At 39.7% G+C, this 72089-nt stretch overlaps 3 long non-coding RNA genes across 18 annotated transcripts; 2 read left to right on the top strand and 1 right to left on the bottom strand.

Annotated features, from left to right (window-relative positions):
- The first annotated feature begins 33398 nt into the window (after positions 1–33398).
- On the top strand, positions 33399–42785 carry LOC124134445. 6 transcript variants are annotated; one of them, XR_007219391.1, is made up of 7 exons: positions 33706–33989; positions 34110–34160; positions 34581–34647; positions 35559–35658; positions 37470–37538; positions 38477–38543; positions 42301–42785. It is a non-coding gene; the product is annotated as an uncharacterized LOC124134445 (long non-coding RNA). The 6 variants fall into 6 exon arrangements; XR_007219392.1 differs by lacking the exon at positions 37470–37538 and having other exon boundaries at positions 33714–33989; XR_006861099.2 differs by lacking the exons at positions 33706–33989; positions 35559–35658; positions 37470–37538 and adding an exon at positions 33399–33461.
- A 3312-nt stretch (positions 42786–46097) lies between these two features.
- Positions 46098–54920, bottom strand: LOC125376940. 11 transcript variants are annotated; one of them, XR_007219403.1, is made up of 6 exons: positions 54859–54920; positions 53894–53979; positions 53429–53521; positions 50836–50872; positions 48225–48359; positions 46098–46313 (listed from the first exon to the last, which is right to left on the bottom strand). It is a non-coding gene; the product is annotated as an uncharacterized LOC125376940 (long non-coding RNA). The 11 variants fall into 11 exon arrangements; XR_007219409.1 differs by having other exon boundaries at positions 53894–53976; positions 54859–54910; XR_007219408.1 differs by lacking the exon at positions 54859–54920 and adding an exon at positions 54743–54761 and having other exon boundaries at positions 53894–53976.
- A 12864-nt stretch (positions 54921–67784) lies between these two features.
- On the top strand, positions 67785–69930 carry LOC125376816. The gene is made up of 2 exons (XR_007219273.1): positions 67785–69598; positions 69806–69930. It is a non-coding gene; the product is annotated as an uncharacterized LOC125376816 (long non-coding RNA).
- The last annotated feature ends 2159 nt before the right edge of the window (positions 69931–72089 follow it).

The following is a 72089-nucleotide window of genomic DNA, read 5'->3' as shown; positions in this document are numbered from 1 at the left end:
TATGTAGAGCAAATATCTTACCTTCATGGACTGGTTCTCCTTTTGTGGCATTGGAACTGTCATTTGGGACTGGAAAAGAAGAGCACGTGCTTTTATAAAAAGCCAACAAATATATATTTTTTAAGGAGAGAATCAGATACTTATATTACTCTGTGGAAGAAACGAAATAAAGGATACGTTGTTTCATAAAGGAATATATATTCAATGAGGAGAGAATTTGTGTATTATTTTATTCAAAATAACGGAAGGAATGTTTCTTGTTATTTAGTGCAAATTTCTTACCTTCATAGACCGCTTCTCCTTTTGGGCCATGGAGGCTGTCAATCCAGACTGCAAAAGAAGAACAAGTGGTTTCACAAAACAAAAATACACTCATTAGGGGGAGATTCAGATATTTGTTTAGTTCAAAATAGCGGAAAGAATGCTTCTAGTTTATGTAGTACTAATATCTCACCTTCACGGACCGCTTCTCCTCTTTGGTGATGGAGGCTGTCAATCCAGACTGCAAAAGAAGAACAGGTGGTTTCACAAAACAAAAATATACTCATTAGGGGGAGATTCAGATATTTGTTTAGTTCAAAATAACGGAAAGAATGCTTCTAGTTTATGTAGTACTAATATCTCACCTTCACGGACCGCTTCTCCTCTTTTGTGATGGAGGCTGTCAATCCAGACTGCAAAAGAAGAACAAGTGGTTTCACCAAACAAATATATACTCATTAGGGAGAGATTCAGATATTTGTTTAGTTCAAAATAACGGAAAGAATGCTTCTAGTTTATGTAGTACTAATATCTCACCTTCACGGACCGCTTCTCCTCTTTGGTGATGGAGGCTGTCAATCCAGACTGCAAAAGAAGAACAAGTGGTTTCACAAAACAAAAATATACTCATTAGGGAGAGATTCAGATATTTGTTTAGTTCAAAATAGCGGAAAGAATGCTTCTAGTTTATGTATTACTAATATCTCACCTTCACGGACCGCTTCTCCTCTTTGGTGACGGAGGCTGTCAATCCAGACTGCAAAAGAAGAACAAGTGGTTTCACAAAACAAAAATATACTCATTAGGGAGAGATTCAGATATTTGTTTAGTTCAAAATAACGGAAAGAATGCTTCTAGTTTATGTAGTACTAATATATCACCTTCACGGACCGCTTCTCCTCTTTGGTGATGGAGGCTGTCAATCTAGACTGCAAAAGAAGAACAAGTGGTTTCACAAAACAAAAATATACTCATTAGGGGGAGATTCAGATATTTGTTTAGTTCAAAATAACGGAAAGAATGCTTCTAGTTTATGTAGTACTAATATCTCACCTTCACGGACCGCTTCTCCTCTTTGGTGATGGAGGCTGTCAATCCAGACTGCAAAAGAAGAACAAGTGGTTTCACAAAACAAAAATATACTCATTAGGGAGAGATTCAGATATTTGTTTAGTTCAAAATAGCGGAAAGAATGCTTCTAGTTTATGTATTACTAATATCTCACCTTCACGGACCGCTTCTCCTCTTTGGTGACGGAGGCTGTCAATCCAGACTGCAAAAGAAGAACAAGTGGTTTCACAAAACAAAAATATACTCATTAGGGAGAGATTCAGATATTTGTTTAGTTCAAAATAGCGGAAAGAATGCTTCTAGTTTATGTATTACTAATATCTCACCTTCACGGACCGCTTCTCCTCTTTGGTGATGGAGGCTGTCAATCCAGACTGCAAAAGAAGAACAAGTGGTTTCACAAAACAAAAATATACTCATTAGGGAGAGATTCAGATATTTGTTTAGTTCAAAATAGCGGAAAGAATGCTTCTAGTTTATGTATTACTAATATCTCACCTTCACGGACCGCTTCTCCTCTTTGGTGACGGAGGCTGTCAATCCAGACTGCAAAAGAAGAACAAGTGGTTTCACAAAACAAAAATATACTCATTAGGGAGAGATTCAGATATTTGTTTAGTTCAAAATAACGGAAAGAATGCTTCTAGTTTATGTAGTACTAATATCTCACCTTCACGGACCGCTTCTCCTCTTTGGTGATGGAGGCTGTCAATCCAGACTGCAAAAGAAGAACAAGTGGTTTCACAAAACAAAAATATACTCATTAGGGAGAGATTCAGATATTTGTTTAGTTCAAAATAGCGGAAAGAATGCTTCTAGTTTATGTATTACTAATATCTCACCTTCACGGACCGCTTCTCCTCTTTGGTGACGGAGGCTGTCAATCCAGACTGCAAAAGAAGAACAAGTGGTTTCACAAAACAAAAATATACTCATTAGGGAGAGATTCAGATATTTGTTTAGTTCAAAATAACGGAAAGAATGCTTCTAGTTTATGTAGTACTAATATCTCACCTTCACGGACCGCTTCTCCTCTTTGGTGATGGAGGCTGTCAATCCAGACTGCAAAAGAAGAACAGGTGGTTTCACAAAACAAATATATACTCTTTAAGGCGAGAATCAGATACGTTTCTTATAAACAATAACAGAAGAAATGTTTCTAGTTTTTGTACTGCTATTAACCTACCTTCCTTGAAAGGTTCTCCGTTTTGGGGATGGAGGCTGTCAATTGGGACTGGAAAAGATTATAAAACAAATATATATTTATTAAGGAGAGACTTATATTAATAAAGAATACAAAGAAATATGCATTCCCCAAGGAACGAACCGGAGTATTAAAAATAACGGAAGGGATGTTTCTTGGTTATGTAGCGCAAATATCTTACCTTCACTGGCCGGTTCTCCTCTTTTTGCGCGGAGGCTGTCATTTGGGACTTGAAAAAGAAAACAACTCATGGTTATTATAAACAATTGTACACTAAAGGGAGAGTGTTATCATTCTCTGGAAATTAATGAAATGAAGAAAATATGGTTTTCGTATTAACAAGACAATTATTTAGCAGCAAGCAAGAATTTAATTTTTGAGAGAAGGTTGCAATTATATGCTTCACCTTGTTTGCCATCTTGTCCCGTGAAAGCCATGCTGCCTTTTGTAGGGGTGGAAAGTCGACCTGCATTAAATAACGATGGTAAGTCGGTTGCAAAGACTACAACAAGTTAATGTAATGAATATGTATAATGCATGACTTTATATTCTTTATCCAATGCTTACCTCTGAAGCTATGTCCAATGGAGGATGGGGTGGGCCTGGGACGCCTGCGGGTTTTTCTGAACAGGCATGGGCGTACGACAAAACCCACTCCGAAGGCGTGGTTGGGGGAGTCGTCGTCTTGTCTGAGTGACTGGGAGTCTTGAGTGTGCGAGAGGGAGTCTTGAGAGGGCGAGTCGTCTGGTTAAAAAGGAACACATTATTGTAGGCGGCATTGTCATCATGGACGATTCTATTGATGTTCAGATTTGTTCAGTTTGATATGGAAAGGAAATATACCTAAGGCAAAAATAATGTTAAATGAGTTTGAAGGTGGGACGTACTTGAATTTGCGAATGGGCGTTCTTTACGGGTGTATGCTGAACCTGTGAAAAAAAACAGAAAACGGATGCTAACTTAAAAAATAACATTCTAACATTGTATTGGTGCCACATTGTTGTTACTATTTGTACAAAAACGGATTAGGTACCAGTGTAAGTATTATACTAAATGTATAAGCCGAAAGTTGATAAACAAGTAGATGATAGATGAGAAAGTTCTGCTGTGAACAGGAGGATGGGTGTTAACCTTGGTCATGTGAACATAGCGTCCGAGCTCGGGTTGGAAGGTGCATGGTTTGAATCCCATCACAGCACTCGGAAATTGTATGGCCACTTCATGACCTTGTGGTGCATTAATACAGTAAATATTCAAACTATTGGAAAGAAAAATACTATGAAACAATAATTCTTTTAAAAAAACATACCACAGCAAGAGCACGGATCAGGTCTGATGCCAGCTGTTTTTGACCTGCAGGACGTAAATGTAGGCCATCATGCGCGAGAAAGTCCTGCCGCACTTTGCCAGAAGACATAAATTCAGGGTGTCCAACATATGTGAGTCGCTCCGCTTCACAAAGGTGTTTTAGACCTTTGTTTAGGGCGTAGGCTTTTATGTTGAGGGCATCGTGGTTTGAAATGCCCTGGCCCTGGCGCCACCGGTTCCGATCCCTCGGGGTGACTCCGGAAAGGAATACCACAGCTCTGTACAAACATAAAAATCGTTATTTACCACCAAAACAGTACTTTTGCCGACGCGGCGGTCACGTCAAACAAATCGGTCGAACCTATTATACTATCAGAGACCATATACCGGTATATGGTCTCTGATACTATGTTGTCATCTGACGTTATTATGGACTATGTGTGATGATGCATTGCGAAGTCAGCTCAAAAGCCGGTAATTTACATGCAAATATTGGATTGTGTATGACAGGAGATGATATGACATACCGTGGGTTCCGTTCCCTTAAACAGCCGAGCAGCTTGATGAAATCGTCCAAGACCTGTCTAGGCGCTCTGGGCATGTAAGCCAAGTCATTTATCCCAACATGGACAATGACGAACTGAAAACAATGTTAAAATAACGGTCACTTCAGATGTATCTTTCACCGAAACCCAAACGTAAGGTAGGTTTTTGGAAATGTTTTATCACACAGTGTCTGTATCAACTATCCAAACCGGTTTCAATTATCATTGGGGTGAGTTTATGATGACTGATTATTCGTTAGTACGTGCGTGGAACAGTCATCATAATGTGCAAAATGTTACTTCCTTTAACTGCTAAAAGATATGATATGAAGACGTCTCCTACCTTAAACCTCTCAATGTCCCAGAGGAGATCGGGGACGTCAGCCACCTTGGCTCCTGACAGCGATCTCGTAACTATGTCTTCTCTCTCAGTGTACCGTCCAAGATATTTGACCAAAGAATCGCCAACGATTATTGCAGTCATTTCTGATCGTGATATTTGGAATAGGATGTCAGTGCGCTACCTCGTCACTTATATAGGGTAACACTTGGAGAAGGTAAGGTGAGACACTTTGCATTTCAGGATAAAGCTCTCCCTCAACCCTGCTTAATGCTTCTATTATCTGTGTGTTTAGGAAAACAGGATTATCTGAGACAGTTGTAATCTGCCATACCGCGAGAATACATGCTGCATCTCCGAGCAGCCATTTCCGACAAAGCTCGTACTGTGAAAACACACTTCTCCTGAACCTGACTTGGACCACTCAGTATTATGGCCGTGATGGTTAAAAGACGCCGTAAATTAAAGATCTATATATATCTAGGAACTTTGTTTTTACAGTCGTGATGTTGAAGATGATTAACCACCCGGGTCAAGTCGATTCGACGGGTAGAATGATACGCAGGATGCAAAAGGAGGTAAACCCAAGTACAGTACAGAAACTGAAGTAATTTGGGCTCTCTTAGTTTTCTGTATGCTTATACGTCATACTGTATTTAATTATGTTTCTTATTCTAATAGGGCGGTCGGGTCGCCTAGTGGTTAAAGCGTTCGCTCGTCACGCCGAAGACCCGGGCTCGATTCCCAACATGGGTACAATGTGTGAAGCCCATTTCTGGTGTCCCCCGCCGTGATATTGCTGGAATATTGCTGAAAGCGGCGTAAAACCGTACTCTCTCGCTCACTAACTTAATCTAATTCTGCTAATGTTTGTCAGTGGCCAGTGATAGTATGTTTTATGGAATAGTATCGTTCATACCAATATGGTGATATGTTATAACTTTATTTCGTACTTGCGAGGGACACGACACTATCATAGCTTACAAAAGTATTCTGGAAGCATTTTAGGACAAACATGTTAACGTAAGTTCAAAAGAAAATAAATGGGTTTTGTTAATTAGCCTCACCAAATGCATAAGTTATCAATGAAACGGTCTGCTATTAACTACAGCTCAAGACAGCTAATTAAGGGCTAATGGTTGATTGATTACGCAACACCTACTTGATTGCAATTAAGCAAGGGGCAATTAAGCAAGCTGGGTACAGGTGTAATTTGGATTAATTCCACACTTAACGTGCATATAAGGACGCAATGAGAAGGATCGATGAGACACAAGACTTGAAGTAAGGCAAAAACGTTTCTCCAGTATAATCGAATAATCAAATTAGCGCATTGTGTGACGATGCTTGAACTGTGAAATCAAACACTAATGTTATCAACTCAAGTTCGGGTGCAGGAAGTGTTTTTCTTGCAAAAGAAAGATGTACATGTGCATATAGGTACGAAAACCTGGTCCCTAAGTGGTACCTCAGATGTAAGTACAAATACTAACAGTTCACGTTAATCTTCAACATTGAGAGGTGTTCACATGTGTTAACCAGTAGTACGTTACGAATAATTCTCAATTGGAAATGTTATGCGTATGTTTTATGAGTCCATGTGAATCAGTTTTGTAAATGCATTCTCAACCCGCATCGGTATATTCCTAATTACAGTTTAGTTATCGTCTGAGATTATAATTTGCGTTCGGGAAAGAAACCGCAAGTGTCTACACCTGATGTAAGAACAAATATTGCGTAAAATGGCAAAACATAATTGAGAAAGTTAAATCACATGTTTAAAATTCACATTACAATAAATATGAATATGAATGTTGCGTTTTCTGAATCAGCATAAAAAAGGAACATGTGTGAGTCTTGAAATAGTGTTTTTTTACATTGCTTATATAAATTCAAAACACGTTTGACTAAAGAAAATAGCTTATGAAACCATATAAACATGCCACGACTTCAACACGCGTTATCTGTTGTTGGAATAAACAGCTTAAGTTACAATTTATTCAGCAACATAGCTGCAAAACTTACACTACAATGAGATCAAACAAGGTATACAAGCTTAGATTAATCTCGAGAATGGGGAAGTCAAAAGCATTTACTCACTTATTTTGGAATTATAAATATTGTATAACTAATAACGGGAAGTGGAATGGCATGTAGTACATGCATCGTACTAATAGTGACACAATTAGATGCCCACAACTACGCCCCGTCTACGCAGCCTGCCAGTTTCTAATTATTTGGAATAATCCTTTCCGGCGTTTCTTTCAATTATAAAGGACTCATTTCATACGTATGGGCCTGTGATCTAAAAAACACAATTGGTATGTTTACGTAGACACAAACACGTGGTGTGGTTTGGTATGGTCAGTAACTGACAACCTGCTGATGACAAATGTCAACACACCGGGTCAGTAAACTGACCACTACAATGATCGAAGGATGTGTTACGTCCATGCATCTAACAGTTGAAACATTTGTTTTCTCTTTGTTGAAGATGACGGCTGACAAGGTAGACACAATTTTATGGGTAACGTCTACCTTGTCAATCGTTTTCTACCAAGGATTTACGATTGGGAGGCCTCTAAACGTGTAAGTTATTTTCCTTTACAAAAGAATAGGATTTCAATCAAAAGGTTACAGTTAAAATGACATATACAACGTTTAAATCTATAAGGTTATGGTGAATTTTGGCTAAGGCGAAACAATGCTTCACTTTGCATACATGTTAATACATTTGATACATCTGTGAGGTTTAAGTTGATTTTAACAGCCCGGGCCAGGTCGGACCGAACATTTCTGACTTGGATTTTTTAAAGAAAATACAGTAAAAATGCTTCACTTTAAGGGCGCAGATTTCTTAAAATGCGATACACCTGGACATTATAAATTGGTGTATAGGTAGATATAACACTAATCTATAGATTTAATCACATTTGAAGATACATCTGTGCGTTTAAAGTTGATTTTGACCGCCCGGGCCAAGTCGAACCAAACACAAGCCAAACACTTCTGATAGAGACTATGTTGAGAATGTAGAGGGGAAAAGGGCTTCACTTTAAGCCCCATGTTTTCTATAAATACTGCAATCTGTGACATTATAAAGTGGTGTATAGGTAGATATAACACTAATCTATAGATTTAATCACATTTGTAGATACATCTGTGTGTTTAAAGTTGATTTTGACCGCCCGGGCCAGGTCGGACCGAACATTTCTGACTTGGATTTTTTAAAGAAAATACAGTAAAAATGCTTCACTTTAAGGGCGCAGATTTCTTTAAATGCGATACACCTGGACATTATAAATTGGTGTATAGGTAGATATAACACTATTCTATAGATTTAATCACATTTGAAGATACATCTGTGTGTTTAAAGTTGATTTTGACCGCCCGGGCCAAGTCGGACCCAACACAAGCCAAACACTTCTGATAGAGACTATGTTGAGAATGTAGAGGGGAAAAGGGCTTCACTTCGAGCCCCTTGTTGTCTATAAATACTGCAATCTGTGACATTATAAATTGGTGTATAGGTAGATATAACACTAATCTATAGATTTAATCACATTTGAAGATACATCTGTGTGTTTAAAGTTGATTTTGACCGCCCTGGCCAAGTCGGACCCGACACAAGCCAAACACTTCTGATAGAGACTATGTTGAGAATGTAGAGGGAAAAGGGCTTCACTTTAAGCCCCATGTTTTCTATAAATACTGCGATCTGTGACATTATAAAGTGGTGTATAGGTAGATATAACACTAATCTATAGATTTAATCACATTTGAAGATACATCTGTGTGTTTAAAGTTGATTTTGACCGCCCTGGCCAAGTCGGACCCGACACAAGCCAAACACTTCTGATAGAGACTATGTTGAGAATGTAGAGGGAAAAGGGCTTCACTTTAAGCCCCATGTTTTCTATAAATACTGCGATCTGTGACATTATAAAGTGGTGTATAGGTAGATATAACACTAATCTATAGATTTAATCACATTTGTAGATACATCTGTGTGTTTAAAGTTGATTTTGACCGCCCGGGCCAGGTCGGACCGAACATTTCTGACTTGGAATTTATAAAGAAAATACAGTAAAAATGCTTCACTTTAAGGGCGCAGATTTCTTTAAATGCGATACACCTGGACATTATAAATTGGTGTATAGGTAGATATAACACTAATCTATAGATTTAATCACATTTGAAGATACATCTGTGTGTTTAAAGTTGATTTTGACCGCCCGGGCCAAGTCGGACCCAACACAATCCAAACACTTCTGATAGAGACTATGTTGAGAATGTAGAGGGGAAAAGGGCTTCACTTCGAGCCCCTTGTTGTCTATAAATACTGCAATCTGTGACATTATAAAGTGGTGTATAGGTAGATATAATACTAATCTATAGATGTGAATCCATTTGATGATACATCTGTGAGGTTAAAGTGGATTTTAACAGCCCGGGCCAGGTCGGACCGAACATTTCTGACTTTGATTTTTTAAAGAAAATACAGTAAAAATGCTTCACTTTAAGGGCGCAGATTTCTTTAAATGCGATACACCTGGACATTATAAATTGGTGTATAGGTAGATATAACACTAATCTATAGATTTAATCACATTTGTAGATACATCTGTGCGTTTAAAGTTGAATTTGACCGCCCGGGCCAAGTCGAACCAAACACAAGCCAAACACTTCTGATAGAGACTATGTTGAGAATGTAGAGGGGAAAATGGCTTCACTTCGAGCCCCTTGTTGTCTATAAATACTGCAATCTGTGACATTATAAAGTGGTGTATAGGTAGATATAATACTAATCTATAGACGTGAATCCATTTGATGATACATCTGTGAGGTTAAAGAGGATTTTAACAGCCCGGGCCAGGTCGGACCGAACATTTCTGACTTGGATTTTTTTAAAGAAAATACAGTAAAAATGCTTCACTTTAAGGGCGCAGATTTCTTTAAATGCGATACACCTGGACATTATAAATTGGTGTATAGGTAGATATAACACTAATCTATAGATTTAATCACATTTGAAGATACATCTGTGCGTTTAAAGTTGATTTTGACCGCCCGGGCCAAGTCGAACCAAACATAAGCCAAACACTTCTGATAGAGACTATGTTGAGAATGTAGAGGGAAAAGGGCTTCACTTTAAGCCCCATGTTTTCTATAAATACTGCGATCTGTGACATTATAAATTGGTGTATAGGTAGATATAACACTAATCTATAGATTTAATCACATTTGAAGATACATCTGTCTGTTTAAAGTTGATTTTGACCGCCCGGGCCAAGTCGGAGCGAACTGTGTGACTGTTGAGAGTATAGGGAGAAGAGGTCTACTTTAACCAACGTGTCTGCTTTAAATACGATGAACAGTGACGTTATAAAGTGGTATTTACTTAGATATAGTACGTTCCTATAATATAAACGCTATGCCGACAGATTGAAATTCGTATCACGATAGCTAGAAGTATTTGATACGTGTCAAATCCTATTTCGTTTAACGATTGCTCTTTTACATGTTACCTAGACCAGCGACGCTAACACATAGCTCCACTTTCTAGTTTTTAAGTGATTTACTCCGAATTACTTAATTATGCTGCAAGTTTTGGATTGGTGATTGTTCAGTAGTGTCATGTGTGTATGTTGCATCAATAATACGTAGATATGATCGCCGATAATGAAGTAATTAGCCAATAACACTTTGGCCCGTCTTGGCCCGGCCCGGCCCGACTTTTAGGCAATCCCTAGCTGTGATCCACGACGTCTGGAATCCAGTGGGCGGGCATAACCTGCTTCCAATTTTCGGCTTATGACAGTAGACGCGCTCCCACGGGGCCCGGAGTCGGCATTATGTTGAAATACCGTAGGCGTAAACCGCAGTCCATAGACATAACCAGGCCGAAAGGGTCTATACCCTCGGAGGGGGTGGTAATGAAGCAAGAAGCGTTCACCTCTGCCTCCTGATCTTTCACGGCGATTATATCCCCGTTTCTTGTAATCTGGTTAGCGAAAGGAATCCTGTCGTTTGTCGTACCTCCGCCTCGGTTGGTATGAATCCTTCCCGGAGGAAACAAACGTTTTCTTAGGAGACTCTTTGGACGCTGATGACTTATTATCCCAGGGACGCTTCTGTGAATGGGATGATTCATGAGTGTTAGCAGCTAAGTCTATAGTTGAAGTTTGGAAACGTTCTGCTGTGTCTTGTTTAACTTCATCTTTGACATGTTTTAGGTTCCCGTTGAATGTTGTGGTAGCTGATATAGGTTGTGTCATAAAATACTTCTTGGTTTGGTTTGACACGGCTCTGGATCTAATCTGGGCTAAAAGTTGTTGACCTTGTAGCCTCAGAAGTTGTGTAGAAGTCAAGACTTGGGAGGCGAGTAAGTCTTCCTGCATCCAGGCAATCGAGTCTAGGAGGCTATGGATGAGTCCGACTTGATCGGTCCTAATAGTCATGGGTGTTTTCTGGCGCAACTCCTTCATAGGATGGTTGAAAAGGTGGGATGATATGTCTGATTCCAACACAAACCAATGTATGCAAGCTCCGATATCCATAGAGTATCTGGAGACCAATGTCAAATCCTTGAACCGCGATGACGATAACATAACATTCATGTCGGGATTGCGCACCAACTTGTAGAAGTCTTCATCCATACTTGGGAATTCCGGAAGTGTAGCCTCGAACGTCCTATATAACTTCCGTTTCATAGGTGGTAAAGGGAGTCGTTCATCATGCTTGAGCCTGTGAATGTTATCCGTCAACTGATCAACAACCTTGCCAGCGTACCTAGGCCAAGGTTATGCCTGACGAATATGTTGAGACGATGTAGGAGCATGACATCCCTCGTATTCAGGCATCTGGGGTGGTGAACTTTTTGTCACATGCGGCATAAGATGATAAAGTTCATTAATTATTTCCACGAAGGTATAGCCTTCGGTGTAATCTTGTTGGGGTAAGTTATCAGTTTGATCATCCAAACCCTCTGACTCCGCCTCCGAGTGAGTGAGTGAGTGAGTGAGTTTGGTTTTACGCGGCTTTTAGCAATATTCCAGCAAATCACGGCGGGGGACACAAGAAATGGGCTTCACACATTGTACCCATGGCGAACGCCTCCGATTGGCTTTGGGTATCTCCCATGGGGGGATGGGGAAGGATAAACGTAGCACTCCGCGTCTATCCCATAGTGTTCGTCATCCTACGGTATTCGCCCATGGTTTGGTGAAGCCTGCTGGCTTCCACACGGCATGTCGGTTAGCTGACCGTACGGCTCAGGCTGCTGGTCTATTGTGGATGGGCCTACGGCCGTGGAAGAAGATCGGATAGTCTTTGCCAGAGCTATTTCTTTGATCTTTCCTATCTCTGTGTCCATTGCTGAGAGCTTCGTATCGAGCATGCCCTTCACCATCTCCTGCTGTTGAACAGTTGGTTGATCAGACTCATGGATGGGTGCAGGAGATGGTGGGTCGGCTGGAGAGGGGGCGTTTCCTGGGCCTTTGGTTGCATTAGCATCTGAAGAGTTTCCTTGAAGAGTCTAAATTTTATTGTCTCTTTGAATGCTGGTGATAGGAAATCGGTGTATTCCAGCGTGACAAAGATCGACCAAATACAGCACGGGTCACAAGAGCCTGTCTACACAACGACAACGTTGATGTTCTCCGCTGGCCTACGAGATCCCCGGATTTGAACCCGATAGAGCACTTGTGGGATGAATTGGAAAGATGGCTACGCCGACGTCAACCACAACCCGAGGCGTTGCAGCAGTTGGCTTTTGCGTTGCAGGCCGAGTGGGCCACCATTCCCCAAGATGTGATTCGCATACTCGCCTCTTCCATGGAGATGTCTGGGCGCTATCGATTCCAACGGGGGACATACGCGTTATTTGATGGTAGGTGACCTTCACCTAGGACTTGTCCTATGTACCGATAACTGAGATGACTGCAATCACCAAGTGTCTCCACAACATTTTCGCTCAATATCTTGTACGGTTCCTCGTATAAATGTATTTCCTACCTCACAAATCTGGCTTTGCGTTTCTTTTTTTGAAGAGTATATCATTTGTTAATATTATGTGCATCACTTTCGAGATTTCTTCCCACGCCACGGTGGTGGGTTCATCAGAAACCATAACATACATAAATATCTATTTATGGTCTATGGTTTCATGTATTAAATCGGCAATCTAAAGGCAAGAGGGGTTTATTGTATTGGAGAAGCGGGATGCACTATGAAGCATTGAAACGGAACAAAGAGAACTATCAGCGATATACCGACGCAGCCGGGGGCAAACCGTGCATGTCAGTTTATGAGCAGTGTTACCACGACTGCTGTTATTGTACGTGTATGGGTGTACACACTTCCTTGCGAGGTGCATCAACTCACATGAGCACTTTAATTAAGAACATGACAAGATTTGCAAAATATCTGTCGACGTCCAGTTGGCGGTAAATATCCTTTTCAAAATCTGAGCTGCAGTTTTTCGAGAATCAATGAATGAATCCGAATTGTTCAGGAGTATTGATTCTATGCCCCAGTTTTCACTATTATTTAAGATTACTGGCTCGATTAATGTTTTGAATGATTCGCAAGTGACAGCTGTATGAATGTCTTGGTTCAGAATGGAGACTGAATCTTGTGGTAGGCCTCAGGGACCTTTTCTGGAGAGGTTAAGCACTGTGTTCAAGTTTACCATTTGTTTCAAATGTAATTCCTAAGTAATTATATCTATCCGTAACAAGTTGTTTTTTTTATCACCAACATTTGTTTTGTCACCATTTATCTTTAGGTTATTTGTAGCTCAAAATACACCATTAAGTAACACTTGTAATTTTTTAATCGGCTAATAGTATTAAGTAATCGGGAAACAACAAATGACAAATGTTTAAACCTTTAAGTGTTATATCATACCTTTCAGATTTGATGTTAAGTGGAAGATCATTGAGGAATATATTAAATCATGTGGGAAACGAAATGCATCCTTATCTTATCCCGATGTTGGAGTTAAAGGATTGTGAAATGCCCTTTTTCACTTCATAAGAGATATAGTGATATATTTTTTTAAATACATTTCCTCAAATTTTATATCGATAATAACTTTGTTAGGAGTAGTGATCTGTCAACTGAATCAAAGGCCTTTTGAAAGTATACCGTATATTCTTTTCTTTTACTTTTTGTCGAATATATAAATGAATATTTACATTATCTGATGTTCGGTATCCCTTTCTAAGTCCAGACTGACAGTGGTCTTGTAATAGACTTCCATTGTTCCATGTGTTCCATGATTCTTTCATTTATGAAGTTGCAAAATAGTTTACCCGAGCAGCTGCTTACTGCAAAACGCCTGTAGTTGTTTGGGTCAGTCATACCCTTCTCATGTAAGAATTCATTGGAATAGAGCTAGCTGGAGCTGACTGGACTTGCTTTTGTACGCACATCTAGATGGGTTTAATTTCATAAAACAAATATATTCAACAGCCATGGTGCATAACTAAACTCTGTGGGAAGTGATTACTGTTTAAGTGAGTTAGTGAGTATGGTTTTACGCCGCTTTTAGCAATATTCCAGCAATATCACGGCAGGGAACACCAGAAATGGGCTTCACACATTGTACCCATGTCGGGAATCGAACCCGGGTCTTCGGCGTGACGGACCATCACAAGAGTCTGTCTCAACAACACAAGCACCTGAATAACGTTCCCAGTGGCGTCGCCAGACTCTATCTCTCTCTGCCATCTGCTGTTGAGATACCGTAACGGCTCTCGTCTGAGAAGAGGACTCTTCTCCACTGCTGGTGGCGCCAATGCTGGTGCTGTGTTGCCCACTGAAGACGGTCCCGGTGATGACGTGGTGTCAGAAGGGGTCCTAGGTGTTGCCTGTGACAGTGGTGGTCTCTGCTCGTCAATCGTCGACGCACGGTGTCCGCACTAATGTGTCGCTGGTCTGTCGAGCAGTTTCCGCAGCAGTTTCAAAGCGATCTTGAAGATCTGACGATTATGACGTCGGGTGGTGACCCTTGGTCTTCCACTACGTGGTCGGTCATCTGTTGTGTTAGTGGTCTGGTACCGTTGCTGGATCCTGTATATGGTCCTTACGTGGACTTGAAATGCATTGGCTACTTACGGGCGGTTTGTCCAGCTTGCAATCGTCCAAGGGCTTGGTGTCGCTGATTTGTAATCCGATCTGTGTGGATTTTTATAGGGCAAGAAATGGAGGAACGCATGTGCATTTCAATTTGCACGGAACTCATGTGCATCGGGTTACTCTGGCCGTTGCAGTGATGCGTTGAGCGATCGGTTTTTTTGTCACCTGCTTTGTTTTTTTAATCATCAAATTTCATTTTTCAGGACAAGGTAATGTTAAATTTTAGAAACTTTAGACAACAATTACCCAGATATTTAAATGACAACTTTTCATGCAATGTTACATGGGGTGACGTTTCTTTTGCGGTTCAGTATACATTCATCCCGGCACATTTCAGTCTCCCCATGCATTATGATTTGTAAAACTATTTTCTGTGGATAAACATTTTAAAACACACGGTAGCTATTGTAGGTACTAGATTATTGTCATTAAATAAAATATTCATATCAGTTGTGTAGTTTTGATTAAAAATGGTGGGATTTTTCGCAGAGTGGATGTCATCTTATAAAGAGCATAGTTGTTACGAGTTCACGGTCTCAATAACAAAGATAAATCTCACCACAATTTAAAAAAAAATGGCAGTGAATAAAAATTGAAAAGTCTTAATTCTTGCTAAAATGTTGTCCCGTGTTCCAACTAACTTCAACGAGAGGCGACTAACGGGATCGGGTGGTCGGGCTCGCTGGCCCAGTTGATGCAAGTCATCGTATCCCAATTGGGTGGATCGATACACATGACATCAATCACTGTATTGACTGGTCCAGACTCGATTATGTACAGACCACTGTCATATAGCTGGAATATTGCTGAGTGCGACGATAAACAAACAAACTCCAATGAAGTTCACATTGCACAAAAAACCATCAAAATCCAGCCGATACAACTGTGGTACATTTACCAGTACAACCTGTATTTCCACATTGAGGTAACGCCTATTTTCGTCTTATGTTATCTTGAATTAAGAAAGTATGCTAGGTAATTAACTTGATTGTTGCGTTTGGCAATTCTAGTTTTTTGTATTAAAAAAAAGGGGTCTAGTGTCACTGAACAACATTTTGAATCCACTCAGGAGGTCGTTTTGTTTCTTCTATAAATCCCTTATAACTATTTGTTGTTTTAGATCAGCTGCATTTTTAAAATCTTAATATTAATGACTATGGCTAACTTATCCTGTACTCAATGTTATTTCAAAATATTTCATTTTTGACTTTCTATCACATTACATACCACATTACTATTTCTCAAAAGTGACTGGGGGCGATAGTAGACCGAATCATACTGAGCTGCAAAGACATGCTTTTTTTTTGTTATAAAAACATTGTAGATATGATTGAAGCAAAAAACATAATTGTTTACATGCAATCAAATGGGCGAGAACGGGGCATGTAAATTGAACGTACTGTGGTAACTTTAAACGCCACAATCTCAGATCCCAGCAAATTCCCACCATTGGAGGACATACACTCTTCCAAAAAAGAAACGCACAGGTAGACTTTTTGTAAATTTATTGTACCTCTAAAAGCCGATATATTTAATTTAATATCATAGATAAAATATGAAATTTTGGAGCTTGATAGTCACATCTTGTCATTGTACAAAGGCATTGCCCCGGGCAGCATTCACGGCTCTGCATCTTCTCGGCACTGATTGGATAATTCTGCGTGTAACGCGTTGGCCAGTTGTGGGAGTGTCTGAGGCGTGTTCTGATGTTGATGTACACGTCGATCGAGTACATCCCAGAGTTGTTCGATTTGGTTGAGATCTGGAGATCTCGACGGCCAAGGCAAGATGTTGATGTTGGCATTATGGCTGAAACAGCTCTGACGGTCAATGATTTGAAGAAGGTGAGGTTTAAGACACACACACACACACACACACACACACACACACACAGACACACACACACACTCTATGACACTACCGCCACCAAATTTGTCGAATTCACGCACACAATGTGGGGCAAAAACGCTCATTTCGACGACGATAAACACGTTGTCTTCCATCGTAATTCATCGCTAAACCACACTCGTCTCCAGTTTCTCAAATTCTAAGGCTGTAAGGTATGGCATCAACGCAACCGTCGCTGTCGATGGATCTGTTTCAAAACCAGCCTCGCGAACATGGTTCCTGACAGTGTGGTCCGATATCCTCCTCAAACCAGGGATGCGTCCCGCAATCTCTGCAGCTGTGGCATTGCGATGACGTAGGTAGAACAGTCGAATGGAGCGAACCTGTGCAGGGGTGGTAACTCTTGGTCGGACGGTTCTCGGACGGTCTGCATTGGAATTGAACTGTGTGTATCGGTCACAAAGGCGGCAAATGGTGCTTTGGTGGACGCTGAAGTGGCGTGCAACAGAAGATTGCGATTCCCCTCTTTGGATACGTCCTATGGCGATATTAATTTTTTCGGCATTTTCGAACTTGAAAAATGTTGACAATTGAATGACAAATTATTGGCATGTGCTTGCCTTTTTATAGCCACTACCACGAGTTGCGAATGCCATAACTTGCACGTGCATTTTGCTTTACTGTTTTCCTCCATAACATTTTGGAACAAGTGTGAAAACAATGCCTTTCTTTTCATCTTATCGATTGACCTCCTCATTTTTTGTATCATATATTTTAAGGTAACATTATAATTCATTCTATCCGGTACACATTCCCTGCTGAGTGAACCAAGGCATATTTCCAACAAGGCCAATTGCATTAAGTCACACAACATGTAACATGTCTTTCAGTGTTGGGCAGGACCGAAGTCCTACAAACTCAGATGACAAACTTGTCCACCCTCCCGTCGATATTCTTATGTATTGTTTAATAAGTTCAATAAGCACATACTTATTAAACCCTTAAATCCTTAAACAATGACAGGATCCGCTGATTTCGCAGGATCCGGTTTTCTAAAATCCTAGATTGGCCTAAAGTATTATACAACTGATATATCGTTCATACAACAGTAAATCGCAACTCACTCGGTTACTATTTTCTTTGTTAATGTAACACACCTTATCTCAACTGGACGTCCATTTTATTGCATAGATATATATTGTAATGTAACTACAGTAAAGTACGGTTATATCGAACTCAAAGGGACTACTAATTTTAGTTCGTTATAACCGTAGTTCGTTATAAGCATAAAAACAGCATAACTACAGCAACTAGTCGGGACCAAAGAGTAAGTTCGTTATATCCGTAAGTTCGTTATAACCGTGTTCGTTATAACCGTAATTTACTGTATGTCTAGTGATAGCTTATTAGGAGCGACATTTACTAACTTGTGTATGTAGTGCGATGTTGCATGTAGATTTTATAATTCTATATTGAATTTTGAACTGAACGCAGCTGTTTTCAATCAGAGGTGGTTATTATGATATCAAACCTCTAATTAACCAATCAGAATCGAGTGTTTTTCAAATTTCAAAGAATCTGTGTTAATTGGAGTGTTTCACTGCTGTCCGACGAACGCTGTTAGATGTGTTAAAGTATCTTAGCGTTGACAAATGATCACCGTCGGGATTTCTGGATAGAACGTCTCCAGTAGTCTATTCTTTAATCGGGTGTTTGAATGATCAGTGTCAAGCCTGACGGCGTGAGAATTTACACCTAATGTCACTGGTTTTGTCTAATCCAGACTCGATTATTTACAGGCAACCGTCATATTGCCATCTGTGGTGTTAACAAATCCATATTTATACTTGTTGTTGCCCTGCATGGCACTCGGCATTAAGGGAATGAAACATGGACTGGTTGGCTCGGTGTTTGTGTGGGGTATTCATGTTAAACTGTGGCGTGGTATTTCCGTAGGTGTAATAATCTTGACCTCGACGTTAAACCCACTTTACCTCACTTCACTGAAACACGGACATAATAAATGGATCAGATAAAACCAACATATCTGACCATGATATTTCTAATACAATTAGGACCGACGTTTCGTTGTAGGTTCTAACACTGTTATCCAGCATGTGTTTGTGCATGTCACCTGACTAAATGCTTTATAACGGTGTTAGAACCTACACCGAAACATCGCTTCTTATTGTAATAAAGAAGTTGATCGTCCATATATCTCATCCTCACTTACTGACCATGAGAGATTGTATGAATGCTATCTGGGGTGTGGATTGAAACCGTGAAATACCAAATGGATACAATGGACTAATGGCAGTAAGAGACCATATGAATCCCATCTGGGATAACTTACGAGTGACGGGTGCCACAAGTGGGACAGGATACGCTGACTTTACGCGTACAGCTCGTAACATCACTATTTTATAGTGATTCATCAACACATGTTTCTGATATAGTCCGAAATCGTACAATACAATTGGCCTTCAGTTGAAATTTCTTATGATTTCTGGAACGTTTCGTGTGGCGTTTATTTGCAATCCAAAGGAGATAATTCACAAAAAGTATATCTAAATAGGCATCAGTAAACCCTTCTTTACATATTAGCAAGCTGAAACGCAAACACTATATCCAAATGTATTTTCATGCCATAAACGACATGTTTTATAATACATGTTTGTACTCACCGTCATGACACAATCTATACTGGCTTAATGTTAGCAGAATAAGAATCTTCATTATCTTAAAATCGTATTGCAGTACATACTGCATTTCAACATTCGACCAGTATGAAGCCTGCAACTCTGTTTGCAAGTTTCCTCCAGTAAGCGACTTTGAACTCTTCTTATAATCAGTCATGATTTTAAAATTTATGTCCTGGTTTCGATTGAACTGAATACAAAGAGAGTATCTGCTAATATTGCCATTGCGACTCTTGAGTATTGTACATAATGTTTGTTATGGTAGCTTTATACAGAACGCCCCATGCATCTCGTACGAGTCATTCAAAAACTCCCTCTTCAATAAAGGATTGGGGTCTCGAGACTGCTACCGTCTCGTACATATCGGAAATCCCGCGATAATGACAGTAATGACATCTCTTGTGTATATGCCATGTACAATGTGCACAACTGCTGACGTGGTTGATTCTTTACGAACCGCTGCCTTGTTACTTTCCTCACTGTACTCACTAAGAAAACACTTCCTCTTTTCTGCAAAAGCATATGCAAGAAATAAATCCAAGGCGACGTTAAATTTTAACTGACTAACTGACCGGCCATTTGGGTACCCGACAGTCACGAGCTGCAGCCCTTAGAACGTTTCTAATCTGGAAAATTTACGGTTGTCAATTTTACCTCGTGCGACTGATAAATGTCTAAGGCGTCTCATGACCTCAGATCTATGGTGGGTGGGTCATCGGTCGCATTCATTATTACTATTCATAAACCTGAAAAATGAATATTTTAAGATATCTGATTGCCATTGTTAGACACAAGGAAAACATTACAAGGTATACAACTGTGAGCAAATATTAATACAAACCAAAATGGTCCCGTAAAGATCCGGGTTAGATCATGTCTTCATCAACCCAAGAGGCGACAAACGGGATCGGGTGGTCAAGCTCGCTGACTTGGTTGGTGCATGTCATATTATCCAAATTGCGTTGATCGATGCTCATGACATCAATCACTGGGTTGTCTGGTTCAGATTCGATTTATTACAGACCGCCGTCATATAACTAGACTGAGTGCGATGTTAAACAGCGAACAAACAAAACTAAACTAAAATGTCTTTAAGGTATTTTGAGGTTATCCATCCATATTTTTTTTTTAGGAGAGACTTACCCCAGGCCCCAAGTTCTATGAGTGTTACAGGTGAAGGGGAGTGAGATGGGAAGGAATAGCTTATGGCAACCATGGTCAGTAACTGGAATGGTATCAAAACGTAAACACAGCTGATGGCTCATACATATTGAAGGTAGACTAACATCTAGTCTCTGAAATGAACATATCGTAATACAGAAAAAAAGTTGTTCAATTGTCTTATAATTATAATATAATAAAAGGGAACCAAGAGACTCTCTTCTTTTTCAAATACTGCAGTAATCTAGACTTGCCAAACATTATAGACTCGCATGGGCTGTATTTGATATTTTTGTATCAGGGTCTGTAAGACAGACTAATATTGCAGAAATAAAGAACCCGATTGGCTTTAATACAGATGGCATTGCTACGGATAAAGCATGTTTAGATTAAATGTACAAAATATTAACAAGTTTAAGAACTTCATCTTATGTATGGTAAACCTTTACGCCCACTATAAGAAAACCTTCACTTGACAATCTGATAACACAAGTTAAGCTAAACTATTGTCCAAAGGAAACGATACCACACATTTTTCTAAATATTTTTTTATGAAGAGTTAATTTTCGTCTGAAAAGGTACCTTTGCGTATCCTACGTTCCAAACCAAACGTATTCGGTCGATAAAGCCGGGAACATTTGATCAATTGAGAAAAAAGCGTGCAATTTGCCCAAATGACGTTCCGTCCCGTAACACGAAATGCACGTGCATATCTTCTGTATAAAACTGCTGACCCGACACGTTGGGATCACAGCAACAAAAAGCACACAAAAGAAATGCCACGTTTGACAGCGATTGAGAGAGAGAGAGAGCCGTAGGAATGCTCCAACAGGGAGCTACGCACCGCGACGTCGCCAGAAGGTTAGGATGCGCGCGCATAACCGTCTCCAGGTTAATGCAGCGGTTGCGTCAACAGGTCGGACATCAGACAGGCCGAGAAGCGGGAGACCACGGGTGACCACGCCTATTGAAGACCGCCACATCCGGGTACTTCACCTTCGGAACCGCTTCGTAACGGCACGGACGGCACTGGGACACGTGATAAGTCGACAAACCGTGTACAGGAAACTGCGGGCACATGGTATCCGAGCACGTCGCCCCTACCGCGGAGCGTTCCTGACACCTCAACACCGACTCAACAGACGGATATGGGCCAGGCGACTTCGACGGTGGCAACGGTGGAACCGGGCACGTGTCATGTTTTTCTGACGAAAGCGTCAAGTCAGGCCATATGGAGGCGGAGGTTTAATAGTTTTGGGTGGAATCTGCGGTGACGTCAAAACGAGACTCGTCGTTATTCGAGGAAACCTGAATGCGCAGCGTTATCGTGATGACATCTTACAACCAGTTGTGGTGCCATTCATCCAACAACAGCCTAATGGTATAATTTTCAAGCACGATAATGCGACGCCTCACACGGCAAGGCTGACCAAGAACTTCTTAGCAAACGCCAACATTCACGTTTTACCATGGCCGGCATGTTCACCGGACATGAACCCAATCGAACACATGTGGGACATTCTCGGTCGCAAAGTCAGGAATCGCCCTGTGCCTCCAGTAAACCTCCAGGAATTGGAACAATGCCTCCTCCATGAATGGCAACGCATCCCCCCCAACGTCATCAGACGTCTGACTTGTACTAGCGTGTATTGACGCTCACGGTGGACATACCCGGTACTAACGTGACTTTGAGACGTGTGTTGTGACATTTTCCACACTTGACTCATCAACTGTGTTCAAATGAAATTCTAGTTTTGGACCCCCCGCGTCTTTACATGTCTGTCCTCATGATTGTAAAGGATTGATTACAATGAATTTGTGTACACATACTGTGAAAACATTACTCACAAGTCATATACCAATTTGAAATGTCTGTATCGTTTAGTTTTTTTGTAATGTCTTTTCAAACACGTGGTATCGTTTCTTTTGGACATTAGTTTAGTAGCCAAATTAGGTACTAAGTGAGGTGAGGTGAAATGGGGTTTAACAACGCATTCAAGATTATTGAACTTATATAGCAACGCGCGCACGTGCGTGCGTGGGTGCGTGTGTTGGTTTGTTTGTGCGTGATGGTCCGGCCTAATGCCAGTTTGATAGTGCTAGCCGACTGAGATACCATGCCGTAGTTTACCATGAATACCCCACTCAGGAAACACGCGTAATAAAATATTAGGTTCTGAACACCGTGCTTGCGTGCGTTACGAGTAACAGGATGACGATTACCTTTTGTGTGTTCTTCACCACCGCCTAGGATGCGTTTTCTGACAGAGTGAGACCTCTTGCGGCGACGAGAACAAGTTTATTTATACAGGTGAGTCATGAATATAAAGTTATATTAAAGCAAGTTTGTCAAACTTATTTTGGCATAACAATATTATGTACAACACGGGCTATAAGCCACCAGCAACCAAAGCTGGGCCGTCTCCCTGGGGATCAAGGGGACTTACGGTGCCTCAGCTTCCTGCACGACAACCCAGCGGGATTTACGTTCTCACTTTAGCTACTGGTGGTTGTGCACAGTACCAGCCAATATAAAATACATGCTTAAAACACTGGTTGATGATAGTTACATTGATTATGACAGGACTTACATGTCACATTACACAGGGGGCAATCATTTGTCATTACTTTGACTTCCTGCACAGAGCCTTCAATAATCTTTACAATAAAATTTATGTTTGTGTGTTTGCTGTTTAACGCCGCACTCAGCAAAAATCCAGCTATATGGCGGCGGTCTGTAAAATAATCGAGTCTGGACCAGACAATCCAGTGATTGACATTATGAGCATCGATCCACGCAATTGGGATTGATGACATGTATCAACCAAGTCAGCCAGCCTGACCAATCGATCCCGTTAGTCGCCTTTTACGACAAGCATAGTCGCCTTTTACGGCAAGCATGGGTTGCTGAAAACCTTTTCTATCCCGGATCTTCACGGGTCATATAAAAATCATGATACAACCCAATTTATTTCCAGTAGCTTGGGGTGAGATGCCCGCTCATCGGGAAAAATTATCTTTCAGTTTTACTGTTTGATTATGTGAATCCCTTGCAATTGTGAAGTCCACACGGTCAAGCAAAATATGCTTGACTATGAACCTTTCATACATTTAGGAGGTTCGTCCTCATCTGCTTTAAACAGATATTTGTGATTAGAACGACCGTGGCCAATAAGACTTCTTGAAGTGAGTGAGTTAGGCCACCTCGCTGGGGGTCAGGGGGACTTACGGTACCTCAGCTTCTTGCACGAATTTTACGTTACTTTTACCTCTTTGACAGAGCCATCAATAATATCACTTGGTAAAAAAACAAGCTATTAATTATTTATTCACATATTATTATTTTTTTAAACAGACCACTTTCTTTCAAGTAGCTCAGAATGAATGAGATGCCCGCTTAACCGTCAGAAGAGATCTTTTAGATTTACTGTTGGATAATGTGAATCTATTAATTACCTGTATGAGTGAAGGAGAGTTGTCTGATCCTCTCCCCAATCGAAATTCTAAGCGACATTTAACAAATCAAAAGCCTTCAGGCACAACCGTTTGATGTTTGATGTGTGGTTTTAAACAGATAACGATCAAACAAAATTCTAGATCCTTGTGCGGTTTGTACTTACGACAAAACATAATACAGTTTGGTATGGATTGAAAAAACGTTAAACCGTTTTCGTTGCCCCATTTTTTAATTTGCAAAGACATAGTTGTAGTTGTCTTTCTCTGCATATTCGTACCACCCCATGACATGCTGAAATCATCCACAAAAGGTGACCCAACAACATAAGCGTTCAATACTTTAGTGAAACTATGACGTTTGATGCTTAAAGGTGTGACAGATCGGATGCTGCCTTGAGCGACGCCCTTATCGTGATCGAAATGATCAGACGGGATAGAGCCCACTCGTATTTGAAACTAAATTGTCGTGGGTCGAAAAAGATGGACACAGTAGGTTATTTGTTGATAATGGATTTTTTTATAAATGATTCTAATTATAAACTCACCAATTATGTTATTTATTGAAAAAACTACTGTTGTAGCAAATGTAGCGTTGGGTAGCCCAGTGAAGCCCATTTCTGGTGTCCCCCGCCCTGTTATTGCTGGAATGCAACTAAAAGCAGCGTAAAATCATACTCACTCACTCACTTTTACTAAGCGTCCGGATTCATTCCCTAGGGAAATCCGAGATTATTATACCCGTTAATATCATACTGTTGTGTCAATAGAATATAGATGTACATGTATGTTTACGTAAAATCTTCGTGAGCATCTTTTTGCATACCTCAATGACTGTATATAAAGCTGTATAGAATACTGGTAAAAGAATAATAATATCCTTTACAATGTAACAAATGTGTAATGTTGTTGGTGGTTTTGGGAGTGATCCACAATTCGCCACGCAAAGCTTTACCCCAATACCACCCCCACCCCACCTCGGGATCATAGTGGTAGAACCTGTTTCATCACCCGTTACTAATCTTGGTTTGAATTTGACAAATGGCTGGCAATGTCAGTTCATTTTTTCAGAATTTTGATCAGAATTTAGAAACTTTGGCACCCAACGAGCAGATATCGTATCTGTAAATGTTCATGTATAATAGTTTCAATGTATCCATGTGTCTTCCTCAAGCTTAGCAATGACAATCAGCTGTCTGACAGTATAAGCTTTTTTTCTATCTCCTTGTTTGAACCTTCATTGATCGAAGCTGAGGGACATCCAGACCTAGGGTCATCATCAAGGCTGCTTATCCCAGCCTTAAACACAGCTGCCAAACGTTTAACAGTGGAATAGCTTGGGCACTTATCCCCATACACTTGTGACACATGGTCATGAATTTCCTGGGGAGTACTTTTCTCTAAAGTCAAAACTTAATAACTGCACGTACTCGTTCTTTTCCCTTTCTGTGTCCATTTTTAGCCCTATCACGTTCCAATGGCCGTCAATAATATAGAAACAGACTCAACAGACCAAATGCACTTGCAAAGTGTACTACATTGACTAGTTCGCTTTGTAATGGCCCATAGTCTGGCTTAGAAGTATTTGACCAGACCTCGTATATCGATGATCTGATATCGTTCAATAACCATCAAATAGCCAATTCCCTTCCACTGATTTACCCACCTCAAATAGCAATAAAAGAGACCAATGAGACTGGTTCATGTGATTCATATTTAGATCTATGCATAAAAAAGATTCAGAGTGACAAACACTCTCCACAAGACTGTCTAATAAGAGGGATGACTTCAACTTTCCCTCTATTCCTGCAGCTCCAGGCTTTAGTGTCTACATTTCACACGTTTTAAGGTACAATCTACAGTGCAATTTCTACCAAGATTTCAAAAAGCGTCTGGACTCAAAGATTTAGAAGACTATACGTTAGTGTAGACACACTGACTTTGTGTAATGTAAGGGAAATAATTCGCAAAATGTGTATGACCATACATTCAATGAAAAGAACCGTGAAGATCCGGGATAGGATAGGTTTTCAGCAACCCATGCTTGCTAAAAAGATTGCTCGCTGACTTGCTTGATGCATGTCATCGTATCACAATTGCGTGGATCGATGCTCATGATATCAATTACTGGATTGTCTACTCGATTATTTACAGACCGCCGTCATATACATGTAGCTGAACTTTTGCTGAGTGCGGTGTAAAAAACAAACAAACTAACTATGAGCGTGTCGCATGAAAAACTGACTGTAGAGCTTATTTCGCTATGGTCAGCCGGGACAACGTTATAGGATGTCATGTTGGGCCTTGTGTTTGGCCGTTGGCAGAAAAGAACAAGGGCTGGTGACGCGAAATCCACCCAGCTCTAGGTGTAATTAAGCATTACCACCACACAAATCGTCTGTATTTATCCGAGATATCTTATTGAAATTTAAAACCTCTCTTTGACCAATCACGATAGATTTATCTTATATTCTGTACTATTTCGACATTGTATAGACGTAGAATAGTTAACAATCATTTTATTATATTTTTTAATAAATGGGCTGGAAGTAGCGATACAAATCCCCTTTAAAATCCGCAAATCTGATAAATGGGACTAAGTAACAAATATGTCCTGGAATTTACCTTCATTTTCCTAAAATATTTGCATTTCAGAGACTGTATGATAGTGACCTCCCTTAGATGTTTACAGTCCAAGCTCCGTCCCAGCGCTTGGCACCTTTATTACCCTCCTAGTTGTGAGAGCTCCGCTGTTTCCAGGTGCTGATTGGCTATCTCATTAAAGTAGCCACGCGTGGTTAGATTTTCAAGAAGGCTGGCTGTATAAGAGCAAAACGAGGGCTTCTACGATGTGACTGGCAACTTATCTTGTTGCAAAGTACGGACAGGATACCTTTCTAAAAACTACATTTCTGCCAGCTTCCAAGACTTCTTTCTTTCAAAATGCTATTATCTTATTGATATGAACTTGAATAAAAGTCCTTTCACATTAGACATTAAAATATGTACGACTTATTTAAGCTGTACCCACAGTCCAAAAGATTGTGTTTCATGGTAATCTTGACAAGGAATACACATGGGAGCATCTTCTCCCTTTTAAACTTAAATGCGAAAACTCTATCCACGCATATTTGCATGTCCGAAGTTAAATTGTAATTACTTAATATAAGCGCCAAGGTATAGCCTTGATTTCTGTGACCTCTGTGGTCTTGTGCAAAGAGAGTATGTCCTGCGAGCCGAAGGTCGCTAGTTCGATCCCCGGTCGCGTCATACCAAGAGACGTTAAAATATGGTGATGGTTGTAACCTTGGCTGGCGCTCGGCATTAAAGAGAGTAAAACAAAGATGGGTCTGCGCGCGCGCGCACGCACGCACGCACGCACGCACGCACGCACGCACGCACAAAACACACACAAAAACAAACACACACTACTTCGCGTCGTTATATAAGTGCAATAATCTTGAAACGTCATTTCACATCACCTGACCTCAGTATCTGTATGCAAACTTCCTTCAGTGAACAAAAGCGTTGCATTTACGTAGGCCCACGCAGTGGAGTGCATCGTGTGCTATTATACCCGCTGTGTTTGTGAATGTCGTCCAATACTAGTTCCCACTGGCTTGCTCATCCACGACTCCATGCAGCCATAGTTTAATAATGGGAATATATGATTGTATTACAGATGTCTTCTGTCACGGTGCTTAAGTAATTATTACGACGCTATAGTAACGCCCCACCCACAGAACTGCCGACTCGTTATTGTCAAAATAGCGAACGTGAATACATACCCGTGAATTTTAAAAATTAATAACACGATCGACCGATTACACTAAGGCGCATTGACAAAGATAAACCAAATAAAAAGGTCTGACACAGTGCGAGTGAACACAAGTGCGCAGCACCCACAGTGACTTGTCAGTTTTGATTCACTGTACCCGATGCAAATACACAGAGCATGTGAAAAATCGACCGACGTCAATGTTAACACGACGCCAAACCACCTGTAACAGAACTAGCTTCTGTATGTACAGCTGGACAGCGAGCTCGGGTCTTTGTAATTCCGTCGGCGTACCGACACTGCCGTACAAACTGGTACCCTGTTCGGGAGTATGTCTCAGAGAAAATAAAGCGCACATGTCCGAGAAGAAAACCTTCGCTCGGGTAGTCTTTCAACCACAATTGCCAGCCAAAGATAATTAGTTCATAACTTTAATCTGATATCACGGATGTTTATCAACAAACTTTAATCTGATACCACGGATGTTTATTAACAAACTTTAATCTGATACCACGGATGTTTATTAACAAACTTTAATCTGATACCACAAATGTTTATTAACAAACTTTAATCTGATACCACGAATGTTTATCAACAAACTTTAATCTGATACCACGGATGTTTATTAACAAACTTTAATCTGATACCACAAATGTTTATTAACAAACTTTAATCTGATACCACAGATGTTTATTAACAAACTTTAATCTGATACCACAGATGTTTATTAACAAACTTTAATCTGGTACCACGGATGTTTATCAACAAACTTTAATCTGATACCACGGATATTTTTCAACAATCTTTAATCTGATACCACGGATGTTTATTAACAAACTTTAATCTGATACCACGGATGTTTATCAACAAACTTTAATCTGATACCACGGATGTTTACTAACAAACTATAATCTGAATTCACGGATGTTTATTAACAAACTTTAATCTGAATTGACGGATGTTTATCAACAAACTTTAATCTGATCCCACGGATTAGCATTTAAACTAACATAAAAACCATCATGGAAAGAGCAGCGTTTGCACTTAAATATGATGTTTTATGTACAATGATAGGCCCATATATATTTGTCTGGATTGCGTACAGATTGAGCCGTAACTGACACAACTCTTAATGTTTCAATGTACCTATACATAAACCATGTGTGGTAGATGCAGTTCTAATTCTGCACCCCGTTGGCTCACCCTTAGATAGGACCGCTGTGTCACGCATGGTTAAATTCTACATATTGTTCACAAAATATGTTCGATTTTGCAACACAGTTGGGGGCAGTTTTAATTTCACGGCCCAAACATTACTTTTGTTGTCTGCTGAAACCGGAGTCCATCGTACGGGGTAGAATAGGTCTTCAGCAACCCATGCTTGCTGTAAAATGCGACTATGCTTGTCGTAAAAGGCGACTAACGAGATCGGGTGGTCATGATATCAATCACTGGATTGTCTGGTCCAGACTCGATTATTTACAGACCGCCGGAATATTGCTGAGTGCGGCGTTAAACAACCAACCAACCAACCAGCCATGTCCTTCTGGTGTGACCCGTGAAGGTCCGGGGTAGAATAGGTCTTCAGCAACCCATGCTTGCTGTAAAATGCGACTAATGAGATCGGGTGGTCATGATATCAATCACTGGATTGTCTGGTCCAGACTCGATTATTTACAGACCGCCGGAATATTGCTGAGTGCGGCGTTAAACAACAAACCAACCAACCAACCCATGCTTGCTGTAAAATGCGACTAACGAGATCGGGTGGTCATGATATCAATCACTGGATTGTCTGGTCCAGACTCGATTATTTACAGACCGCCGGAATATTGCTGAGTGCGGCGTTAAACAACAAACCAACCAACCAACCATGTCCTTCTGGTGCGACCCGTGAAAATCCGGGGTAGAATAGGTCTTCAGCAACCCATGCTTGCCATAAGGCGACTAACGGGATCGGGTGGTCACCCTTGCTGACTTGGTTGATGCATGCCATCGATCCCAATTGCGTGGATCGATGCTCATGATGTCAATCACTGGATTGTCTGGTCCAGATTCGATTATTTGCAGACCGCCGTTGTATAGCTGTAATATTGCTGAGTGTGGCGTTAAACAACAAACCAACCAACCAACATGCAAAAATTCATCTTTGTAAATCCTAGCTGACATATCAGAATCGGTAGGATTTGTACAAATCCATGCACATATGAAGCGCCGTGCCTGTAGAGAGGTAACACTGTATCATAAACTAACAATGATATAACATGACGTATGTTAGTTTATTGTTTAACGCCGCACTGAGCAATATTCGAGCTATATGACGGCGGTCTGTAAATAATCGAGTCTAGACCAGACAATCCAGTGATTGATATCATGAGCATCGATCCACGCAATTGGGGCACGATAACATGCATCGAACAGTTCAGCGAGCCTGACCACTCGCCCCTTACGACAGGCATAGTCGCCTTTTCGGCTATGTTTATTTCAGGTGTACAATTGTCTCGCCTTTGCATGTGTTTGTGACGGGCGATGCCGGTGGGGCAGGATACGCTCACATTTTCACTGATGGCCCAATTAAGTTGCCACTTGTGATGTTTGTTTGTTTGTTGTTCAACGCCGCACTCAGTAAATAATCCAGCTATATGACGGCGGTCTGTAAATAATCTAGTCTAGACCAGACAGTCCAGTGATTGACAACATGAACATCGATCCACGCAATTGGGATCCATGACATGCTTCAACCAAGTCAGCGAGCCTGACCACCCGATCCCGTTAGTCGCCTCCTACGACAAGCTTGGTCGCTTTTTACGGCAAGCACGGGTTGCTGAAGACCTATTCTACACCGGATCTTCATGGGTCGCCTCATGACTCTTGTGACTAGTATTGGGGTGCTTGTAAAAACATTCCATTCCGTGTGCCCATGGGACACGTTGCAAAATATACGGTTCATACCTACAGATACACCAAAATGGCACAACACAAAATGTGTTTTTAAATGAGTCTTTCGTAGATGTTATTTATCAACAAATTCAGGTGTCATCAACTTCCAACTTTTATGGACTGGTGGCTTCTGTTTAGGAGATGGTTATAGTCGATGCTGACATTGGACAGGTATGTTATTCCACACACTGACGTGATCTTTAGTCAGAAGAAACCCAAAATAATTAAAACATGTTTTGTGCACTACTGCTAGTGCATTTGGTTCTTCTACAGTAGAACAATTCTTTCGCACATAAAATACTGTTGTTGATCACATGCATTGTCAAACCAGTCAATGTATTCATAATCCTTGTAGATAACAGCCAGACAGTCCTGTCCGAAGTAGTTATTTGGCTGTCCACTATATTTCGCCCAATGCTCAAACTCCATCGGTCGTCCATCCACCCACGTCCACATTCCTTCGGATTCTTTGTCTGAACCTCCAAGCCACACAAAGTCTTCGATACCTGAGACCGTAAGTAAAACTATTTTAGGCAACAATTACATGTAAGTATGTATGTAATGTATGTATGTATGTATGACAAGATAGACACAATTTTTATGGATAACAACTTCTTTAATACTGTAAAAAGCGACGTTTCGGTATAGATCCTTATACCGTTGTCAAGCAAGACTGAATGGGGGACTTACTTACTTACTTTGGAGATTTAACGTGCGCTTTCCGACTGATGCGTATTTCGCACACGGGGGACATATTATATATGCAGAATATATATAGTAGGTGGGGGATTAACAGTAGAGTATTAACAGTAACAACAATAGTATACATGAGTCGGATAACATAGGTAGGTGTGACAACAAATATGTATGTATGTGTGTGTGTGTGTGAGAGAGAGAGAGAGAGAGAGAGAGAGAGAGAGTATGTATGTATTGTATATTGTCGTACATTGAATATGGTGCCATCTTATAACACCAACGACGTTTCTCAGCCGCTGCAGACATAAATATAGCTCTATTCAGTATTAAATTAGTACTTTTCGTGTTAAATGTTGATCTATACTGACGTGGCTTGCGAATAATTTAGGTCCGGACTACTAAACCCACTGGTTAAACAACACATCGTCACCAGATAACTATCGTTCTATGGCCACATTTGGCCAAACATTATGTTTTTTGCATTTTCATTCCAAATGGATCTTTTCCTATTTCTGTTGTAAATGTCATGTAACCCCTATTTCTGGTAAGTCCTTTTATCAGTGTGTGTCAATGGTTCTATGACCAAAAATTCATAAGTGGCTCAAACAAAATGTTTAATGTGCATTTCCAGTCAATGTATTACCACTGATCGTGTGACATAGAGATAAGACAACTATGTCCCAAATTATCTGTAGATAGAAGCATATGGTTATCATACACCAACTGTATATAATGTGAACATGCAGAGTGAAATTTTGAACTGGTAGGCGGTATAACGATAAAGATTTGATGAATTGATTACTTGGTGCTGTCTGAAGTATCAGGTCCCAGTGACTATTGTTCAACATGTTTAATTCACTGATTTCATTGGATTTATCAAAACGGACAAGATCAGATTTGTTGGCCTGGATAAGTCTGGGGCTGTATACGGGCCTATTCCAAAGAATTTTGTATTTGTCATTTTCCATGACGTCCTCTACATATTCTGTCACAAGCACAAGCATAGCGAAGACGGTTATAAAAAGATCGAGCCACTCAATCAAGTCGCTGAAGAAACTGTGTTTGTGCCAGAGCTGGGCATCCACCCACAATGTGTTGGGCAGTCTCATTAAATGCATTGCATAATCTACATTCGCAATAGTGCAATGCAATTCTATCATAAAGAGCCTCCATACTGGATTGTCTGGGCCAGATTCAATTATTTACAGACCGCCGTCATAAAGCTGGAATATTAATTGCTGACTGCGGCGTTAAACGAGCAACCAACAACTACAATGTGTAAAGCCAATTTTCCGGTGTTTCCCGCCAACAAACCAACCAACAAACGAAATCAAGCCACGCCACCCCATCATAATTGGTAAATATAAGCGATTGAGGGAACAGCGAGGGTGGTGGGATCTATTGTCTGACAGTCATGATTCTTCCATGCGTCTGTTTGGATTTCTTGTGTCGTCCAATCAACACTATAAACAAATGCAGCAAAGAGGGTTTGGGTAATCTTGGCAGTCCTAACCTTGCAAATAAATAAATGAATATATAAATAAACAAAATAAAACCTAATTTGACTTTATCGGGTCCAGTTTCAAAATATTCTTGTGACTACAATGGAGTTCGGGACTTTAAGGAAGTCGCCACATCCAGTTCGACGCATCCAGGATAAAAGAGGTAAATGTGGTTGGTGTTTACCGGGACCAAACGGTAAGTTCGACACAACCGAGAATTCGACACATTTGCGTACGAGACATATGTGTTCGACTGTACACAACACTCCAGTAAGTTAATTAATGATAGACATACCGTCTCCAGATTATATATTGTACAGTTAACGGAGAGAAAAAACAGAATTACCTCCAGCTTTAATGATTCTGTTCACTTCCTCATCTTTACTTGCTGTATCAACTATGGCTAAAGTCTCATTCTTTTTCGAACACTCTGCAACTGAATCTCCCCACCCGATCCAGGAAATATTACCTACTACTAGCACAGAGTTGTTAGCAACTATGACCTGCTACTAGTAGGTACAAAGACGGTCTCTACGTCTCTGGAGACTAACATTTACTGCTACTACTACCTAACAGTAACAATTAAATAGCATAACCATATTAGGATGTATGTTCACAGGGGCGCATTTCACGCCATATTGGAACATGCAGTGTCCAACACAGCATTCAGCAGATGGTAGGATGTCTGTCATCATTTTGTTGTTGTTTTTTATCTCCGGTCTAGACAGGCTAGACTTAGATTTAATATCTTCATACGGTATATGTATTTTATACATCACCTAATTACAATTTTAACAACCAATTAATAGATAGATCTATAGATATATAGTAATCCGGTCTTAATAGAAGATTTCATTCATACATGCCATTGTATGTGTATTTGTTTGATAGAACTACACATATTTATAAGAACTGATCGTTACAAAATATATTGGCAAACAAGGTTAAAATTTGTCTTCGGAAAAATCGTCCCGACGTGGTCAGAAAGAGTTATCCCCCTTGGCCGGCATAGCGATCGGTTTTCGATCAAACATTTATCGGTTAGATCTTGCTTTTTGTTTATCTGTTCTTACTTGTTCGTTGGTCATAATGTTATCTAGTCTTTGTGCAAACATAATTTACAGTCTACAACCATTCACTATGGTACTTTTTATTTTCAGATACTGAGATGGAGAACGTCAACGTGCCTGCTGACCCTGCACATGACGCATGTTTGTATTCTATGTATGTAGGCCTAGAATGAGTGTAGGACTAACATAGATATATTATCGGGGAAGCATCAAATCTCATCTAGATTATTAGTGTTAATTAACTTGTTTTGCTGAAAGGTCTGTGTTCTGGGTTCAAAGTGAGGTCCATTTCTGGCGTTCGCTCCATTGTGAGATAAGGCCCACGCTCTAATTCACTAGTCTACATGCCCTCTTTTTTGTTTTTTGTTGTTGTTGTTGTTGTTGTTGTTGTTATGATGAACACTGAGGGAATATGTAGACATATGAGATTAATAAAGGATCATAAAGATTATTGTGCATCCGGCAAATTTATAGTAAACTATACATATATCATTGATTACCTCCCTTTGCAACCAATATGTCAAGATATCAGTACCAATTTACACATTTTTTTATTCCCAGGGTATCCAAGTGGGCTGTGTCCTGCCACATTCAGGAAATTTGAGGTGCAACCCTTGTAGGAAATCAGGTATGTTGTATTCTACCCCTATACATGTTGGGAATTACATTAATTTATTTTATTATACTAAGGCTAATTTACTGTTGTATAGATTTAGCACAAGCTAAGCACAGGTGCTGTGAACATTTATCTTTATGCACCCCCATGATAAAGTCAGGGATAACAATAGAGGAATCATCATACATCAAATTAAATCATGGATGTCATGATATGAAATACCACATATGTAGTATTATCGGTACCTCATTATATCAGTCTTTCCTCACTGGATCATCAGCTGACACACTGTGATATTACTGAAACACTGTTCTAAGTTGCATTAAGCCAACTCAACCATTCACTATGCAAACTTACTGACCTGATTATGGCAATTGTGAAAGTATTACTTTCCCTCAGACCTTAGGCCATTTATTAAGTTATGAGGTGTGAGTTGGTATACTGTAATCAAACTAAAGGCTATCATGAATACAGGAATATCCAATTTGAAGTCAAATGAGCTTATGTCATGGTGCATTATCTGTCATCTGTCCATAACTAACTTGTACACTTTCAAAACCTCCTCTGAATCTACAAGGCCTATGAAACTGAAATCTCAGCAATGATATTCTAAAACATGAGGCCATTTACAAAATATCACTTTTGCATATTACACAGCCATTTCAGATGTGGCATTATGAAACTTGATATGTGTTATGGGGTTTACATTGGTGTATTTTTTGCTTGATCTGGGAGGAACATCTTAGATATTTACCACTTGATGAGACCCACCAGCGTGGAAATGGTGCCGACAAACCAAGGAAAATAATCATGGTAATTATGGGATTTGAACCCATTGTCATAGATTTCTGGCATATGAAAGGGATGCAGCTTAGTCTCTGAAAATGTAAAATATTGATAGAAACATTTTATATTCATTTTAGTTTAAAGTAGACCCAGTGAGATGGGCTGGGCGGAAGGGAAAGTAATATGGTTCAAGGACTGTGAGACAGACAGGGATGCAACTCTGCCCAGCAAATTGAGGTGGCTTCTTGGATGACTGTATTACCTGTGCCTTCTATGGCCTTAAACTTTCACATACCTCGTTTTATGAAGTTTGTTTGTGTTTTCAATATCTTCTCTGAAAATCATATTTTCAATAAGCTGAGATTTTGTGTATTTGATCCCACTAACATGATGCCAATACAACTTCAAGCTGTCAAGACATGGCAACCATATTGAACATATACTTTTCACCCTTTAGAAAGCCACTTCTGCATTTACATTATGAAATTTGATATACAGTAATTATTTGGTAAACCCAACCACAGTGTCATATTTTGCAAGTTTTTCTTATATTTGGAACTGCAACATTTTGTCTTCATGTGCTGCTGCAGCAGTCATGATAAATGTGTTCTTTTGACTCGTTTCATTACCAATTATTATCCCCCACAACATGTTTTGCAGGGGTATTAAAATGGACATGGTCAGTCCTTGCATTCATACTTCTGTGTAAGATTTTGAAAAAACGTTTACTATTTTCTTCACCAATCATGGTACATGGATAGGCCTAGTGGTGACCTGGTGCCTGTTGATAGTTTTGGATTTTTGTAAAATGTATCCATTTAGTTTCCATGGCAACAACTTTGACTGAAATAGGAGGGTAGTGATCGTTCTTGGAACATACCTTAAAAATCTACAATATTTCTTCACCAAACTTGACACACAGATCGGTCTAGGGGTGAACTGGTGCCTTTTAATAGTTTAGGATTTTTTTTAAATTAATATTTTGAGATGCCACAACTTTGACTCATACTGAAAATGAGGGTAGTGCTCCTTTCTATGCAGATTAATTTTTTTTTACAATATTTCCTTAACAAGCATGGCACATAGATAGGTCTAGTGTTGAACTGGTGCCTTTTGATAATTTGGGATATTTAGTTTCCATAGCAAGTAGGGGATAATGGTGAATTTGTCTTCTTGCATATACTGTCATCCTTTTAATTGGTCAAGATGCTGTGAGAAAGTCTGTTCTGTAGATAAATAGTTTTGTTTCTTTTGCTTATTTATTATACCCTTGTATTGCCTTTTTGTTGTAATAATATATTCCGTGAAAAAGTACAGGGAAGCTACAGAGCCATTTTAACACCTATACCCAGGGAAGTTTGTTAGAACAGTATTTCTGTCAGTCATGTGAGGGGACAGCCAAAAGGTAATGAAGGGAAAAATTATTACATCAGAGCTCCAGATAAGCAGCGTATTTGTGTAAAATACCCCCCAAAATTATTTAAAACCCAATTACTTTCCATTAACTTGCCTACAGAAACGCATGCATTAAATGAAAAACTCAAATTATTAAAACAGCTCGCGTAAATGCCCAATGAAGCTTTTTCAGCATGCATACAAAGGAGCTAATTTCTGAAACACAATTACAAGCTTATTTACTTTCTCAGTCAAACCTATGTATTTAGAACATTATTTCATTTTTTTGAAATCTTAAAATGTTCACTAATTTTGGGAAAGACCCAAGAGAGTGATGAAACGATGAGTGAAAAAATATTGGTTACCGAATGAAAAATGTAATAACCCAATTAAAATAGAAACCCTAAAGTAAAAACTGAATTGCTCAAAAAGTTATCTGGAGCTCTGTTACATGAGTCAGTTTATGGTACCAATACAATGGGCACATCTGGCCTCCATTAGGTTGAATCTGGTAAACTGTGTCTGTGATTTTTTTGGGTGATGACATTGCAGCCATATTGAATGTTATTTTGACCAGGTACTCATGTATCATGGTGTTATTCATTTAACAGGCTGTAATACTATATTTCAATCTCCAATGTGCTATGTTTCAGTGATCATATGTTCCATTTGGTCATGTCATCATCTTTCACCTTTTTGTGTCCTAATAATGGAATGTACCAGTAAGTGTAATAACCTTGTACCTGCAATATTTCCTATGAATCTTTTTGGAAGTGAAGCTATGATTGGTTATATATGTGTGTTATCATGCACTCCAACAATGGTATAAAATAGATCTACTGTTCTTTTCAGATTTCAGATTCAGATTATCATGCCATGGTCATACCCTTTGCATGCACTCTTGTATCTAGATTACAGGTATACTTACACTGTTTGGATTGTTACGGACATGATCCAAGTAAATCAGTCTCAAAAACGTAGTCACAGAATTTGATTCTTAACATTCCCAAAGGGCAACTACATGGAATGTCAGTTTTGTGTGACGTGGCTGATTTGGTGACATTACACCCCAATTACATGGATAGTTGTTAGTGCTATCAACCTCTTGCCTGCCTGGACCAAGCACCATTATTTTAAGTGGTCATAAACAATTCACTCGTTTTTCCTCATTTGTCAATCATTATTAAATATTCATATCATTTGGTGTATCTGAACATTTGTTACTTATTTCTGCATAATCTTGTTAATCTATTTATGATGACCTTTACCAGTATTTAATTCCCTAAAAATAAATTCTGATCAGTTTCAGGCCCATTCAAACGGTTCGTAGTGAGGCATATTTTTGTTTATCCTAGATAACCTTAGCAATGTTGTCATGAAGAGGTTGATGGATGTTTATTACACTTTTTTAACCTTCATTTGCAAAGGTATTTTTGTAGCTTCCAATTCTGATTTGTTCAACTTTAAGAACTTTCTTCTCAGAAACCAAGGAAACTAAAACTTAATGACACCTGGCATGTGTAGCACCACAATGGGACTCGGATTAAGTTATGTGGTTGTCCCAGTGTTTTATTTTACAATTTGTTCATTCAGTTCTGTGGTGTCATGTGTTGTGTTTATTCTTATGAAGATTTTCATTCTTCGTATACCATGTTCACAGGTTTCACTGTCCAGTTACAAGAAGCCTGGTGTAAATAGCTTGTTTGGTCCAGTTGCACCCAACAAAGGTAACATTGATCGCCTCGAAACGTAGGATTCATGTCTGCATGTCGTTAAACAAACTGGTTGTAATATAGCATAGACTATTTTTCCAGATAAGACAAATATACAAAATAAAACAAAATACTTTTTGAATACAAACAACATGGCCTGCTTGTCTGGTGTTTGTCATCCTGACACAACTATTAGCTCACCAAGGTGAGCTTATGCCATACCGTGGGGTCCGTCGTCCGTATGTCAACGATTTATTCAAAAAACTTCTTCTTTTGACCACAAATTGACAATTAACGAAATTTGACTGGAAGCATCCCTAGGTGGTGAGGATTCAAAATTGTACAAATGGTGGGGCTGACCCCCCAAAGGGCTGGGTGGCGGGGCCAAATGGGGGTAATTTGGCTATATTGCTTTAAACGACTTCTTTATTGGAACTGAGAGATAGATATCAACCATATTTGGTTGGAAGCATTCTCCAATGCTGGGGATTAAAAATTGTACAAATGGAGAGGGCTGACCCCCCAAGGGTCAGGGCCAAATAGGAGTAATTTGGCTATATTGCTTTAAACGACTTCCTCTCTGGAACTAAGAGATAGATATCAACCATATTTGGTTGGAATCAATTCTCCAATGGTGGGGATTCAAATTGGAGCTGAAATTGCTTCTTGAAAAACAATTAAGAATGAAAATAAAAAAAGAGAAACTACACTCTCCAGGAAGCTGAAACTTAACTTTGTAGAAATGATGATGATCACTTGTAGCTTACACAAAGCGAAGGTTCAAATAAGCTTATGTCATGGCTGTGTTCATCTATACTAATGGAAAAAAGTAACTGCTGTGTATTAAGTAGTGTAAATGTTATGTTATTGTAAATTACAACATAATATTTGGTCTTTTGTCTCATCAATGTTTTATCATAACAAATTCCTTGACAAAATCCATTCCAGGTAATTGGAGACGGAGAGACACGCCCCCAAAGAGGGGTGCAACTTGTAGGCGGGCACTATCCTGCTGCAATATGACATTACGTCACTGCATGTGCACAAAGGCAAGAACATGATCTCAAACGATGTCCTCATAACAATGATGAGTTGTGTTTTCCCATGAGTTGTGATGCCACCCCATACCATTACACTTCCACCCCAAAACTGATGATGATAAGTAATGCAAGAGTTGCTAAAACATTCTGCAGTATGCATGTAGACCTTTGCATGACCATCAGAGCTGTTCAGATGAAACCCTCACTCATTTGTGAACAGTGTACTGTCCCTGTTTTTCTTCTGAACCTCAGATGCTGTCTACACCAAGTGTGACTGATAGTCCTGTGTAAGCAAAATTAGGCATATTGCTGAATGTTGGGACCGGATGTTGTGCTCTCTCAACCGGTAATGTACAGTTCTGCCACTAATTCGTCTTAACCCAAGAATTGTTCGATTATTAATGTGGCAGATGATATTTGTGATTCGATGAACATTAAAAATGTTTGGCAACTTCGTTTTGCGCATTTCGTGTTTGCAACATGTCATCAAGCCGTGACAGCATTATTAATTACAGTTGAACAAAAAGAAAAAAGATTTTATTAGACCCAGAGAGCTAAACAATCATTGTGTGCTGTTTACATTATGAAAACGTGTGTAAATACCTTGCTCCCAACAAACATGCAAACACACAAATTATGCGCAGTCCATAAACATTTGCATGCAAATTGTGAATCACGACCTTAAAACTGAGGAGATGTCTTCATCAATATGCATATTGAAAGATGCATTATTTAATTTCAGATTAAACTTAGTTTTGTTCAATCTCATTAAAATCTGATCTTAGTTCTCGCTACCGCTAACCAAAGATCTGAGGACATCCCATTACGGGTCATGTCGGAACGACCTTTCGCGATCATTGACCGACCAATGAAATGACTGAAATCGACATTTGCCAATCAGAAGGTAGCTATCTCGAGCTTTACTGCACTAGTTTCAAACTGGCGACTACGCCTCGAAACATATTTTGACGTATTCTCGATTAAATAAATTTATAACTGACCAAAACAACATTCTGGAATGACTTATAGATGGCCTAAATTGTATGGATATAATCATAAAACCCGTAAATGTCGTTCGGAATACCCTCTGTTAAATATTTCGAGGATGCATGATTAGAAAACACATTTTGACTGTCACTTTCAGGATCTGGTAAGTGATGCTCTGATTGGTTGGATGAAAGGTCATGCTGACGTGACCCATAATGGGATGTCCTCAGATCATGTTTTAGCGGTAGCGAGAACTAAGATCTGATTTTAATGAGATTGAGTTTTGTTGGACTTTTTAATAAGAAAAGTTACCTTTTTCTGCTAGTATGTATGTCGCTAACGATTACACTTTCAACATCTCCTCTAGAGCTACAAAGCCTATGAAGCTGAAACTTGGCTTGAATCATCCCAGCAATGATGTCAGAATTGTGATTTGATGTTAAGCGTGTCGCTATGTAACAGCAGCGTATAATATTCCCGGAAGGGCAACTTTGCAAATATTCCTGTCCAGATAAAATGCTTCCCATCCAGAATTTTCTACACTAATGAACAAAAGTAACAAAATGGTGAACATAAGAAAAGTACTGTTGATTGTTAGTTCTCAGAAAATAACAATAAACTGATGGATTGTCAACTTAGTTACTTTAACTCATTGAAATTCATCAAATTCCAAGTCTGATTGACTGCCTCTATGGTGTACTGGTAGAGTGTCTGCTCGGAGAGCGGAAGGTCAGAAATTCGATCCCTTGAAGCATCATTCCAAAAGACGTTAAAAGATGGTACTTGTTGTTACCCTGTCTTGCTCTCGGTAGTAAGGGCTAAAAGAAGGAATGGTCCACTCGGAGTCAGTATACTGTGTATAAAATTTGTATGCATGTTTTTGTTGAAGTATATATTTTTTCGAAATTCATGTCTAACTGTATCAGTCATCTCCCTCACAAAATGTTAGAAATTTGGTTGTATTTTAAGAACCTTACACTTACATACTTTGAAAATAACAAAATCAGATCAAATTATCATCTGTTATCACATTTTCCTTCACACGAATATCCAGATACAAATTATGAGTCTGTGTCCAGAAGCCAGAAATCTTTTACCAAAAAATAAATGCATATCAGTTTCTGGATGTGAATTACAAAAAGTACACAAATTATCATCAGATATTTTCATTTTTGTTCAAGAAAATATTTGTGGTAATAACACCATCTTAATTTTGTATCCTGGACACATTTAACTGGCTTGAGAAAAATTCCTTGCCAGTTGAGATAACTAAAAATTATAACTTCCCATTAAGTTTTGAATTTAAGTGAGACAACATGATATTAAACTATAATATCTTTACAGGCATTTTTAATGGAACATAACTTGATGTTGCCATGAACCTAAAATAAATGTATGCTATACCCACAAACGGTCAACTGTTTCCTGATTGGCTGATAATAGAATGGGAGGGGCTTGTTTTTCATTATATTGGGTTTAACAATGTCACTGATTTTCTATTGTTGTCTTCCTGTTTTTTTATGTAAGTAATTAAAGAAGGAGTCTATGAAGTTGTTGATATTGACATATTTATTTAAAAGAATTGACTCCAATATACTTTTAAATTAATGTGGGTATAAATGTAAAAATAAGGTGTACTACGTGGATTTATTTATATTGAAGTTAAATCATAAGTTATTTTTCCATGAAAAATGTTCAATCAATGGTGATGACATCACTTATGTGAATATTTTCAACCTTTTCAGGGCAACTACCATGCTGTAATGAAACTTGATGGTATCAGTTTACACCAACGCTAAACTACATATACAGCTCCCAATACAGTGTGCTTTGAGAAGGGAGAGCAACTATGCCCTGTACGTTTCTGGAAAGAAGAAGTGTTGAGAAGAGTTCTGTGTTGAAGTCAGCATTGGCATCCTGAGTAGTGAAAAGATCAGCAGGGAGTAGCATCAGTTCGCTACTGTGTGGAGGGACAGTGTTTCTCCCTATACTCATGGACAGTACTGTACATCTAAACACATGATTCATATTATATATTGTTTCATAATGTGAGGTGTGTTTTTTTCATTCAAAATATCAATTATCATATATGGTGAATTTAGCATCTTACAAATATACTGTGCATGGAATTTCTTCACTTACACTGTTTTCAGCATTTTGAGGCAAAACTCTTTTCATGTGTTACATTTATGTTTATTGTTTCCTCAACAATAAAGAACTAGCAAAATGATGAATTTTGTTTGTAGTTGATTGATTATGACAAGGATAAACAGTATTATGTAGGCATGAATGTGTTCAGGTATTCATCACCGAACGACATGATGTCAAATGGCTGATTGTGTTAATATGCCCAATTGCACAGGTTTTGCTGATCTTGTCAGCCACTGATTTGCCTTGTCCACAATACATTTACCTGCCACCATGCTATAGCTTACATTACAATCCTGGCAATCCATGCTACAGATTATGATTTTACATCCAAACAGATGGTAAGTTAGACAGTACCAAAATAATGATGTCACCATATTATCTCAACGGAAACAAGAATCGCGAGGTGCTTTGGTAATGGTTACTACCCAATATTTGTCCGACAGTGACATAAAGCTGTGTTATTCTTGAATCAGACGCTAATGTCGCTAAATATCAACAGAAACATGAATCACATGGTTCTAGGGTTAGGGTTTCTGCCCAATATATGTCCGACAGTGATGTTAAACTGGGTTATTTCTGATACAGACGCTGATGTTATCATATTTCATGAATCATGAGGTGCTAGGGTTAGGGTTTCTGCCCAATATATGTCCGACGGTGATGTTAAACTGCGTTATTTCTGATACAGACGCTGATGTTAACGTATTTAACAGAAACACGAATCATGAGGTTCTAGGGTTAGGGTTTCTACCCAATATATGTCCGACAGTGATGTAAAACTGCGTTATTCTTGAATCAGACGCTGATGTTCTCGTATCTCAACAGAAACATGAATGATAAGGTGCTAGGGTTAGGGTTTCTACTCAATATATGTCCGACAGTGATGTAAAACTGCGTTATTCTTGAATCAGACGCTGATGTTCTCGTATCTCAACAGAAACAGGAATGATAAGGTGCCAGGGTTAGGGTTTCTACTCAATATATGTCTAATTGTGATGTAAAACTGCGTTATTCCTGATACAGACGCTGATGTTCTCGTATCCCAACAGAAACATGAATGATAAGGTGCTAGGGTAAGGGTTTCTACTCAATATATGTCTAATTGTGATGTAAAACTGCATTATTCTTGATACAGACGCTGATGTTCTCGTATCTCAACAGAAACATGAATGATAAGGTGCTAGGGTTAGGGTTTCTACCTAATATATGTCTAATTGTGATGTAAAACTGGATTATTTCTGATACAGACGCTGATGTTCCCGTATCTCAACAGAAACATGAATGATAAGGTGCTAGGGTTAGGATTTCTACTCAATATATGTCCGACAGTGATGTAAAACTGCGTTATTCTTGAATCAGACGCTGATGTTCTCGTATCCCAACAGAAACATGAAAGATAAGGTGCCAGGGTTAGGGTTTCTACTCAATATATGTCCGACAGTGATGTAAAACTGCGTTATTCTTGAATCAGACGCTGATGTTCTCGTATCCCAACAGAAACATGAAAGATAAGGTGCTAGGGTTAGGGTTTCTACCTAATATATGTCTAATTGTGATGTAAAACTGGGTTATTCCTGATACAGACGCTGATGTTATCGTATCTCAACAGAAACGTGAATCGTGAGGTGCTAGGGTTAGGGTTTCTACCTAATATATGTCTAATTGTGATGTAAAACTGCGTTATTCCTGATACAGACGCTGATGTTCTCGTATCTCAACAGAAACATGAATGATAAGGTGCTAGGGTTAGGGTTTCTACCTAATATATGTCCGACAGTGATGTAAAACTGTGTTATTCTTGAATCAGACGCTGATGTTCTCGTATCCCAACAGAAACATGAATGATAAGGTGCCAGGGTTAGGGTTTCTACTCAATATATGTCCGACAGTGATGTAAAACTGCGTTATTCTTGAATCAGACGCTGATGTTCTCGTATCCCAACAGAAACATGAAAGATAAGGTGCTAGGGTTAGGGTTTCTACCTAATATATGTCTAATTGTGATGTAAAACTGGGTTATTCCTGATACAGACGCTGATGTTATCGTATCTCAACAGAAACGTGAATCGTGAGGTGCTAGGGTTAGGGTTTCTACCTAATATATGTCTAATTGTGATGTAAAACTGCGTTATTCCTGATACAGACGCTGATGTTCTCGTATCCCAACAGAAACATGAATGATAAGGTGCTAGGGTTAGGGTTTCTACTCAATATATGTCTAATTGTGATATAAAAGTGGGTTATTTCTGATACAGACGCTGATGTTATCGTATCTCAACAGAAACATGAATCGTAAGGTGCTTGGGTTTGGGCTTCTTCCCAATGTATGTCCGACAATGATGTAAAACTGGATTATTCTTGAATCAGACGCAGCTGTTACGGAATCTCAAAAGAACAAGAATCGTAAGGTTCTAGGGTTAGTGTTCCTACCCAATATATGTCTAATTGTGATATAAAAGTGGGCCGAAAAGTGACAAGAAACTGCTTTATTAGTCACACAGACCCTACTTATTAATTTCTGCCTTTATGGTACTGCAATTTTGCTGGAGTAGAGTGAGAGAAACTTGGGTGTACAGGTGTCCCAATTGTCATGGTTGATGGAACTTGATGTACTGGTCATGGGTTCAAATCCAGAATATGAACCTTCGTTTCAGCACCACAATACCTCTTGTGGTTGCATAAATTTGTGTCTCACTTTCAAATCACACTGCCACATGTCCATCTGTTCAGCTTAAGGTCACTATTCTCCAAACCAGTGATCAGAATGGATCCTCACATAACCAATCGACACAACTCTGCAGTGTTGATGCATTTAAGACCATTAGGCCAACTTTTCTCTCAAACAGCATAAAACATCCACACTATGGTGACGACAATCTCATTAAAATCAGACCTTAGTTCTTGCTACTGCTAAACAAAGATCTGAGGACATCCCAGTACGGGTCACGTCAGACCGACCTTGTGCGAACTTTGACCGACCAATAGAATGACCAAACAGAAGGCAGCTTTCTCGTGCTTTACGGCACTAATTTCAAATTGGCGACTACGCTTCGAAACATATTTGGACAAATTCTCGATTACAAATTTGAAAACTAAACAAAAGAACATTCTGGAGTGGCTAATAGATGGTCTAGATTGTATGGATTCAGTCGTTAAACCTGCAACTATCTTTCCGAATACCCCGTGTTAAAAGTTTTCGAGGTTGTATGATTAGAAATCACATTCTGACTGTCACTTTCATGATCTGGTTAGCGACGCTCTGATCGGTCGAATGAAAAGTCGTTCTGACGTGACTCCTAATGGGATGTCTTCAGGTCTTTGTTTAGTGGTAGCGAGAACTAAGGTCTGATTTTAATGAGATTGTGGTGACGGAAACACAACTAGTATCACATGTATTACAATACTTTATTCTATTACAGAAATCCATTTTTTTATACTATATATACATCAGTAGTGAAAACAAAAAACTTCTGAATACCATATTTGTGAAACTTATACTTAAAGATGGTGTCAGTTATCTTCAACTTGCTGAATATGAACTTGACAATATTAGTGTTGGAATCAAGAGTGCAGCGTCCAGTTCATGACATCACTTTAAAGCAGATATCTGAAACCACAAAAAAATGAATCAAAAATCTTATCTGGAGCTCTGTTAAAATACTGTAAAATTTGCATTTTATCTCAAACCTCAAATAAAATATTTCAAAATTTCAAATTCACACATTTCTCAGCCCATTATACACTTTATTAACAACAATTAGTGAAAGCACACTTTCAAGATTTATTTTCTGGCATATTGCTCAGCAATGGTGCCCCAAAACTGCTACCCTTTTGTTAATTCCAACCCAATAAGTACATAGAAGGTTGCATGATCAAAAACATAAGAACAAATAGTTGAAGGCAAGTGTTTTAGAAGCACATAGTGTTTCAAATAAAAAATATGACTAAACTTAATCAAATAGATTGCAAACATAAGTCTAGATATATACAATGAACACTTCTCAAGAACATCTGTGCATCCTTACAACAGGACTAACTTGCATAATTTCAGAGCAGATTTGTTAAAATTGCTATTTCAGATGACCTAAAAATGCGTTTGTGGGGGAAGTATTTAAATGTATGGGACCCATGTATTTTACCTGAAGTTTAACCCAATCTGTGGTATTTCATGAAGGGTGTTTTAGCAAGGGATGACTGTATTTATGTTTATGTTGCAGCATTGCAAAAAGAACCAACATCAGATATTTCAAATCCTTATCTTGAACAAATATACAGTTTGGAATCCCAATAAAATTCACATTTCTTGAACTGATTTGCCGCTCTGATAAAGGGTACTTATATATTTTATTATGTGGCTGTTTTCTCAATATCATTTTCATTTTAACACTTAGATCAATTCATAACATTTAATACACTCCTGTGTCACCATTTACAGTGTTGATATTTTCCATTCATCAATCGAATTTACCGGTATATGCATAAAACCAAAAGGACTAAACGAAAATGCAGTAAATGTAGATAAGGGGGCACATGTGAAGTATGTGCAGTTAAAGTAACAGCAGTTAAAAAAATAATACTATGCCCGAAAGTACAATGTAATATAATTTAGCATCGACGACAAATTCAATATGGTTGACATGGTGGCCATATTTAGAATCAAGATATTATCACTGTCATCTTGTTACAATAACAAGCAACTAACCAAGTCACCGAACCTGACCACCCAATCACTTAACTCGTCCCTTATAACAAGGATAGGTTGCAGTGGACCTATTCTAACACAGAATCACCACGATGGACTGATTTTTGTGATTCTTGGATTTCTTGGATTGTCATTAAAGTAAAAGTTTTAAACAACTGAAGGTTGATGCAAGCTAACATTAGCTGACTTCAACACTTGGTACCTGAACACATAACACATCTACAGACTGAATTTGTTTAAAATATATCAACATTGGTCTATGTTTTGTGTCGTTATATTCGCAGCCATGTTATTTTCGACCACCTTAAAGGAAGATAAATTTGAAAGTGACTATTGAACATAACATGTCTTTACAAACATGACCATTCTATTTTATGTTGTAATTTAAATTTCATGTCCATTATTCATGTGTTCAATCATTTTCAGATGACTTTTGGACCCCACAGCCCCTCAATACATGTACCTGAAAAGTTCATGGTGAATCTCAAACCTGAACTGTGTTCAGATAACAGCAGTTACGTGGGTGATTTCTGACCTGCTGACAGATTATTGTTCAGATCAATATTTGCTTCAACTCAGACACCCACCTTAATGCAGTTATGTTTGCGATTTCGGACCTTCTTGATTTTGACTGATTTTGCTGACTTTTTGCCTAGTTTTACATTTAATGTATATTTTATAAAAATAAAAGTCCACACAAAGGAAACAGTGGATAAATAACACATAACAAGCCATGAGGAATTTATCATCCTTTAATTTTCAAACCCCTGATGAAATTTGGAAGTTTAATCTTACCCAAAATGTTGAAAAACTTACTTTTCCACATAAATTTTTTAACCAGATGTTATTCTTCCACCTTATTTGATTTGCAGATTTCCATGTCAGACAAAGATCAAGCGGTGTCATAGGATTCCTTTTCACTTGATCAGGAGGGATGCTGTTGTGTGCCAACTGAAATAAAAAATATGACGATGATAATCAATGCTACTCCATAGTCATACTGTCATCGGGGCCTTGGTCTATAATTCAGGGTACGATTTCATTCTGTCTTACCACCTGCACCAGGTGCAACAAAGTGAACTAAGCAGGTTGCACCACCAAAATCTTCTGTTATTTTGAATTTTAAATAAATTCAAAGAAAAAAAACCCTTGAGAATGTGCTCCAGAATTTATTTTGAGGTGAATCTGTACATGCCTTTTCATATCATGATATCGAGTAAACAACCTTAAACAGAAGTCTCAAAGTGTCTGTTGTGATTGTAACCTCATGAGTGACTGTTCTAGTGGTAATTGTGAAGAATGAGTCCTGCAAGTTCAATGCATTCAGACCACCTGTGTATTTCACTATTTTCATGAACTTTTGTTTCCTGGATTCGAAAAGACTTGCAGCCAGTTCTAAAAGAATTCAGTTTTCCACTTATGGTTGGAAATGTTACCTGCACTGGGTGCAACCTAACCTCACCTAAAAGTTACCGACACCTGGGCCTACTTGCACAGAACAATCTTAACTACAATCGATCTTAGGCGGCTACAATCAATTTTACAATCACCATACAATTGTCCTATTCCACTTGCACAAACCCATCTTAGTGTGATTGTAAGACGGCTCATCTAAGATTGAAATCTTCAACGGTGGAGGTACAAATATCTTAAACTCGACTCCTGTCTACAGTTGTCTGCAAACGCGCATAGCTTGCTGCGTATACAATAAGTGGAACTGTTCACGACACAACATGTACCTCCCTCCATGGCACCTTGCACAGTTTCAAGAAAGGTGCCAATTATTTGAAGGAAACGATTACTAGAATGATGGCATATATTTTTGTCGGCATTAATAGTGTCATGATTTAGGAATTGTTATCTGTTGCAACTTGAGAAATACCTACTCATGTTTTTTTATCAAAAGTATTGAAATATGAATAAATATATTATTTAGTGACACAATCATTATGAAAATTAAAATAAACAAGTATTTGTCACAAAGTGACGAAATGTCCCCCGCCTGTATATACACCATAGTACCAAATATGAAGACAATCCAGCGATTAGTTCTTGAGATATTGCGGCAACACCGTTTTCCAACTCCAAAAGCAGATTTGCCTGCTGTGACCTTGAAAATGGGGTCAAGGTCACCAAAACCTATGGTGTCTGCGGAGTCTGTATATACACCATAGTTCCAAATATGAAGACAATCCAGTGTTTAGTTCTTGAGATATCGCGGCAACAAACAGGTGGGACGTACGGATGGACGTGAATACTACATCCCCCGCTTCGCACTTTCGCGCGGCGGGGGACAATAATACTAAAAATATTTCCTAATAACATAACAGGGAGAAGCTTTTCGTAAAATCCTAAATATATCCTTCATGCTTTCATTTTGTTGCTGTGACAAAGGATGTTATGAGTACCTTTTCAAAACACAGGAAGACGCAGGATTTCAAGAATGCATGAAAAATAATAATAATGAATAATGTTTCGAGAAAGCAGTTGTTTAATATATATTCACTCTGTATTAATTATATTGATAATTATTTTTAAAAGGTGTAATTTTTACTTTTGCTATTTATGGGATATTTTACACAAATTTCAAATGTCTCATCATGTGTATTTGCTTGTTTAATAAATACTTTTCTTTTCTTTTTAATTCAGATTTTAAAATCCCTTGTCCCCTGCCAACTCGATTTTAGATTTAAACATGTTTGACTTCATCTAATATTTATTTGTAGATTAATTTAATGATGAACTAAAGACAAAATAACTGACACGAATGGGACCGAAAAGAATAACAGGGGGAGCTCAGCGATTCTACAACATTAATACACTGGGCAAGGTAGATTCTACGCTACATGCTTACACAAAGGGAAACCACTCTCATCTAGAGTATAAACTATGATTAGCTGCCCTTGAGTTATTGAAAAGGTCACGGACGTTACTAATTGCTTGCATACAACTTTTTATCCTTCCCTTGATTAGTGAAAAGGTATGTTGTTTCACACTTCTTTCAGCATTGAGTCCGGTGGGTATAGTACTTTTACTTTTAGCTATCGATTCAATAGTTAAGTGGTTCACTATTGCAATTAACGATATTTCTGACGTTAAATCTTAAATTAAAGTGTTGATTTGAATCATAAAGTTAACAAAATAACGAGGCAATATTTGAACATAAGGCAGAATATATATGTGAATTAGATGAGGTCCTGCACGCCATTTTGTCAAGTTTATTCAGGGACCACAACAATCTTAGCTACTTAAGATTGGTTTGGACCAATTGTAAGTTTCGCTTGTAGCTTACACTGATCATTGCCTACAATCCCTTTGATCAATTGGACAGCGATTGTAGCTGAAGCCTAAGATCGTGATCTTAAGGATTTACAATAATTGAAGTGCTAAGATGGTTCTGTGCAAGTGGACCCAGCAATGTTTTTACCTGCACTGGTGGGGCTTGTATGTAGAGAAATCGATCCCTGTAATTGAATGTGATTATGGCTATTAATGTAGTATTTAAGTAATAGTATAGACAAATACTACAATGACAATGACAGAATTTGCTGCGTATATTTCTTATTTATCAATAAGTCATTAAAGCCTTAATCATGTTAATGATATTTAACATAACCCTAAGGTAATGATTGTTCTCTTCCTGTCAACATTAACAGATTTCTACATTCAACTGTTTATTACTCAAAATTGTGTATCTTGTGTAAGTGAATAGGCAATATAATCAGAAACCTATTATCAGGATGAGTTGGTTTTCAACCACAGAGATCCATGAAAAACGTTTGACAGTGACCATCATACGTAAGGGCAATGTGTTGAATTGGAACCCCTTTGATCACATGGGTCTAATGGTACGCTCTCTGATTGGGTGCTGCCTAACTTCCTTCTTTCTTACATGTCAGTCACTGGATACAATAGATCATATTTGAAGATATTGATGAATTTCAAAACAATTGTCATACACACTGGTATACCATAATGACATTATAGATGGAAATAAATACCTTCTACAGCAATTTAATATCATCTAACAGTTCTGGAATAGCTAAATATGCAAACAAAAGAATCAACATGTTTTTTACACTATAGATGACTTACTGTACAATAACTTACATGTCTGAGTAGTGGAAGAAAACAACATTTTAAACATATCTGCCATGTTTGTCATGCTCAAACTCAAATAAATTTTTTTAATACATTTCTGGTGACTTTATTCCTGGAACCACACAAAAAATGACAGCTTCATAACAATTGTAGGTTATTAAAGAAATGTAAAAATAAAGCATCACTGGATTCAAGGATTACATTAAGGTTAAAGTTCATAAATGTGCAAGTTATTGAAATACACACAACAGAACCTCGTGCAACATTGTCACCATATATTGAATTACATGAGCAGTCTGTGCCCCAAAATGATGGGTCAACTAGCCCGTTGATACTTCATTGTGTTCAGTAGTATACAGTGCAGAGTCTGCTGAGTCCAGTAAAGAGTCAGAATATAATATAGCAGTTGCCTTATTAGTCTATAGCAATTTGTTATCTGCAAATATATTAAAAAATATTGGACATTACTATTTAATTGGATTAGGAATTCCACAGAGATTAGATAAGTACGTAAAACATAATTTTAACAGTATGATTAGAGAATCAAGATGATATTTTTAAGATTAGAAATTGAATTTGTCCCCAGTTTTAAGAGGCTTGGGTAAACCCTGTAGTGACCAGGCTCCATGGTCCAGTGCACAACATTTACAATGTAGGTCTAAACTAAACAGGGGGCCCTAGCACTTGACCTTACATCTTCCACAAACAGCCTGTCAGCTGAAAAGGAACATAGCAGTTTTCTTATAATGTTCAATTCTTCCAATCCAGGTGCAAAGAGTTTTAATATTTATAATATTAATAAAAAAACATATACTTTATGCTGACATCCCTAGCACCGGTTAAAATGATGGTGACTCGCTTGTATTACTTTTCCCATTTCTATTAGATTGGAGACACTTATTTCAGAATATGATGAGCAAACTTGACTCTTGTCAGGTAATATTATCAATACACCAGGTAGGCACCTTGCACAAACATAATTTGAGAAAGACAGAGACGAGTTCAACAAAAAATACCACAACAAGGTAGTGCACATTAGCTCTGTTGTGAGGAAGATACTGATTTTACAACTAAAGTGGACACTTTCAAGCACATTTTACAAACATACATAACCTGAAGATACCATATAATTGTGTTACGACAAAGCATGTGCAGATAGTTGTGGGAACCTTGGTTTGTGTCTCTTACAAACTGATACAAACAGTCTGTATTCATAATAATCAATAAAAATAGCACACTATAATACTAGAGTATAAGATTATTTAAAAAATTGAACTGTATAACTTTGTTTGTTTGTTGTTTAATGCTGTACTAAGCAATATTCGTGCTTTGACAGCTGCCTGTAAATAATCAAATCTGGACCTGACAATCCAGTAATTGACATCATGAGCATCAATCCATGCAAAAGGGATACGATGACATGCATTAACATGGTCTCTGAGCCTGACCCCTCAATCACGTTAGTCGCCTCTTATGACAAGGATAGTCGCCTCTTAAAGCAAGCATGGTTTGCTGAAGACCTATTCTGACCCTGATCTTCACTGGTAAATGTGTATAACTAAACATGCTGAAGTAGTGCCCATCATCATGTGGCACTTGCCACCAAGACAATGACAAGAACTACAGTAACAATATTCCCTCTATTTGGGTACAACACAAATTGTCTAAAACACTGAGAAATATGCACATTTGCTCTTAGTCCTTATTAAAGTGTGCTGGTACTGTACAGACAAATCTTATTTTGGAATGTATCAGAAATAACAGGAAAATGACAAGGACAAATGCAGGCCAGTAGACAAAGTGAAAAGAAAAATATACAATATATAAAACACTGCCAAACAGATCACTATTTAAAAACAACACTATGTCATTTTTTGTATGTACAATGACATTATAATTGGGGATTCAATTATACTTACTAAAACAGGATGTTGCCAGCAGTGTTCACTACGGTTCATGATATGGTATTCTCAGTTCTGTCCATTGCTCATTGGCAGATGTAGTGTCTGCTACTGTCAACAAAAACATTCCAACATTACACCCTACACTAAATTGTATGAGTTAAATGGAGATATATTCATCAATAAAATGGTATTTTGCCTTCAGACACTTAGTTATCAGAGGATTACAGTTAGTTAGATGCTGTAGGCCTAGTCATAATCTTAAAATATGACAACACAATTATTCTGGTATAAATGGATAAATTTGAGTTTGTTGACAGAGGTTGCAAAGAAACAATACAGATGTAGACTGACCAGTGTAATTAACTAACAGTTGGGGAATGTTGATCATGACTGGTTATAAAGTCTATCAATCAGCCTCTCTACTATCAACAAACATTTAGGCCTACAAAACAAACACTTTCACCAGCACTTTGAGAATACCTGGGTCACGTGATGGTGTTTTGGAGCATTTTCAGTTGTTTGGGACTTCAGAGCTTGAATAAATTTTCTGCCTCCGATGCATACTGCTGAAATGTAAACAAAATACGACATATAATAGTATATATATGTAAATACTAATTACTAGTAATTACTACCAGTTGGACTAAAAGAAACGAGCGATTCTGAAAAGGAACGTGACCCAATCGTCTTTGGATGCAAGTGATTCGCGTCAAAACATGGGCGCTTGATACCAGGCAACAACTCCAATACAATATACGATAGGTAGTACTGTAGGACATACTGTTTCGGTAAAGCACTCTTTCTTTTAGAATAAACGGCATTTATGATGCGTGACCTTGCTTGTGCACGTCGACGTTGTTTCTAGGGACGCAAGGCTACCTGTAGAAAACACGCACGACATTACGTTCCCACTTGTGGCAATGGTAGGAATATTGAAGAGTATTTATTGTTATGAAAACACCCACGTTTGTTGGGCTCTATTTAGAGAAAAGACACAATTAACTAGCCTAAACTTGGCCTAGGTTGAGTGGAACAAATGACGTGACCTTACACAAAATGGCGGCGGATGATGATGCATGACGAGGTCATGTGACCAGCTGGTGATGTAATTATCAACGGTTACCGTATAATTTTCTTCATGATAACGTAGATTCTATTTGTAATTTCAGGTGACTGGGAACATACTGGAATGGTGGTTGAAAGGTTTGCATGGCGCATTTCACCATTACGAAGCTACTTCTACAACTAGAAAGCTAGCTGGTTACAGGCTGAAGTTGCTCTGCGGTAATCTATTTATTTTTCTGTTGAGACAGAGCCTGGCTTGCATACCGTCGACGTAGACTCGTTGACCAATGAAAATCATTTTAGACATGCTCTTTTGCCGTTAGGTAGTAGTAGCAGTAAATGTTAGTCTCCAGAGACGTAGAGACCGTCTTTGTACCTACTAGTAGCAGGTCATAGTTGCTAACAACTCTGTGCTAGTAGTAGGTAATATTTCCTGGATCGGGTGATCTCCCCAGGTCAGACTATTGGTGGACAGAATGAATTGCGTTGTGTAGGTATAACCATACAAGCTGCTGTTGGCCGGAAGAAAATAGGTTATCCTGGTATAACAGGAGGTGAGGTGAAATGAGGTTTAATATCGCGTCCACGATTTCTGCACTTACATAGCAACGTGATGCATGTGTGTGTGTGGCGGCTTGTACTAGTCCGGACTAATGCCGATATTATAGGTCTAGCCCATGTTAACATGAATAGTCCACTCAGATACAGAATACTGTCTCCGAGCCGACCAGTCTTTGTTTTAGCCCCTCAGTTTCGAGCGCCAAGCAGGGTAACAACCATCTTTTAACGTCTTTTGGTATGACGCGACCAGGTATCAAACCCCGGACCTTTCGCTCTACTACTAGACCACGGAGGCGGTCTTGGTATAACAGGAAGAACAGGGGTCGGAAACTCATAAAAGAGAAAAGAACGAATGAATTCATTATATTTGACACAACAGTCATTTGTTTATATGTCAATGAGGCCTGTAAATAATTCATTTGAGACAACTCTAACGACAAGCACATGATGCTTGGGGTATTTTGTCTCATGGTGCTAAATTATCAAGTCTGGACCAGACAAACACGCCACTGAGATGGACAAATCCCTTCATGAGGAACTATGCGATCGATGATACAATAACATGCTGTCGTTGGTTGGTTGTTTTACACCGCTCTCAGCAATATTCCAGCTGCATGACGGCAGTCTGTCTGGACCAGACAATCCAGTGATTGACATCATGAACATCGATCCACGCAAGTGGGATCGATGACATGCATCAACCAAGTCACCGAGCCTGACCACCCGATCCCGTTTGTCGCCTTTTACGACAAGCATAGTCGCCTTTCACGGCAAGCATGGGTTGCTGAAGACCTATTCTACCCCGGATCTTCACGGGTCGATAGCATGCTTTAAACCAAATCACAAAGCTATCCATATAGTCGCCATATGGTTCATACATATATACGACAAGCAAAGGATGTTGAGGACCTATCCAACGAGTGTAAACTCTTGGTTGGAAATAGTCAGGCAATAATTATCACGGACGAGGGCAACAAATACAGGTTTCATACTACAAGTTGTAGCGGTCTGCTGTGGTTTGGTTTGGTTGTTTCTTTTGTTTAACGCCGCACTCAGCAATATTCCAGCTATATCACGGCGGTCTGTAAATAATCGAGTCTGGACCAGACAATCCAGTGATTGATATCACGCGCATCGATCTACGCAATTGAGATACGATGCGATGCATCAACCAAGTCAAGCGAGCCTGACAACCCGATCCCATTAGTCGCCTTTTACGGCAAGCATGGGTTGCTGAGGACCTATTCTACCCCTGAATCTTCACGGGTAGAGAGTAATAATGAAATTGCAACAAATCATATCCTCATTTGAAATGAACGGTTTATGCTACGGAATTGAAACTAAAAAATCTTTAATATCCCCCGCAAAGAGTAACCATCGTCTCAAGAAACCTATGCTTGTCTTAAGAGGCGACTAACGGGATCAGGTGGTCATGCTCGCGGACATGGAATCTCTATTGTTTTCGCATTTCCAAAAATTGGCGTCAGCCAAATTGTACGTTGTCGTTGCTCAAACTATATATATAAATTGGTCATCTAATCCCTAAGGTAAACCGTATTCTTAATTAAATGTTTGAATACATTATATATATTTATCTTTCAACCATTAACTTGAAGAATATTGACGATGGTGCTTACCAATGTAATTAATAACTCGTGGTTATCTTTCAACCATTAACTTGCAGAAAATTGACAATGGTGCACACCAATGTAATTAATAACTCATGAGTAAAAGGCGACTAATGGGATCGGGTGGTCAGGCTCGCTGACTTGGTTAATGCATATCATCGATCCCAATTGCGTGGATCAATGCTCATGATACTCATCACTGGATTGTCTGGTCCAGACAATACTTGTAAGTGAGGCCCGTGAAGATCCGGGGTCTTCAGCAACCCATGCTTACCGTAAAAGGCGACTAATGGGATCGTGTGGTCAGGCTCGCTGACTTGGTTGATGCATGTCATCGATCCCAATTACGTGGTACCCGTGAAGATTCCGGGGTAGAATAGGTCTTCAGCAACCCATACTTGCCGTAAAAGGCGACTAACGGGATCGGGTGGTCAGGCTCGCTGACTTGGTTGATGCATGTCATCGATCCCAATTACGTGGATCGATGCTCATGATACTTATCACTGGATTGTCTGGTCCAGACAATACTTGTAAGTGAGGCCCGTGAAGATCCGGGGTCTTCAGCAACCCATGCTTGCCGTAAAAAGCGACTAACGGGATCGGGTGGTCAGGCTCGCTGACTTGGTTGATGCATGTCATTACGTGGTACCCGTGAAGATTCCGGGGTAGAATAGGTCTTCAGCAACCCATACTTGCCGTTAAAGGTGACTAACGGGATCGGGTGGTCAGGCTCGCTGACTTGGTTGATGCATGTCATCGATCCCAATTACGTGGTACCCGTGAAGATTCCGGGGTAGAATAGGTCTTCAGCAACCCATACTTGCCGTACCCGCCGTCATATAGCTGGAATATTGCTGACTGCGGCGTTAAACAACAAACCAACCAACCAATTACGTGGATCGATACTCATGATAATAGTCACTGGATCCCAGAGTCGATTATTTACAGACCGCCCTCATAAAGCTGGAATGTAGCTGAGTACGGCGTTAAACAACAAACCAACCAATCCATTAAGGCCCAAGGGACGCAGTCGCTGCGCCTTAGACGACTTGGCCACCCGTGTCCCCTATTTTAAATAGATACAATTGTAGTTTGTAATACAGGTTAACTTACGTGGTACATATGTTCTACAACACGTGCGTTTAGTTTCGAATGTGGGCCCACCTCGAACTTTCGATAAGGCAGGCAGAGTTAGCTCCCTTCTCGAACCACCTGTAATGCGACTTCGCCATCCCAAATGCGCAGATCGACCAACGACCCGTGAACGTCCGGGGTAGAATAGGTCTTCAGCGACCCATGCTTGTCGTAAAAGGCGACTAACGGGATCGAGTGGTCAGGCTCGCTGACTTGGTTGATGCATGTCATCGGGCATCAAACCAAGTCAGCGAGCCTGACCACCCGATCCCGTTATAGTCGCCTTTTACGACAAGCAGAGTCACCCTTTACGGCAAGCATGGGTTGCTGAAGACCAATTCTACCCCCGGAATCTTCAGGTTTGGTTGGTTTGTTGTTTAACGCCGCACTCAGCAATATTCCAGCTATATGACCGCGGTCTGTAAATAATCGAGTCTGGACCAGACAATCAAGTGATTAATATCATGAGCATCGCGATCCACGCATTTGGGATTGATGACATGCATCAACCAAGTCAGCGAGCCTGACCACCCGATCCCGTTAGTCGCCTTTTACGATAAGCATAGTCGCCTTTTACGGCAAGCATGGGTTGCTGAAGACCGTTCTGATTCACAGTGTGTGCTCGTACGTGACAGTCTCTGGATGGACATCACTGTAGAAGTGATTGTCAGTCTCCCCAGTAAAAATGACTCTGCTCTTGTGAGTTCTCTACCTCAAGTTCCTTTATCAGATTGTTTGGTTGGTGTGTTGGTTAACGCCGCACTCAGCAATATTCCAGCTATATGACGGCGGTCTGTAAATAATCGAGTCTGGACAAGACAATCCAGTGATTGATATCATGAGCATCGATCCACGCAATTGGGATCGATGACCGTGCATCAACCAAAACAGCGAGCCAGACCACCCAATCCCGTTAGTCGCCTCTTACGACAAGCATAGTCGCCTTTTACTGCAAGCATGGGTTGCTGAAGACCTATTCTACCCCGGATCTTCACGGGTCAGTCTCTGGATGGACATCATAGACGGCAGTCCTGTGGAAGTGATTGTCAGTCTCCCCAGTAAAAATGACTATTGTGTGTTCTCTACCTCCAGTTCCTTTATCAGATTGTTTGGTTGGTTTGTTGGTTAACGCCGCACTCAGCAATATTCCAGCTATATGACGGCGGTCTGTAAACAATCCAGTGATTGATATCATGAGCATCGATCCACGCAATTGGGATCGATGACCATGCATCAACCAAAACAGCGAGCCTGACCACCCGATCCCGTTAGTCGCCTTTTACGAAAAGCATAGTCACCTTTTACGGCAAGCATGGGTTGCTGAAGATCTATTTATTCTACGGCCCGGAATCTTAATTCTAGAATGTCCACTTGTTTCGTAAAATTGGTATCTAACGAGAATGAGTGTAGTATTCTCTATATATCGTGACTAAATGAAGTTGTACAGGAATAATATATAAATGTGGACTTTAAACTCTGTAGACAAAGGACAGTAAAAACACTAGACTATCACAGACATAGATTTAAAAAACTAGCATGGTACCATACAAAATGTGACTATTCTCAACAATGCATTTTAAAACTGGGCTAGAGATCACCAGCAACCAAAGTTAGGCCACCATACTAGGGACCATGGGGACTTACGGTACATCTGCTTCCTGCATGGTACCCCAGCGGCATTTACAGCATCCCTCTGGCTACTGGTGATTGTTAGACATTTCAAGCCAAAGTATTTAAAAAAAAACAAATATTCTACGATTAAAATCCAGGAAAATGAAACAATCTTTGAAGGGAATGGGACAGTAAAAGGCCCATAAAATATGTTAACATAAAGAAGTCATGTATTAATTTGACTTATATTGTTTTATTGTGACAGGCAGCTGAATTGGCATGGAAACCCAACGTTATGTTTGGACTGCATGCAGCTCACGTCTCCAGCCACCACGTCAGTTGCTTCGCATGCACACCAAAAGGGTAAGTTTCACAGCACAACTCAATTGATAAATATCAGCAGATTGTATCTCCATGTACATTAAGTTATATGCTTTAATAAGTATCTGGTGTCTATTCCCTCAGTAGAGACCCGTGAAGATCCGGGGTAGAATAGGTCTTCAGCAACCCATAAAGGCAACAATGCTTGTCGTAAGAGGAGACTAACGGGATTGGGTGGTCAGGCTAGCTGTCTTGGTTGATACATGTCAACGTATCCCAATTGTGTGGATCGATGCTCATGACGTCAATCACTGGATTGTCTGGTCGTATTCATATTTGTATTTTCGACATAAGGAAATGTGTGAGTGTGTTTTGACGCTGCGTGTAATGGTATTTCAGTTATGTCATGCGTTTCATATTAATTAGGGTGGAAATCAGAGAAGATACCGGCTTTAAACTGTTTGATTGCAATTCTAGAAGTTGGATTGGCGTTCTAGAGAAAACAAGAAAACGTACGTCTTTATATCAGTGCAGCTTGAGTGAGTTAAAATTGAACGTCGCATCTCGGCAGTATTTCAGCCATATGACGACGAGAGCAAGTTTACGTGTATACTGAACAACAAAAGTTTCTGTGACATTGAATATGTTTTAGTGCAAAGTTATGTTTTTTACCAAATCTGAAACAATTTCGGTTTGTAACAGATAAAAGACTCCTGTAAGTGTTCAAATGGTTTAATGTGCCATACTGACTTCAGAAAATGCGTGATTTCATACAAAACATGAACATGCCAAAATGTCAATTTACACATCAATAGCGTGTGTGTCAACCTCTTGTTGCAATGCAAGCAACACATCTTCGTCTCATGGAATGGACCAGGCGTCGCACAAAGTCCTGTGGGATATCTGTTCATATCTGCTGGAGCATGTTTAGAAGTTCCTAGGGTGTCTGTGGAACACGTGGTTGACGTCGAAGGCGCCGATCCATCTCATCCCACATGTGCTCGATTGGTGAGAGATCAGGGGAGCAAGCCGGCCAGGGAATGACATTCACGTTGTTTTGTTGAAGAGAGTCCTGAACAAGTCGAGCAATGTGAGGCCGGGCGTTGTCATGTTGAAAGGTAATGCCTGGGCCATGTGGACGCAAAAACGGTAGAACAACCGGGCCGAGGTTTTCGTCGCAGTAGCGCTGTCCATTGAGATTTCCCTCTACCACTATCAAACGGGCCCTCTGTCTTGCTGTAATCCCACCCCATACCATAACGCTGCCGCCCCCGAACCGATCTTCTTCCATGACACAATGATTGACGTAACGTTCACCTCGACGTCGGTACTCTGGAATCCGCTCATCGCTGTGGCTGAGGTGAAAACGAGACTCGTCAGTGAATAGAACTTGTCCCAACTGCATGACCGTCCAGCGAAGACGCTGTCTGCACCACTGTAGACGTGCTTGACGGTTGTTTCCTGTCAAAATGGGACGTCTGGTGGGTCTTCTGGCGACAATCCCTGCACATCTGAGGCGACGACGTACGGTTTGTGAAGATATTCGTCGAAGGCCAGGGATGCTTCTTGCAGTCACTGTTGCTGGCTGTTATCGATTTCGTAGGTGTGTTGTTTGAATCCAGTTGTCTTGTCGATTATTGATTACGCGTGGCCTGCCACTCAGAGGATGGTCTCTGATTGCATTCGTCTGGTGCCAACGTTGCCATAAACACCAAATGGTGTTTCTGTGGACGTTAGATTGTCTTGCAACATACGTTGACTCGATCCGGCTTCAAGCATACCAATGGCTCGCAGACGCTCATTATCGGACAGGCGTGGCATTTCGTAATGTCGAATAATTTCGTAATTTTGTTGTTTTTTCTGAGTGGTTGTTATCAGCACGATGCTAAGCAATGCTTATGGAATCCCGTTGACGCACATGTTTTTATATCGATTCTCGGGTAGTGAAATGCATGGGGCTTGCATAAAAGTCAACTTTTGCATGGAATGCATGCTTTTCTGTAGCAATTGCGTTTTTGTGACTTGATTCCATACATGTACTACAACATTGAAAACCAAACTTCTTTTGTTTGATAAATACACTAAAATATTGGTGTCCTAGGAACTTTTGTTGTTGAGTATATTAAAGCGCATCATTAATAAAAAGTTATATTTAATAGCACATTTTTCTTTATAATATTTCAAATACGGGCTATAACCCACAAGCAATCAAAGCTGGCCCACCTCGCTGGGAATCATGGGGACTTATGGTGCCTCAGCTTCCAATCCAAATCGGACCCGTGAAGATTCCGGGGTAGAGAAGGTCTTCTGCAACCCATGCTTGCCGTAATAGGTGACTATGCTTGTCGTAAAAGGCGACTAACGGGATCGGGTGGTCAGGCTCGCTGACTTGGTTGATGCATGTCACCGTATCCCCATTGCGTGGGACCCCTGAAGATTCCGGGGTAGAATAGTTCTTCAGCAACCCATGCTTGCCGTAAAAGGCGACTAGCGGGATCGGTATGATAATTATTTATTGCATCTCTATGAATTAAAAAGTAATTTTAAACACTTATAGCAGGATCTAGGGTCTTGTTTGACCTGAATATGACAGCATGTAATGACTGTAGGTTGTCCACTGCATGACTATAACTGACACTCAAGGCAAACAGTTCAATATGTACTATTGGATTTCACGCTCTGAATTTTCCCTTGAATGTGATAACCATAACAACAAATAAAAAGTAAAACCACCTTGGATTGCTTCTAGTCAAATATTTTACCTGTGAAGAACCGGAGTAGAATAGGTCTTCAGCAACCCATGCTTGCCGTAAAAGGTGACTATGCTTGTCGTAAAAGGCGATTAACGGGATCGGGTGGTCAGGCTCGCTGACTTCGTTGATGCATGTCATCGTATCCCAATTGCTTGGATCGATGCTCATGATTTCAATCACTGGATTGTCTGGTCCAGGCTCGATTATTTTAAGACCGCCGTCATGTAACTGGAATATTGCTGAGTGTTGCGTTAAACAAACTAACCACCTAACCAGTCCAGTCAAATTTCGTTAATTTCCAATTTGTGGTTCAGAAGAAGTCGTTTGAAAAAATTGTTGACGTACGGAGATAGAACGGACGACGGAGGCCACGGTATGGCGAAACCTTGGTCCTTCGGTCCCGGTGAGCTAATGCACGATCGAGCCGTAATCAAGTTTAGAGTGATTGATTGTTTGTTGTTTAACGCCGCACTCAGCAATAGTCCATCTGTTTGAAGCCAAGCTCATGGTAAGAGGAGGTAACTCTTCGTGCACTAATTCTCGAAGCTTGTTCACAACACCTGTTCAAAATCACATCTCTGAACTCAATGATTAACGCAGCAAGCGGGAAAATCAGCGTACATCACAAACTAGGGTAACGGTTGCGTGCGAATCACATAAGCTGCCCGTCTTATAGCTGAATATTGCTGAGTGCGGCGTTAAACAACAAACAAACACATAAGCTACTATTTTTAGAATTTTCTTCAAAGTTAAATAACGTTGATGAAGTCAACATTTTTTTAAAACTGTTTATACTGCCAAATATGCGGTTGTAAATAGGTTTATACTCTTATGCAATCATTTCTTATAATTTTCAGTGTGTTTTGGACATAATTCAAACGGACAACATATTAAACAATAAATAAATCGGACCCCACCCTTTCTATAAGCGGTATCCAGTTTTTAACAATCTAGCAACAATCCTTGCAATTTGAAGCAATAAACTTTGTTTGTTGTTTTACGCCGTACTCAGCAATATTTCAGCTATATGGCGGCGGTCTGTAAATAATCGAGTCTGAACCAGACAATCCAGCGATTGACATCATGTGCATCGATCCACGCAATTGGGACCGATGACATGCATCAACCAAGTCTTTGAGTGAGTTAAAAATTAACGTCGCATCCGCATTATCTCAGACATAGTCTTTGGTTTGGTTGGTTGTTTAACGCCGCACTCAGCAATATTCCAGCTATAAGATTCCGGGGTAGAATAGGTCTTCAGCAACCCATGCTTGCTGTAAAATGCGACTATGCTTGTCGTAAAAGGCGACTAACGAGATCGGGTGGTCATGATATCAATCACTGGATTGTCTGGTCCAGACTCGATTATTTACAGACCGCCGGAATATTGCTGAGTGCGGCGTTAAACAACAAACCAACAAACCAGCCAGCCATGTCCTTCTGGTGCGACCCGTGAAAATCCGGGGTAGAATAGGCGTTCAGCAACCCATGCTTGCCATAAGGCGACTAACGGGATCGGGTGGTCACCCTTGCTGACTTGGTTGATGCAGGTCATCGATCCCAATTGCGTGGATCGATGCTCATGATATTAATCACTTGATTGTCTGGTCCAGACTCGATTATTTTACAGACCACCGCCATATAGCTGAAATATTGTTGAGTGCGGCGTTAAACAACAAACAAAACAAAATCTTTCTGGTGCATATTGAACATGAGTTGGTTTGTGAGCATTTCTCCAAACACATGATACAAAGTTTGTTTGTTTGATCTTCTCAACCAGTGTTCAACACACATTGGCCACACCCTCGAATCACTCTATCGATCCGGCTTTGAATAGGTCTTCAGCAACCCATGCTTGCCGTAAAAGGCGACTTTGCTTGTCGTAAGAGGCGACTAACAGAATCGGGTGGTCAGGCTCGCTGACTTGGTTGATGCATGTCATCGTATCCCAGTTGCGTGGATTGATGTTTAACTACTGGATTGTCTGGTCCAAACTCGATTATTTACAGACCGCCGTCATACAGCTTGATTATCGCTGAGTGCGGCGTTAAACAACAAACCAACCAGTCAACCAACATAACGTTATTTAAATATGCCTACCAACAATGACTGAAAAAGAAGAACAATTATATAAATTGTGTAACAAATGGCTGCCGATCACCGATAAGAACTGTATACCGTATCGATATTAACCGTAATAGACGCTTGGTCTTTAATACATGCAACGGGTCTCGCGAAAGATTCCGGGGTAGAATAGGTCTTCAGCAACCCATGCTTGCCGTAAATGGTGATTATGCTTGTCGTAAAAGGCGACTAACGGGATCGGTTGGTCAGGCTGCTGACTTGGTTGATGCATGTCATCGATCCCAAATGCGTGGATCGATGCTCATGATATCAATCACTGGATTGTATGGTCCAGACACGATTATTTACACAGACCGCCGTCATATAGCTGAAATCTTGCTGAGTGCGGCGTTAAACAACCAACCAACCAACCAACCAATCTCGCGAAATTACCAGACGTCCCATCGTGTAATGGAGGAAACACGGTACTTTGGTATCGGTTTTTGGCGACGATTTTGACGTTCTAGGCCGTAACCCCGACTTCTTCGATGATGAGATTACAATTATTACAAGACTCGGTTCCAAATTAAGAGGTATCTACTCTTCAGTGGGGCTACATAAAATTTCAAAATTCAGTAGATTTGTCTCCTAGTTAGCTTCCGCACTGATGCGGCGTCAAAACGACTGTTTCAATCAGAGCGGGTTTATTGTGATTTGATTGATAACCTCTGATTGACCAATCAAAATCAGTTAATTTCCATATTCATGGTGTGATGCATTTAAACTAATCGATGAGGTGCAACGTCTTGTATGCGTATCATTGAAAATACTGACACAGTTCACAGCTCTAAATATGTTAAAATTTCAATAGAAATACTGCAGTTGGGCAATAATATACATGTTGGTGCATTTATACGAAGCGTTAGTATCTCTCCTCAATGAATTATACCCATGAGTGAGTGAGTGAGTTGGGTTTTACGCCGCTTTTAACAGTATTCCAGTTATATCGCTGCGTGTCAGCTTAATGTGGGAGGAAAGCCCAAAGTGATGCAGGTGAAACCCATGAGCACGGGTATGGTGCTGACAAACCTAGAAACATAATCGGGGCGAACCAGGATTTGAACCCACGATCATAGGTTTCTGGCGCGCCCAAAGGACGCAACTCTGCACAGCGAATCGCAGCGCCTTAGACGACTGGACCACCCGTGCCCCCATTTTATACCCATGAAGACCCGAGGGGTAGAATAGCTCTTCAACAACCAATGCGACTATGCTAGTCGTAAGAGGTGACTAACGGGATTGGAAGGTCAGGTTCGCTGATTTGGTTGAAGCATGTCATCGTATCCCATTTGCGTGAATCGATGCTTATTATGCCAATCACTGGATTGTCTGGTCCAGACTCGATTATTGTTGGAATATTGCTGGGTGCGGCATTAAAGAACAAGTAAACAAATCAATGGATTAACTATCAATGCGTGTGACCTGTAGCCAGCTGTGGTGCATGGTGCATGGGGGGCCAGTTGCCCCCCCCCCCCCCCCCGACTTTTTATAGAAAACATTTTTCCTTGTGAAAGTTAACTTCAATAAGAAATGAATAATCTTATTCGCCATCCCTGTCAAAAAAAATGTTATCTACGGCCTTGACAACAACATACCACATTCCATGTCTCTTATTAATTTTTGTTTTGTATGTTACTAACACTATAATAAGCATTCGAATGCATCACGACCCGGGGTAGGATAGCTATTCATCAACCCATGCTTGCTGTGAAAGGCGACGATGCTTGTCGTAAGAGGCGACTAACGGGAACGGGTTGTCAGGCTCGCTGACTTGGTTGATGCATGTCATCGATCCCAATTGGGTAGAATAGGTCTTCAGGAACCCATGCTTGCGCTAAAAGGCGACTTTGCTTGTCGTAAAAGGCGACTAGCGGGATCGGGTGGCCAGGCTCGCTGACTTTGTTGATGCATGTCATCGATCCCAATTGGGTACAATAGGTCTTCAGCAACCCATGCTTGCCGTAAAAGGCGACTAGCGGGATCGGGTGGTCAGGCTCGTTGACTTGATTGATGCATGGGTTACACTTGCCGGGAAGCAAGGTGAGATGCAGCCCAAGACACCTGTGGGGAAGAATTTTTCCCTTTCGCCCCGACTGCCCGATTTATCGGGCAGCATAAACCATGGCCCGCGACCCGGCTGCCCAATAAATCGGGCGGCTACTGTCCAAGTCCCACACACGGCTGCCCGATATTTCGGGCGGCGCGTACTTGTTTACAAAATCGCTCATTCTACTTCCTTTCTCGTGTGTAATCTCGTTCTAAAATTAGAAATGAGATCTAGTCATTCCATGTAATTTTCCTGTCTTTTTCGCGGGAAATTCGAGCGTAGGTAACGTGTTTTCGCGACAGGTAAATGTTCTTGTTTGATTCGCTAAATTCCTTGCGTAATGGCGGCCAACTGCGATTCGGATAACGATCAGATGTCGGATGACGATCTTTTCGGAAATGATAATGTTTTTTATCTGATTAATTTACGCGAAGGGGAGAGAGTATTTCGCCATCTTTTGGGGGATTCGGACGACGAGGAAGATTTTGATGGTTTTGACGATGTGTACTCCCCTCCGAACTTTCAACAATGGGTGTGGCAGTGGGACTACAACGGTGGAGCTATAAGGGATTTTGCAGAGGAGACAGGGCCAAAGAATATTGACACGGTGAGTGAAGATGGTCGTGCTATTGATTTTTTTCAATTGTATTACGATGATTCTCTTTTTGAAGATTATCGGGGAAACGAATGACAATGCAGCCATCAAGAGAACAACAACAACAAAGATGAGTGGTATGACTATCTCTTGTTGAAATCAAGGCTTTTTATAGCATTTTGCTTTACATGGATATTGTGAAACTTGACAGGGATGAAATGTATTGGCATTCTGGAATTAAATATCCTTTGTTGAAATTTCCAGTCCCTGACATTATGTCCAGAGATAGATTTACACATGTAAAAAGGTACTTGCATTTCAGCACTGACAATCCTAATGCTAATGACAAACTGCACAAGGTACGCTACATACTTGATCATCTCAGGTCTTCTCTTCAGGAACACTACAGTCTCCACCAGCAAGTGTCAGTGGACAAGGCGATGATTCCCTTCAAGGGCAGGCTAAGTATCAAACAGTACATGCGAGATAAGCCGGTAATGTTACTGTTCCAACTTTGACGTTTATACAGGGAAGTATGGAACAGTAGTCGATCGACAGCTTGGGCTTTCAGGACAGGAGGTTGTTACCCTTTGTAAGGAAATTCTTGGCAAAGTTCATATCATCTTTACAGATATTTTTTACACAAGTCCTACACTTGCTGATTATCTATTGTTGGAGGAGACGTACCTGTGCGGCACTGTTCGGATCAACAGGAAAGGCTACCCGACGGCACAGCTACCAACAGGAAGAGATGCTACTCGTCTCGAATGTGGATCCATCGACTGGGTTGCCCGTGGAGACTTCGTCGCGACGATGTGGAAGGACAACAGGCCGGTCTACTTCCTATCTACAGGATTTCCCCCCCGGAGGAAGAAGGACTGACGACAAAGAGGAGGAAGAAGGATGGAACTCGGGAGGAACTTGCTGTAACACCAGCGGTGGTAGAGTATGGAAAGTACATGGGGGGTGTAGATAAGCTTGATCAGAACACGCGTGTGAACAAGAGTAAAAAAATCTATGAAATGGTACAGGCGTGTTGAGATCAAGCTAAGAGAGATTGCGATTTATAATGCATATCTCATTGAAGGTACGATCAACGATCACAACCCCAAGGGAAGACGCAAGAGAGATCTCCTGTCCTTCCGACTTGACCTGGCCCATCAGCTCCTCGGCAACATCACCAACAGGAACACCTCACAGCGACATGGTGACCATGAGGAACAGCGCCTGGACTGCAACAACCACTGGTCTGATGCAGCAGTAAGTAGTTACTGTGCGTGCCGCGTATGTACTAAAAAACATCAAGTGTTTCTGACATCCCATCCAGGAGTGGCCTACAAAGACAACCCATACAAGAGGTCAAAGACGTCCATGAAGTGCTCCAAGTGTGACGTCCCACTTTGCTGTTCCTCAAAGAAGAGCTGTTTCCAAGAGTACCATACTAAGGTCCAGTATTGGCGCTGATTATCCACCGAAGCCCTTTGCCACAAACATTTGTAAATATTGTAAATATATTTATTGCCACTTTTAATAATTGTAAATATATTTATTTCCACTTCTTATAGTTGTAAATATATTTATTACATCTATTATGTACACATATCTATTTCACACTTTTGTGATACTTTTATTTATTACGTTATGCTTGTTTACATTTATTCTTTGTTATACTGTGATACGTTTTCCTTTCAGGTTGGAGTCCAATGAATGTACTCGGTTATCCTGCATCTCAATGTAATATATTGTAATGTAATTCAATGGTCTAATAGAACTTCTTTTCAGCACATGTAAGCCGTTTTTTGACAAGTAAATTTTTAGCAATAAAAGTATTGGTAACTTACTTCTTCTCAGAAGTAGTTCGCATAAACGTTTTATCTTTCAAACACAAACATTAAATTATTTAAGCTATGAATAACTTTAAAAGTAACTTTTGACATAGTTTGTGTGTTTTTCAAGCTTATACGTTGCAGATTACAATTTAAAAAGGGAGGCAACTCTTGGCTACAACTTTTTTTTCTGATCGCAGTCCAAATTGTAGTTGGGCGGTTTGTCGTCGAATGTCCTTGTATTTGGCACAATTTGAATAAAATTTATTTCCATATTCATGTTTGCTTTTGTTGTTTTTTCATCCTAGTTTAAATTTTAGTAACTGTAATAATTATTTTATTTATTTATTGAATTATTAAGTACTAATTTAATTTATTATGCAGTAAATAGCCATGCATTGTAAATATGTTATCACAAGTTGTATATTTGTTGGACTTACAATCTTTCCGTCCTTTCAGCTCGTTTGGTAATGTCTTCCCTGTGATGTCTTTCTTGCAGTAGCTGTCGTTCAATGTTCAGGTAATGTGAAAAATAACTATTTATTTACTTAAATACTTAAGTTTTGTTTCATATCCAGAAAAAGAACCAAAAAAATCTTATATGGTGTTTTTAACTGTGTTAACGAGTTTACCTAAGAGGCTATAAGTGTATCATAAGTAATATGTGACATCGGTATAGAAAACAAAGTCAGTACCAAGTGTTGTAAACTTGTTTATTTGTTTACAGATGTGCATTAGGAGGATTTACCTGTAACACCTGGGATTACCTGTGCCGTCCACGATGACAAGCCAAGACCACCCCATTGTATCTGTGATTTATTTTTGTGATTTTGAATACATTTTGAACCCAAATTCATTGTCTGTTATCATTTCTTCAGTGTTTTCAAGTTTTATTTCACTTGTAAACACCTGTAATTAGAAAATAACAAAGGTTAGAGACAATAACAACAAAGGATATTACATTATACTTAATCCTCTTTACAATGGTATATGGTAAGTATATATTAAAAGCAGGTTTCTGGTAGAAGATGTGCATCAAAAATGATGGTGTTATTTTCCAATAATACTGCCATGGAGGCCAGTGTACAAGCCTTGTCAGTGTCAGGGACTGCAGGGTTTCAAGGGACATAACTCTGGGGCAGCCAGGGATGAAAGAGTTAACACAAACATTATAGTTGACGTTCACTCAGTGCTTTTACTGTCAAAATGACGAGGCTCATGGAGGCAAAGATCATTCAACATATGTATCACCCAACGGTTACACAAATAATTGGTTACATGTTGATAACATCGTGTAGTGTGTACTACAATCTATATACTTTCATTCTTCCCCGCCCTTAAGGCGGGGAAGTATACGGGAAACGTTAAATTTGTGGCATGTATGTCGATATGTTGGTTTATTTGAAATTTCAAGCCACGCATTTACGGAAACAAAACATACAAATCATGTGCGTCGAATGTTGATGCTATTCTTTTCCAGCAATAAGAGATACTTCAAAATCGTCTTTATGTAGTTAATTGATGCATCTGACCGTTTCTGGTCATTAGCTGACATTATTAAACCATTCATGTGTAATCCGATGTCCTTTTTTCCTCAAGGACTAATTTTCTGATTTTCACGGTGTATACAAAAGAAGAACTGTGCTCCGGAGATCGTAAATAACAGCATAATAAGTGTGAGTGAGGTAATGCTTTACGTCACATCGGCAATATTTCAGCCATATCGTGACGAGAAATTAGACATGAAAGATACATATATTTAAACTTTATAAAAATCTGTCAACGAAGGACAGTATGAGAACTAGAATATCACAGATAAGATTTTAAAACTAGTTGCGGAACATTTAAAAGAATTAAGTAGTAAGGAACAAAACAATATAAAAATGGGCTAGAGATCGTCAGTAACTAAAGGGAGATCACCACACCAGGGACCATGGGGACTTACAGTACCTTTGCTTCCTGCATGGACCCCGGCAGGATTTACACCATCCCTTCAGTCGCTGGCGATTATATGCAAGTTTAGCCATTGAATAAAACTAACAAATATACTTCGATTTAAAAGTCTGGTACGCATACAAATACTACGAATGGTTTGGGACTTACATACCCTCTTTGGGGGACAATAATTTTACGCTACTTCAACCCCCCTCGAGGGTACAGCCACTCACAATCTAAGTTATTTATTAGCACTACCAATTTATAAAATAATACATTAAGCACATCAAAATTTATGGACAAGTTCTATTTCTTTTAAAAAACTTAATATTAAATGAGAATTAACATCATTAAAAAGGTCCTTAACTGTTTTGACACTGAAATATTTATCCCTTGTGATGGAAAAATCAATACAGTCAAGCAGGACATGCTTGACCGTGATTCTTTCATCACAAGGGATGCAAAACGGAGGATCCTCACCATTTAAAAGATACTCATGTGTATATCTTGAATGGCCAATACGACATCGTCGCATAATGACCTCTTCAAATCTGGACTGACAGCCCAAGTAGGTGTAACCGATATGTGGTTTAATTGCATGTAATTTATTGATACCTACTTGGGTGTCCCACTTCTGTTGCATAAGATCTCTGATGTAAGATCGAATCATGGGTTTAAAATCAGTGTATGGGATCAGAAGTGGTGTCACAGATTTGTTGAGGGCTGCTTTAGCAGCAGCATCGGCCATTGTGTTACCAATAATTCCAACGTGGCTAGGTAACCAACAAAAGACGATGTCATATTGGCCAGTAGCAAGATCATTAAATAATTCGAGAATTTCGATTAAAAGTGGATGTTTTGATGACATATTTTTAATCGCCTGAAGGCATGAAAGAGAATCTGAAAACAGTATGAATTGTTTATGTTTAGCTTGATTATAGATATATTTTAGTGCTGTAAAAATGGCGTTTGCTTCTGCAGTGAATATGGAACTGTTATCAGGTAAACGTGAAGATATTGTTCTGGATCCAATGACGGTGGCACTAGCAACTGCGCCACCATCCTTGGATCCATCT

This window comes from Haliotis rufescens, unplaced genomic scaffold, assembly GCF_023055435.1.
Source record: "Haliotis rufescens isolate VD_foot unplaced genomic scaffold, xgHalRufe1.0.p SCAF_8, whole genome shotgun sequence".
Classification (NCBI taxonomy): domain Eukaryota; kingdom Metazoa; phylum Mollusca; class Gastropoda; order Lepetellida; family Haliotidae; genus Haliotis; species Haliotis rufescens.
This window is presented reverse-complemented; position numbering and strand designations above follow the sequence as displayed.